This window comes from Tachyglossus aculeatus, chromosome 21 (genome assembly GCF_015852505.1).
Source record: "Tachyglossus aculeatus isolate mTacAcu1 chromosome 21, mTacAcu1.pri, whole genome shotgun sequence".
Taxonomy (NCBI): Eukaryota; Metazoa; Chordata; class Mammalia; order Monotremata; family Tachyglossidae; genus Tachyglossus; species Tachyglossus aculeatus.
This window is the reverse complement of record NC_052086.1, coordinates 13,958,079-14,019,026: the sequence shown is the minus strand read 5'-3', so window position 1 is coordinate 14,019,026 and position 60,948 is coordinate 13,958,079. Positions and strand designations below refer to the sequence as shown.

Below are 60,948 nucleotides of genomic sequence, written 5' to 3'. Positions count from 1 at the left end.
GTGGAAAAAGCACGGGCTTTGGAGTCAGAGGTCATGGGTTCAAGCTCCGGCTCTGCCAATTGTGAGCTGTGTGACTTTGGGCAAGTCACTTCACTTCTCTGTGCCTCAGTTACCTCATCTGTAAAATAGGGATTAAGACTGTGAGCCCCACGTGGGACAACCTGATCACCTTGTAACCTCCCCAGCGCTTAGAACAGTGCTTTGCACAGAGTAAGTGCTTAATAAATGCCATTATTATTATTATTATTATGTGCAGATGGAGGGGGTGGAGTTTGAGATCTCCTCTGGAGATACTGTGGGGGAAGATGGGAGAGTTGAAGAAGGGGCAGGACTGGGGAGGGGCAGGGGAGATTTTAGGGAGATAATAATAATAATAATAATGATGGTATTTGTTAAGCGCTTACTATGTGCAAAGCACTGTTCTAATCACACCTGATAGCATCAAATATTTTTAATAAAGTAGGTGGCCTGGTCATTGGGTTGTGGGATGGGAGGAGGCGGGGGGTTTGAGGAGGGGGTTAAATGTTTGGAATAACAGACTAAGGTGATGGGCAGGGTGTCAATAAGAGTGAAGAAAACATTTTGGTGTGCAGAGGAGAAGGTAGAGTTAAGACACCTTTGGCAATGTCTCCACCGGGAAATTGGAAATTAAACAAGGATGTTTCACCTCTTCTCACTGCTCTTTTTATTCTCTCTCGTTGCCATCGTGTGGACACACAGAATTGGACAACTCTTCTTTCTCCTTTCTACATCACAGCATATCCTTTTTTTTTAAAAAAAAAAAGGTATTTCACTCAATCGTATTTATTGAGCGCTTGCTGTGTGCAGAGCACTGTACTAAGCGCTTGAGAAGCCCAAGTCGGCAACATCTAGAGACGGTCCCTACCCAACAGTGGGCTCACAGTCTAGAAGGGGGAGACAGAGAACAAAACATATCCACAAAATAAAATAAGCTCGTTGTGCCCTGGGAATGTGTACGTTGTTAATGTTATCCTATACTCTCCCAAGCGCTTGCTACAGTGCTCTGCACACAGTAGGTGCTAATAGATAGGACTGATTGATTGATTGATTGATTAATAGAACAAGGATAGCTAAAGATCCAGAACATAAAAGAAACAGATCTGGGGTGGTCCCCTGGAGGTGTGGGGGATAGGGGACCGGGTGACCCCGTGGAGAGAGTCCCTCCGTCCCTCACGACTTACTATGAACCAGGCACTGTACTGAGGGCCGGGGTCATCATCAAATGCCGTCCAGTCGTTTCTGATCCATAGTGGCTTTAGGGACTTTTTTCCTTAAAGTTTTCTTTGCCAAAAATACGTTAGTGGTTTAACACTGCCTTCTTCGGCGCAGTAAAATCTTACATCTTGGTCGCTGTCTTTGATCAACATTTTGATCACTTGATCAACCGCCTTTGACTGTTTCCCAGGCCGCTGCTGCCCACCACTGGCAAATGATAATGATAATAATAATGGGCCTTTGATGATGATGATGATGGCATTTATTAAGCGCTTACTATGTGCAAAGCACTGTTTTAAGTGCTTTTGATCACTTGATCATCCGCCTTTGACTGTTTCCCAGGCCGCTGCTGCCCACCACCGGCAAATGATAATAATAATAATAATGGGCCTTTGATGATGACGATGATGGCATTTATTAAGCGCTTACCATGTGCAAAGCACTGTTCTAAGCGCTAGGGAGGTTACAAGGTGATCAGGTTGTCCCACGGCGGGGGGGCTCACAGTCTTCATCCCCATTTTACAGATGAGGGAACTGAGGCACAGAGAAGTTAAGTGACTTTGCCCAAAGTCACACAGCTGACAGCGGAGTCGGGATTTGAACTCATGACCTCTGACTCCAAAGACCGGGCTCTTTCCACCGAGCCACGCTGCTTCTCTAACTTTGACTATTTCCCAGGCCGCTGCTGCCCACCACCGGCAAATGATAATGATAGTAATAATGGTATGTATATGTTTGTACGTATTTATTACTCTATTTTATTTGTACGTATTTATTCTATTTATTTTATTTTGTTAATATGTTTTGTTTTGTTGTCTGTCTCCCCCTTCTAGACTGTGAGCCTGCCGTTGGGTAGGGACTGTTTCTATATGTTGCCAACTTGGACTTCCCAAGCATTTAGTACAGTGCTCTGCACACAGTAAGCACTCAATGAATGAATGAATGAATGGTATTTGTTAAGCACTTACTATAATAATAATAATGGCATTTATTAAGCGCTATGTGCAAAGCACTGTTCTAAGCGCTGGGGAAGTTACAAGGTGATCAGGTTGTCCCGCAGGGGGCTCACAGTCAATCCCCACTTTCCAGGTGAGGTAACTGAGGCACAGAGAAGTGACTTGCCCAAAGTCACCCAGCTGACAATTGGCAGAGCCGGGATTTGAACCCATGACCACTGACTCCAAAGCCCGGGCTCTTTCCACTGAGCCACGCTGCTTCTCTAGGTGCCCAGCATAGTTCTCGACTTCGATGCTTCGGCTTGGACCTTTCCATTCTGGGTAACCCTGACGAGAGAGTATCCCTCAATGGCTCTGCTCGAAACTTCATCAAAGAACGCAAACTCTCCGGCCACGATAAGGCATCGATTCGTAGGAGAAAAGCCTTGGGGTGGATACAAGCTAATTAGATTGGACACAGTCCGTGTCCCACGTGGTGCTCACGGTTCTTTTACAGATGAACCTATTTATTACTCCATTTATTTTATTTGTACATATTTATTCTATTTATTTTATTTTGTTAATGTGTTTGGTTTTGTTCTCCGTCTCCCCCTTCTAGACTGTGAGCCCAATAATAATAATAATAATAATAATAATAATAATGATGGCATTTATTAAGCGCTTACTATGTGCAAAGCACTGTTCTAAGCGCTGGGGGGGGATACAAGGTCACGAGGTTGTCCCACGTGGGGCTCACAGTCTTCATCCCCATTTTACAGATGAGGGAACTGAGGCCCAGAGAAGTGAAGTGACTTGCCCACAGTCACCCAGCTGACAAGGGGCGGAGCCGGGCTTTGAACCCATGACCTCTGACTCCAAAGCCCGGGCTCTTTTCCACTGAGCCACGCTGCTCAGCGCTGTTGGGTTGGGACCGTCTCTATATGTTGCCAACTTGGACTTCCCAAGCGCTTAGTCCAGTGCTCTGCACACAGTAAGCGCTCAATAAATACGACTGAATGAATGAATGAGTGGTATTTGTTAAGCGCTTACTATGTGCCAAGCACTGTCCTAAGCGCTGGAATCATCATCAGATCGAACGCAAGCCCCGCCCCACAAGGGGCTCACGGCCTAAGAGGGAAGGAGGGCGGGTATTTTAATCCCCATTTTGCGGATGAGGCAACTGAGGCACAGAGAGGTTAAGTGACCCGCCCAAGGTCACCCAGCAGGCAGATGGCGGAGTCACTCATTCATTCATTCATTCAATGGTATTTATTGAGCGCTTACTGTGTGCAGAGCACTGTACTAAGCGCTTGGGAAGTCCAAGTTGGCAACATCTAGAGACGGTCCCTATCCAACAGTGGGCTCACAGTCAGAATTCCTGCCTCCCAACCCAGGGCTCTCTCCATCAGGCCCCCCCTGCTTCCCGATGCTGCCTGATCCTTTCAGGTCCATTTATTTCATTAATTAATTAATTAATTAATTAATTTTATTTTCCTCACTCTTCTCAAAACGGCTAAAGGCCTGAGCGGCCTGGGACCAGGCGACGGTGGGAGAAAATAGGGCGGCTGGCCCTTTAAGGACTCCGAATAGCCTCCTCCCCCGCCCCTCCCGCCCCGCCTCTTGGCTCGGCGCTCAGGATCTCTGATTGGACGGGGCCGTCCCAACAACCTTTCTGATTGGACGGGGCCGTCCCAGAAACCTCTCCGATTGGACGGGGCCGTTCCAGCAACCTCTCCGATTGGACGGGGCCGTCCCCAGAAACCTCTCTGATTGGATGGGGCCGTCCCGGCAACCCGGCAGCCAGGCTCTTTGATTGGACAGGGCAGTCCAAGCAACCTCTCTGATTGGACGGGACCGTCCCCAGAAACCTCCTTGATTGGACTGGGTCGTCCCGGCAACCTCTCTGATTGGACGGGGCCGTCCCAGCAACCTCTCCTATTGGGCGGGTCCGTCCCGGCAACCCGTCACCTAGGCTCTCTGATTGGACGGGGCCGTCCCAGAAACCTCCTTGATTGGACGGGGCCTTCCCAGCAACCTCTCCGATTGGACAGGGCCGTCCCGGGAACCCGGCCATCAGACTCTATGATTGGACGGAACCGTCCCGGGTCCCCGGCAGCCAGGCTCTCTGATTGGACGGGGCCGTGCCAGCAACACGGTACTCAGGCTCTTTGATTGGACGGGGTCGTCCCAGAACCCTCTCTGATTGGACGGGGCCGTGCCGGCAACTCTTCCGATTGGACGGGGCCGTTCCGGCAACCCAGCGATCAAACTCTCTGATTGGACGGGACCGTCCCTGCAACCCAGTACCCAGGCTCTTTGATTGGGCGGGGCCGTCCCAGCAACCTCTCTGATTGGACGGTGCCGTCCCAGCAACCTCTCCAATTGGAGGGGGCCGTCCCGGCAACCCGGCTATCAGACTCTCTGATTAGACAGGACCGACCCGGGCACCCGGCGCGCAGGCTCTCTGATTTGTCGGGGCCGCCCCCAGCAACCTCTCTGATTGGACGGGGCTGTCCTAGCAGCCTCTTTGATTGGACGGGGCCGTCCAGGCAACCCGCCGATCAGACTCTCTGATTGGACGGGACCGCTCCGGCGCCCAGGCTCTCCTCCGATTGGACGGGGCCGTCCTAGCAGCCTCTCCGATTGGACGGGGCCGTCCCGGCAACCCGGCCATCAGACTCTCTGATTGGGCGGGACCGTCCCGGGCCCCCGGCGCCCAGGCTCTCCTCCGATTGGACGGGGCCGTGCCGGCAACCCGGCCATCGGACTCTCTGATTGGGCAGAACCGTCCCGGGCCCCTGGCGCCCAGGCTCTCCTCCGATTGGACGGGGCCGTGCCGGCAACCCGGCCATCGGGCTCTCTGATTGGGCAGAACCGTCCCGGGCCCCTGGCGCCCAGGCTCTCCTCCGATTGGACGGGGCCGTCCTAGCAGCCTCTCCCATTGGACGGGGCCAACGCGGCCATCAGACTCTCTGATTGGGCGGGACCGTCCCGGGCCCCCGGCGCCCAGGCTCTCCTCCGATTGGACGGAGCCGTCCTACCAGCCTCTCCGATTGGACGGGGCCATCCCTGCCATCAGACTCTCTGATTGGGCGGGACCGTCCCGGGCCCCCGGCTCCCAGGCTCTCCTCCGATTGGACGGAGCCGTCCCGGCAACCCAGCCGTCAGACTCTCTGATTGGGCGGGACCCCCGGCGCCCAGGCTCTCCTCCGATTGGACGGGGCCGTCCTAGCAGCCTCTCCGATTGGACGGGGCCGTCCCGGCAACCCGGCCATCAGACTCTCTGATTGGGCGGGACCGTCCCGGGCCCCCGGCGCCCAGGCTCTCCTCCGATTGGACGGGGCCGTGCCGGCAACCCGGCCATCGGACTCTCTGATTGGGCAGAACCGTCCCGGGCCCCTGGCGCCCAGGCTCTCCTCCGATTGGACGGGGCCGTGCCGGCAACCCGGCCATCGGGCTCTCTGATTGGGCAGAACCGTCCCGGGCCCCTGGCGCCCAGGCTCTCCTCCGATTGGACGGGGCCGTCCTAGCAGCCTCTCCCATTGGACGGGGCCGTCCCGGCAACCCGGCCATCAGACCCTCTGATTGGACGAGACCGTCCCGGGCTCCCGGCATTCCAAACTCTCTGATTGGACGGGGCCGTCCCGGGCACCCGGCGGCCAGGCTCTCTGATTGGACGGGGCCGTCGCGCCTCTTCCTCTCTCTCCCCTCCCACTCTCGCGCGACCCTCGGCGTGGCGGGATGGTGAGCGCGAGCCGGGCTGAGCGGTGGGGGGCGCGCGCCTGAGGGGGAGGCCAACAGCATCATCATCAATCCTATTTATTGAGCGCTTACTACGTGCAGAGCACTGTACTAAGCGCTTGGGAAGTCCAAATTGGCAACATATAGAGACAGTCCTTGCCCAACAGTGGGCTCACAGTCTAAAAGGGGGAGACAGAGAACAAAACCAAACATACTAACAAAATAAAATAAATAGAATAGATATGTACAAGTAAAATAAATAAATAGAGTAATAAATATGTACAAACATATATCCATATATACAGGTGCTGTGGGGAAGGGAAAGAGGTAAGATGGGGGGATGGAGAGGAGGCCCTGCTGAGAGCTCACCTCCTCCAGGAGGCCTTCCCAGACTGAGCCCCTTCCTTCCTCTCCCCCTCGTCCCCCTCTCCATCCCCCCCCATCTTACCTCCTTCCCTTCCCCACAGCACCTGTATATATGGATATATGGTTGTACATATTTATTACTCTATTTATTTATTTATTTTATTTGTACATTTCTATCCTACTTATTTTATTTTGTTGGTATGTTTGGTTCTGTTCTCTGTCTCCCCCTTTTAGACTGTGAGCCCACTGTTGGGTAGGGACTGTCTCTATGTGATGCCAATTTGTACTTCCCAAGCGCTTAGTACGGTGCTCTGCACATAGTAAGCGCTCAATAAATACGATTGATTGATTGATCGATTGACGAGGGGGAGAGGAAGGAAGGGGCTCAGTCTGGGAAGGCCTCCTGGAGGAGGTGAGCTCTCAGTAGGGCCTTGGCAGGGAAGAGGCAGGGGTGGCTGTTGGCCGGGCCCGCTCCTCTGGCAAAGGGAGCTGGGACGCTCTCGCCATTGAACAGTGCTTCGCACAGAGTATTAACGTTTAATAAATGCCATTATTGTTATTATTATCTAGCATTATTCCTTCTCAAATCTAACCAGAGATGGGCCCTTTTGCCATCCGCTTCGGGGGGGAAGAATGAGGAGAAGCAAAGCTTGGACGGCCTTTATATCTCCGGGTGGGAGAGGAGGAGGGAATCAGTCAATCAATCAATCAATCGTATTTATTGAGCGCTGACTGTGTGCAGAGCACTGGACTGAGCGCTTGGGAAGGCCAAGTTGGCAACATCTAGAGACGGTCCCTACCCAACAGTGGGCTCACCGTCTAAAAGGGGGAGACGAACAAAACCGAACATACTAACAAAATAAAATAAATAGAATAGATATGTACAAGTAAAATAAATAGAGTAACAAATATGGACAAACATATATACATATATCCAGGTGCTGTGGGGAAGGGAAGGAGGTAAGATGGGGGGGATGGAGAGGGGGACGAGGGGGAGAGCTTAGTCCAGTGCTCTGCACACAGTAAGCGCTCAATAAATACGATTGAATGAATGAATGAATGAGAGGAAGGAAGGGGCTGAGTGTGGGAAGGCCTCCTGGAGGAGGTGAGCTCTCAGTAGGGCCTTGAAGGGAGGAAGAGAGCTAGCACAGATTGGCGGGAAACGGTCCTGTTGTCTGTTTCCCCCTTATAATAACAATAATAATAATAATGGCATTTATTAAGTGCTTACAATGTGCGAAGCACTGTTAGCCCGCGAGCCCCTTGTTGGGTAGGCACCGTCTCTATAAGTTGCCCAACTGTACTTCCCAACCGCTTAGTACAGTCCCCTGCACACAGCGCTCAATAAATAATAGTCATTCATTCATTCTATTGAGAAGCAGCGTGGCTCAGTGGAAAGAGCCCGGGCTTTGGAGTCCGAGGTCACGGGTTCCAATCCCGACTCCGCCACGTGACTGCTGGGTGACCTTGGGCAAGTCGCTTCTCCGGGCCTCAGTTCCCTCATCTGGAAAATGGGGATGAAGATTGTGAGCCCCCACGTGGGGCAACTTGATCACCTTGCATTCCCTCCCCCAGCGCTTAGAACAGTGCTCTGCACATAGTAAGCGCTTAACAAATGCCATCATTATTGTTATTATTACTAAGCGCTTGGGAAGTACACTGTGGCATTTATTAAGCGCTGACTATGTACAAAGCACCGTTCTAAGCGCCGGGGGTGGGGGTGGGGGTGGGTTACAAGGTGATCAGGTTTTTTTGGTTTTTTTTTTAATGACATTTATTAAGCACTTACTATGTGCAAAGCACTGTTCTAAGCGCTGGGGAGGTTACAAGGTGATCAGGTTGTCCCACGGGGGGCTCACAGTCTTCATCCCCATTTTACAGATGAGGGAACTGAGGCGCAGAGAAGTGATGATGATGATGGCATTTCTTAAGCGCTTACTATGTGCAAAGCACTGTTCTAAGCTCTGGGGCGGATACAAGGGGATCAGGTTGTCCCACATGGGGCTCACAGTCTTAATCCCCATTTTACAGATGAGGGAACTGAGGCACAGAGAAGTGAAGTGACTTGCCCAAGGTCACACAGCTGACAATTGGCAGAGCCGGGATTTGAACCCAGGACCTCTGGGTCCCCATTGTCCCATGGGGTCTTAACCCCCATTTTACAGATAAGGGAACTTGAGTCACAGAGAATAATAATAATAATAATGATGGCATTTATTAAGTGCTTACTATGTGCAAAGCACTGTTCTAAGCGCCGGGGAGGTTGCAAGGTGATCAGGTTGTCCCACGTGGGGCTCACAGCCTCCATCCCCATTTTACAGATGAGGGAACTGAGTCACAGAGAATAATAATAATGACGGCATTTATTAAGCGCTTACTATGTGCAAAGCACTGTTCTAAGCGCCGGGGAGGTTACAAGGTGATCAGGTTGTCCCGCGGGGGGCTTACAGTCTTAACCCCCATTTTACAGATAAGGGAACTGAGTCACAGGCAATAATAATAATAATGACAGCATTTATTAAGCGCTTACTATGTGCAAAGCACTGCTCTAAGCGCCGGGGAGGTTACAAGGTGATCAGGTTGTCCCACGTGGGGCTCACAGCCTCCATTCCCATTTTACAGATGAGGGAACTGAGGCACAGGCAATAATAGTAATAATGACGGCATTTATTAAGCGCTTACTATGTGCAAAGCACTGCTCTAAGCACCGGGGAGGTTACAAGGTGATCACGTGGTCGCACGTGGGGCTCACAGCCTTCATTCCCATTTTGCAGATAAGGCCACTGAGGCCCAGTGAAGTGACTTGCCCAAAGTTACACAGCTGACAAGTGGCAGAGCCGGGATTTGAACCCATGACTTCTGACTCCAATGCCCGGGCTCTTTCCACTGAGCCCGCTGCTTCCATAAATAAATCCTATGGAATGAATGAGTGGAAAGGGAAGGGGGCCTGAGCACGTGGAGTTGGCCCGTGCGGATGAGCCCTTCTAATAATCAGAGTAATGATGGCATTTATTAAGCGCTTACTATGTGCAAAGCACTGTTCTAAGCGCTGGGAGGGATGCAGGGTAATCGGGTTGTCCCACGTGGGGCTCCCAGTCTTCACCCCCATTTTCCAGAGGTCGTGGGTTCAAATCCCGGCTCCACCACTCGTCAGCTGTGTGACTTTGGGCAAGTCACTCCTCTGGGCCTCAGTTACCTCATCTGTAAAATGGGGATTAACACTGTGAGCCCCACGGGGGACAACCTGATCACCTTGTAAATTCCCCAGCGCTTAGAACAGTGCTCTGCCCATCGTAAGCGCTTAATAAATGCCATTATTATCATTATTATTTCCAGATAAGGGAACTGAGGCTCAGAGCCGTGCCCAACGTCACCCAAGTGGCAGAGCCGGGATTAGAACCCACGACCTCTGACTCCCCCAGCCCGGGCTCTTTCCACTGAGCCACGCTGGTCCTTCTCCATCCGCCCAGGGTTTATGGCGGCCCTCCCTCCCTCTGTGTGACCGCAGACCCTTCTTAATAATAATAATAATAATAATAATGATAATGATGGTTTTTTTTAAGCAATGAGCAGCATGGCTCAGTGGAAAGAGCCCGGGCTTTGGAGCCAGAGGTCATGGGTTCGAACCCTGGCTCCACCACAAGTCTGCTGTGTGACCTTGGGCAAGTCACTTCACTTCTCTGAGCCTCAGTTCCCTCATCTGTAAAAATGGGGATTAAGAGTGTGAGCCCAACGTGGGACAACTTGATCACCTGGTAACCCCTCCAGCGCTTAGAACAGTGCTTTGCACATAGTAAGCGCTTAACAAATGGCATTATATTATTATTATTATTATTATGTGCTAAGCACTGCTCTCCCCATCCCCGCAGGAGCAGGCGGGCCCGGTTGGCGGGAGCCGGGAAGGCCGTGGCGTCCAGTTCCAGTTCAGCCCGGAGCCCACGCTGGAGGACATGTGAGAACCCGACTAATGGAGCCATGCCTCTCCCTCCCCTCCTCCCCACACCCGCCCTCTCATCTCCTCAGCCTCCCGAAGGGCTTACCCTGTGCCAACCGCTGTGCTGAGCGCCCAAAGCTGTGGTACCTGTTAAGCCCTTAGTAGTAGACGCAAGTTTGGTCCCTGTCCCTCGTGGGGCTCCCAGCCTCAGTCCCCATTTTACAGATGAGGTAAAGGAGCCACTGGAAAGCGAAGGGACTTGCCCAAGGTCACACAGCAGACACGTGGCAGAGCCAGGATTAGAACCCCGACCCGGCCTGCTCTTACCACTGGGCTATGTTGCTCCTCATGATGTCGGCCCTTCTTATTCCTCCTCCCGTCCTGGACTGTGAGCCCACTGTTGGGTACGGACCGTCTCTATATGTTGCCAACTTGGACTTCCCAAGCGCTTAGTACAGTGCTGTGCACACAGTAAGCACTCAGTAAATACGATTGATTGGTTAGCCGGGAAACCCATCCCCAGATTCAGCCGCCTTCTGCACCCCAAGCCGGCCCCACCCCTTGCAGAACCTCGGAACCCCCTCCCCATTTGGGACCCCTTACCATTCCAGGCCTCACTCCCATCACTGAATCTTGTTTCCCCCACCCTCATCCCCATCGCCAAGTCTTTTTTCCCCTCTCCTCTCCCCCATCACCAAATCTTATTATCCCCCACCCTCGCCCCATCGCCAAGTCTTTTTTTCCCTCTCCTCTCCCCCATCACCAAATCTTATTATCCCCCACCCTCACCCCATCACCAATTTTTTTCCCTCTCCTCTCCCCATCACCAAATCTTACTATCCCCCACCCTCGCCCCATCACCAAGTCCTTTTCCCCCCTCCTCTCCCCCATCACCAAATCTTATTATCGCCCACCCTCGCCCCTTCACCGTCTTTTTTCCCCTCTCCTCTCCCCCATCACCAAATCTTATTATCCCCCACCCTCGCCCCATCACCAAGTCTTTTTTCCCCTCTCCTCTCCCCCATCACCAAATCTTATTATCCCCCACCCTCGCCCCATCACCAAGTCTTTTTCCCCCCCTCTCCCCATCACCAAATCTTATTATCCCCCACCCTCGCCCAATCACCAAGTCTTTTTTCCCCTCTCCTCTCCCCCATCACCAAATCTTATTATCCCCCACCCTCTCCCAATCGCCAAGTCTTTTTTCCCCTCTCCTCTCCCCCATCACCAAATCTTACTATCCCCCACCCTCGCCCCATCGCCACGTCTTTTTTCCCCTCTCCTCTCCCCCATCACCAAATCTTATCCCCCACCCTCGCCCCATCACCAAGTCTTTTTTCCCCTCTCCACTCCCCCATCACCAAATCTTATTATCCCCGACCCTTGCCCCATCACCCTTTTTTCCCCTCTCCTCCCCCATCACCAAATCTTATCCCCTACCCTTGCCCCATCACCAAGTGTTTTTTCCCCTCTCCTCTCCCCATCACGAAATCTTATCCCCCACCCTGACCCCCATCACCAAGTCCTTTTTTCTTAACCTCATCATCTTTTTTCCCCACCCTTCCCCCCCATCACTGAATCCTTTTTCCCCACCCTCATCCATCACCAAGTCTTTTTTTTTTTAACGGTATTTGTTCAGGGCTTACTATGTGCCAGGCGCTGGGATATATATCAGCTAATCAGGTTGGACACAGCGCATTTCCTACCTGGGAAGCTCCCAGTCTTAATCCCAATTTTGCAGAGGCGGTAACTGAGGCACAGAGAAGTGAATAATAATAATAATAAGAAGAAGAAGAACTGTGGTATCTGTTAGGCGCTTACCACTGTACTTAGGCCTGGGTGGTTACAAGATCATCAGGTCTTGTCACCATGGGGCTCAGTCTTAATCCCCATTTTACAGATAAGGTAACTGAGGCGTAGGGCCGCGAAGTGACTTGCCCAAGATCACACGGCAGGCGAGGGGTGAAACCGGAATTAGAACCCGAGTCCTTCTGACTTTCAGGCTCGTGACTCCTATCCACTAGGCCACCCTGCCTATCTTTTTTGCCCCCACCCCTGCTCCCTTCACCGAGTCCTTTCTTCCCCCCACCCTCGCCGCCGTCACCGTCTTTTTTCCCCTTCCTCCCCGCCGCAGCCGTCGCCTCCATGCCGAGTTCGCCTCAGAACGAGACTGGGACCAGTTCCACCAACCTCGCAATCTGCTGCTGGCCATGGTCGGAGAGGTGGGAGAGGTGGCGGAACTCTTGTAAGTCACGAAGGGCGGAAGCGAGGGGAAGACGAGTAGGAAAAAGGAGGGATTTCGGGGGCAGATTTTCCTTTCCGCCTCGTCTGGTCGGGGGCACGCCAGACCGTAAGCTCCTCGTGGGCAGGGAACGTCTCTGCCGACTCTGTGGGGCCGTATTTGCCCAGGCGCCCGGAACGGAGAAGCAGTAGGGACCGTCTCTCTATGTTGCCAACTTGTCCTTCCCAAGCGCTTAGTACAGTGCTCTGCACACAGTAAGCGCTCAAAAAATACGATCGATTGATTGATTCAAATCCCGGCTCCACCAACTGTGTGACTTTGGGCGAGACTTCACTTCTCTGGGCCTCAGTTCCCTCATCTGTAAAATGGGGATGGAGACTGTGAGCCCCCCGTGGGCCAACCTGCTAATAATAATAATAATAACGGCATTTATTAAGCGCTTACTATGTGCGAAGCACTGTTCTAAGCGCCGGGGAGGTTACAAGGTGATCAGGTTGTCCCACGGGGGGCTCACAATCTTACTCCCCATTTGACAGATGAGGGAACTGAGGCCCAGAGTCGTGAAGTGACTCGCCCAAAGTGGCGGAGCCGGGATTCGAACCCATGACCTCCGACTCCCGAGCCCGGGCCCTTTCCACTGAGCCGCGCTGCCTCTCATCCCCTTGTAACCTCCCCAGTGCTTCGCACATAGCAAGCGCTTAGTAAACGCCACCACGAACAGCGCCGCGCGCGCGGTGAGCGCTCGCTGCATGCCGTCATCCTCGTCAATCGTATTTACTGAGCGCTTGCTGTGTGCAGAGCACTGTACTAAGCGCTTGGGAAGTACAAACTGGCAACATAGAGAGGCGGTCCCGACCCGGCGGTGGGCTCGCCGTCGGCGCCGCCGCCGCCCGACTTCCGCCGGAGACCAACGGCCCCGTGTCTCCGTGCCTCCCTCAGCCAGTGGAAGTCGGACTCCGGATCCGGCCCGCTGTCGTGGTCGGTGGCGGAGCGGAAGGCGCTCGGGGAGGAGCTGAGCGACGTCCTCATCTATTTGGTGGCCCTGGCAGCCCGCTGCCAGGTGGACCTGCCCCTGGCAGCGTTGGCCAAGATGGAGACCAACCGGCAGCGCTACCCCGTGGGCCTGGCCCGGGGGTCGGCCCGCAAGTACACCGAGCTGCCCCGCGGGACGACCCCCGGGGACCCGGCGGCGGGGGCCGAGGGAGACAGAACTGGACCTACGGGGGAGAAGGCCGGGTGAGGACCCGATCTGCCGTCGGGACGGAGACGGGACGGGCCGTCATCCTCAGCGCCTGGGCTCGGAGGGCCAAAGCTTCCTTCGGGGCGCCCTGGACGGAAACCAGGAGTCCCCGTTGTCCGTGCGGCGGGCGTCTCTTCTTTTACCCTCCCGCTGCGATCTGCTCGCTGCTCTGAATAAAAATGGTTTGGGAGACTGGCTTCGGTGCGGTCATCCTCCCCGGGCGAGGAGGGGAGAGAGGGAGGGGAGGGCAGCGCTCACTGCAGCTCAGCAACCGGAGAAGGGAAGCGCTGAGGACCGGAGGCGGGAATCGGGGGGAAGCTGGAATCTCGGGGTCGGTCGGCCGGGAGCCGCGACGCCGGCCTCAGCTGTACGAGTCGGACTTGTACCTTTTAGACTGTGAGCCCGCTGTTGGGTAGGGACTGTCTCTATATGTTGCCAACTTGGACTTCCCAAGTGGTTAGTACGGTGCTCTGCACACAGTAAGCGCTCAATAAATATGATTGATGATGATGATGAAACTCCCAAGCGCTTAGTACAGGGCTCTGCACACAGTGAGCGCTCGATAAATACGACGGAATGAGCGAATCCATCATACGTGGAAAGGATACTTTCGTTCATTCGTTCAATCGTATTTATCGAGCGCTTACTGTGTGCAGAGCGCTGTACTGAGCGCTTAGCACTGTACATATTTCGCGTGTATCCTCCCCTCACTCCTGCCGTTCCAACGTTAGGCCAGTTCTTGGGTAGCAAGGGAGACGGGCAGGGGCGGAGGAATGACTTTGCTGGTGTTTGGGGGCAGTGGTCTCTGCCCCCTGAGGAGCTACCAGATTGGTTGGCGAACCCAAGCGCTTAGTACAGTGCTCTGCACACAGTAAGCGCTCAATAAATACGATTGATGATGAAACTCCCAAGCACTTAGTACAGGGCTCTGCACACGCTACGCGCTCGATAAATACGACGGAATGAGTGAATCCATCATACGTGGAAGGGATACTTTCGTTCATTCGTTCAATCGTATTTATCGAGCGCTTACTGTGTGCAGAGCGCTGTACTGAGCGCTTAGCACTGTACATATTTCGCGTGTATCCTCCCCTCACACTTGCCGTTCAAACGTTAGGCCAGTTCCTGGGTAGCAAGGGAGACGGGCAGGGGCGGAGGAATGACTTTGCTGGTGTTTGGGGGCAGTGGTCTCTGCCCCCTGAGGAGCTACCAGATTGGTTGGCGAACCCAAGCGCTTAGTACAGTGCTCTGCCCACAGTAAGCGCTCAATAAATACGATTGATTGATTGAAAAACCGGCCAAGCTGTGCAAAGGGGGAGACTTGGAAGGCGCTTTTTCTAACCTTCCACCTTCTGCTGTTTACAGCAAGCCCGGGTTCTAATCCAGGCTCCGCCACGTGTCTGCTGTGTGGCCTTGGGCCAGTCCCTTAACTCGTCTGGGCCTCAGTTAACCTCATCTGTATAATAATGATAACGATGGCATTTATTAATCATCTGTGAAACAGGGGTCCGTTCACTCCATCGCATCGATCGAGCGCTTGCTGGGGGCAGAGCGCTCGGGAGAGGACGGCCTGACGTCGGCCAGTGCCGTCCCCCGATCACGCGAGGCAGGGGCCGCGTCTAACCCGGTCATCTCGGATCTACCCTGGCAACGCTCAGTACGGGGCCCGAATAAGCGCCTGGCACACACTGTGATGATCACCAATCCCTCCCTCCTTCCCGCACCGCGAGCGGACTTCCCGAGGCCCCCCCGTTTAAGGGAGAAGCAGGCCCTGGCGTCCCGGTCGGACGGAGGGAAGCGGCGTCGAGCCGGACGCCGCTCCCTCTCGGCCTCGCTCCCCGCTTTCCTCGGAGACGCATCATCCCCCCCATCTTACCTCCTTCCCTTCCCCACAGCACCTGTATATATGTATATATGTTTGTACCTATTTTTTACTCTATTTTATTTGTGCATATCTATTCTATTTATTTTATTTTGTTAGTATGTTTGGTTTTGTTCTCTGCCTCCCCCTTTTAGACTGTGAGCCCACCGCTGGGTAGGGCCTGTCTCTAGATGTTGCCGATTTGTCCTTCCCAAGCGCTTAGTCCAGTGCTCTGCACATAGTGAGCGCTCAATAAATACGATTGATGATGATGATCACACGAGGCGAGGCAGAGGAGGCCGTGGAGAATCGTTTATTGAACGGCGGAGGAGAAGGGGGCGATTTCTGCCGTGGGGGACGCGGACCGCGGGCCTTTTTCTAGGAGGGGGACGCGGACCGCGGGCCTTTCTCTACCCCCCCATCGAGGGCACGGGCCTCTGTGTACTTCTCCTTCGAGGGCGAAGCTGACGCCCCGGGTTGGGGGGACGGGCCCGGCTCGACGACTCCCTCGGGCGGTTTCATCTCCCGGCCCCCCGGGAGACGGGGGAGACGGGCCCGGGGAAGGGCGACGAGGCGGCGCCGGGGTCCGGGCCGCCCTCGCTCGCTCGCCCGCTCCCGGGGCGCAGTCCCGGCGGGGTCCGGCCTCAGCTCCCCTCGCAGTCCGGACAGCGGTCGGTCCTCTCGGGGGCCCCGGCGGCGGCGGCGGCCAGGCCGGGGGCGAGCCGGAAGCCCCGGCCGCAGCCCTCGCAGATGTAGAGGCGGCGGCGCAGGTGGGCCCGGCGGTGGCGGATGAAGTGGGAGCTGAGGCGGAAGCGGCGGCCGCACTCGGGGCAGGGGTAGGGCCGCTCCCCGGTGTGGGTGCGCACGTGCTCGGCCAGGTTGGAGCGGTGGCCGAAGCCGCGCCCGCAGACGGGGCAGCGGTGGGGCTTCTCGCCCGTGTGCACCCGCCGGTGCTTGGAGAGGGCCGAGCTCTGGGCGAAGCGCGTCCCGCAGTCGGGGCAGACGTAGGGCCGCTCGCCGGTGTGCGTGCGGCGGTGGCGGGCCAGGCAGGAGCTGCCCCCGAAGCCGCGCCCGCAGTCCGGGCAGGTGTACGGCTTCTCGCCCGTGTGGACCCGCAGGTGCTGGGCGTAGTTGGAGCTCTGGGCGAAGCGCCGCCCGCACTCGGGGCAGGCGTACGGCTTCTCCCCCGTGTGGCGCCGCCGGTGCTGCCGCAGGTTCGAGGCCGCCGAGAAGCGCTTCTCGCACTCGGGGCAGGCGTAGGGCCGCTCCCCGGTGTGGGTGCGCCCGTGCTTGGTCAGGGCCGACTTCTGGGAGAAGCGGCGCCCGCACTCGGGGCAGGAGAAGGGCCGCTCCCCGGTGTGGGTCCGGGCGTGCTTGGCCAGCGTGGAGCGGCGGGCGAAGGCGCGGCCGCACTCGGGGCAGGCGTGGGGCCGGGCCGGGTCGGCCGGGGCCTCGGGGGCCGCGCTTGGGACCTGCGGGGCACAGGGGCGGGGAGGAGAGGGCCCGGGGGGGGGGAACCGCGGGTCAGCGGCTCCCGCGGCCCCCGCGGAGGCCCGAGGACCCGGCTTCCCGTCTAACGACCGCGGGCGAGTCCCGGCTCCAACCTCCGACGGGCTCCGGCGCTCAGAAAGGCGTCTGGCTCCTCGGAAGCGCTTCGCGGATACCGCTGTTCCCAAAACGACGGAACCCCCTCCGGCCCCGCAGAGGCCCTACTTTCAGGATGGAGGGACGGGGATGGTCAAAGTGAGGAAAATTCCCCAAAAAAGGGCAGCGTCCCGCATTCTCAGAGAGCGAGAGAGAAAGAAGGGGAAGGCCTCTCCAACAATCAGATGCTCACCGTGGAAGCTTCTGAGAGAAATAACGATTTTCGGCCCGGATGATAAAGACGGGAAAGAGAACGGAGAATTCAGGTGACCCCCCCCGAGAGCCGTGCAAAGATCTGCCATCGCGTGAACCGGAGATCGGGCCGCTTTTCCACGGATGCCCGGAAGCCAACGGTACAAAGGTGGGAGGGTAGCAACCGATCGGAAGACAGCGCGGCACCGCTGTTCCCAAAACGACAGAACCCCCTCCGGCCCCGCAGAGGCCCTATTTTCAGGACGGAGGGACGGGGATGGTCAAAGTGAGGAAAATTCCCCAAAAAAGGGCAGCGTCCAGCATTCTGAGAGAGAAAGAAGGGGAAGGCCTCTCCAACAATCAGATGCTCACCGTGGAAGCTTCTGAGAGAAATAACGATTTTCGGCCCGGATGATAAAGACGGGAAAGAGAACGGAGAATTCAGGTGACCCCCCCCCGAGAGCCGTGCAAAGACCTGCCGTCGCGTGAACCGGAGATCGGGCCGCTTTTCTACGGATGCCCGGACGGCACAAAGGTGGAATGGTAGCAACCGATCGGAAGACAGCGCGGCACCGCTGTTCCCAAAACGACAGAACCCCCTCCAGCCCCGCAGAGGCCCTATTTTCAGGACGGAGGGACGGGGATGGTCAAAGTGAGGAAAATTCCCTAAAAAAGGGCAGCGTCCCGCATTCTCAGAGAGCGAGAGGGAAAGAAGGGGAAGGCCTCTCCAACAATCAGATGCTCACCGCGGAAGCTTCTGAGAGAAATAACGATTTTCGGCCCGGATGATAAAGACGGGAAAGAGAACGGAGAATTCAGGTGACCCCCCGCCCCCCCCCACCCCCGAGAGCCGTGCAAAGATCTGCCGTCGCGTGAACCGGAGATCGGGCCGCTTTTCCAGGGATGCCCGGAAGCCAACGGCACAAAGGTGGAAGGGTAGCAACCGATCGGAAGACAGCGCGGCCTGGCAGGCGGAGCCCGGCCCCTGACCTCAGGCCAAGTCCCTTCACTGGCTCTCGGTCCCCTCACCTGTAAAATGGGGAGGAAGACCGTGTGTCCGACCCGATTAGCTCGTATCCACCCGAGGGCCGCTCAGTACAGCGCCTGGCGCACAGTAAGCCCTGAAGCCAAAGCGACGAAAGAGATGCATCCTAAGTAGCCGCTAAAGGATGAGGGATACATTGCCTCCCCTCCCGATCCCGGCTAAAGGTAGTCAGCGGATACAGACAGACCACCAGAGCAGGTGACTTCTTCAAGAATACAAACGCAACCTCCGGCGGGGGAAGGACGGAGCGATTGACAGTGACTTTATAATAATACTAATGATGACGGCCTTTGTTGAGCGCTTACTGTGTGCCAAGCACCGTCCCAAGCACTGGGGAAGATACAAGGTAATGGGGTCGTCCCGCGTGGGGCTCGCGGTCGTCATCCCCATTTTCCAGAAGAGGGGACCGAGGCCCAGAGAAGTGAAGTGGCTTGCCCAAAGTCACACGGCAGACGAGTGGATGAGTTGGAATTAGAACCCGTGACCTCTGACTCCCTTGTTCCACTGAACCACGCTGCTTTTCTAGCAGCGAACGATCCCTGACCGACTGTTTCCTCCATCGCATCCCGTCCCATCCAACCGATCCCATCCCATCCAACTGTACTGAGCGCCTGGGAGAGTACGATACGACAGAATCCGGATGGACGAATACCGTCAGAAGAGTGTTCCCTAATGGCAACCTATCCGAAACCTGAAGGCAGAAATAACTGGAGGGTATGTAGGGCACAATTTAAAGGGAGAATAAGCACAAAATTAAAGGGGAATCTATGCGGAGTAATTAACTCAAGAAAGAAAACATCAGAACGAGATGGAGAATAATAATAATAGCGGTGGTGTTTGTTAAGCACTTACTATGTGCCGAGCACTGTTCTAAGCGCTGGGGTAGATACAAGGTAATCAGGGTGTCCCACGTGGGGCTCACGGTCTTAATCCCCATTTTGCAGATGAGGGAACTGAGGCCCAGAGAAGTGAAGCGACTTGCCCAAAGTCACACCGCTGATGAGTGGCGGAGCAGGATTAGAACCCATGACCTCTGGCTCCCAAGCCTGGGGGGCTCTTTCCACTGAGCCGCGCTGCTCGAGACGGGACGGGCCAATTCCGCGGGAAAAAACACTTGGGGATCGAAGTGAAATCCAGACTGACTGCCGCTTTTAGGAATATGATGCTATTTTAAAAAGCTATTAAGATACCGGTAGGAATGAAGAAAGAGGACTGTATTATATATAAAGACAATCTACAAGGCACAGTACTAGTCTGATCCTTCAAAGTTCTGGGCCTAAATAAGGCTGTGGGCAACAAAGAATAAAAATGATGAATATCCCTCCTTCAACACTGCCTGGCTACAAATGGTCAAAGATCGAGTTTGGGTGAATAATGAAGAAGCGTGGTCAACTATATCATCTGCACCGTCAGAAGTCTGAAATTCAAAATCCCAAAGAATACGTGTGTATCTATAAAACTATATATGTGTGTACACACACACACACACAAGCACCCCTTCACGAAGGGCTGGAGTTGAGATTATGGCCAGGCCAGGGTTCAATAATTGGTTTAGTCCTTTCCATTTAATATCTGCCGGTCGGAGAGGATGCTAATCGGATGTTTATCAATATTGTTGATGCGCCGATGTGCCCTATCACACCCACAGAGTTTATTTACAAAATCAGCAAAGGATTTAAAACTCGTGGTTCAGACCAAAGCAACATCGCCAAGATCCGCCCTCTCCTCTCCATCCAAACCGCTACCTTGCTGGTGCAATCTCTCCTCCTCTCCCGACTGGATGACTGCATCAGCCTCCTCTCTGATCTCCCATCCTCCTGTCTCTCCCCGCTTCAATCTATACTTCACGCTGCTGCCCGGATCATCTTTGTACAGAAACGCTCTGGGCACGTCACTCCCCTCCTCAAAAATCTGCCTGTCAACCTACGCATCAAGCAAATACTCCTCACTCTCGGCTTCAAGGCTGTCCATCCATCCATCCCCTCGCCCCCTCCTTCCTCACCTCCCTTCTCTCCTTCTCCAGCCCAGCCCGCACCCTCTGCTCCTCTGCCGCTAATCTCCTCACCGTTAGGCCTCGTTCTCGCCCGTCCCGCCGTCGACCCCCGGCCCACGTCCTCCCCATGCCCCGGAATGGCCTCCCTCCACACATCCGCCAAGCTAGCTCTCTTCCTCCCTTCAAAGCCCTACTGAGAGCTCACCTCCTCCAAGAGGCCTTCCCAGACTGAGCCCCCTTTTTCCTCTCCTCCTCCCCATCCCCCGTCCTACCTCCTTCCCCTCCCCACAGCACCTATATGTTTGTACAGATTTATTACTCTACTTATTTTACTTGTACATATCTACTATACTATTTTGTCAATGATGTGCATTTAGCTTTAATTCTGTTTCTTCTGACGACTTGACACCTGTCCACGTTTTGTTTTGTTGTCTGCCTCCCCCTTCTAGACTGTGAGCCCGTTGTTGCCAACTTGTACTTCCCAAACGCTTAGTACAGTGCTCTGCACACAGTAAGCTATCAATAAATACGACTGAATGAATGAATGAATGAATGAACGCCCTCCTCTGGAGTCCCATTTTCAGACAGACGGGAATAAAATGAAGCTGGGCCTGCAGATCGCAAGAACAGAGTGAAAAAGGTGAAAAAGAAAACAGAGAAGGAGAAGCATGAAGAAAAATTCAGATTACACTCAGTTCTTCTAGAATGTGGTGATGATGGAGAGGGGGCGGGGGTCGTAGCCTTGAAGAACCTCATGCCACGAGAAAATTGCTTAGGAGTAGTGATTCTACGGGAAATCTCTGGGTTTCAAAGATACAACCTTGACTGTTTTTTGGCTTCCAATTCCTCTACCACACCCACCCCTAAGGGAACAATTCACACACCCCCCTTTTTCCAAAATAGTATTTGTTATTATTACTACTACTAATAACGGTATTTGTTAAGCACTTACTTAATGGCCAGGCACTGCGGCGGATACAAGCCGATCAGGTCGGACACAGTCCCTGTCCCACGTGAGGTTCACGGTCTCAATCCCCATCTGACAGATGAGGGAACTGAGGCCCAGAGAAGTGATTTGCCCAAGGTCAGGGCTTTATCCACTTTGCCATAATGCTTTTCTAAGCGCTTACTATGTTCCAGGCACCATAGACAGCACTAGGTTAGATACACGCTAATCAGATCGGACACAATCCCTGCAGTTATTTAACGCTGGAAAGACGCAGAAGCACAAAGAGCCGTGAGGCAGAGGCTGGGAAGCCTAGCAACGTCACCCTCTCCTTCCCCCACTAACGCTGGCCGCAATCGTTTCTTCCCACGGCATATCTGTTTGCGCCAAACTCTGGATTGTCTTTTCCCAAAACAGGCTCCTGTTCCAAGAACGTTCTCTAATTCTTCCATCGTTCCAGCCAAATCGTATTATGAAAACACTCGTTAGGGCCGAACAGACCATCTTGGAGAGGAGCAAATTGGGAGAAGGGGGATTACCGCCTCCAGGTTTATTTATCGTATTTACTAAGCGCTGATCGTGCGTAAAGCACTAAACTAAGCGCGTGGGAGAGTATGATATAAATGTGACGTCTTATTAGTCGGAGGGTGACGGGTTATTCCCCAGTCGGGGAGCGGAGAAAATGTTCTTTCCCTGCAGAAGGAAGACTGGACATTATACGGGAAGAACTTCCTTGCCAACAGGGAAAGGGCACTGTGGGAGGCGGTTGGGGAGGAATAATCATCCCCCCATCTTACCTCCTTCCCTTCCCCACAGCACCTGTATATATGTATATATGGTTGTACGTATTTATTACTCTATTTATTTATTTATTTATTTTACTTGTACATTTCTATCCTATTTATTTTATTTTGTTGGTACGTTTGGTTCTGTTCTCTGTCTCCCCCTTTTAGACTGTGAGCCCACTGTTGGGTAGGGACTGTCTCTATGTGTTGCCAATTTGTACTTCCCAAGCGCTTAGTACAGTGCTCTGCACATAGTAAGCGCTCAATAAATACGATTGATTGATTAATCAACCTCCCTGGAGATTTCTCAGGCAAATTGGCAACAGTCAATTGGCAAGGGCTTCAATCCAATGAAGTCAGATACGGAAAAGTCAGGCTGCAGGACAGCTAGAAGGATGAATGTTTGGTTTTGTTCTCTGCCTCCCCCTTTTAGACTGTGAGCCCACTGTTGGGCAGGGCCTGTCTCTATATGTTGCCAACTTGTACTTCCCAAGCGCTTAGTACAGTGCTCTGCACACAGTAAGCGCTCAATAAATACGACTGATTGATTGATTGATGAAATGGGGAATTTCCCAGCCTTGTCCCAGGTTTTCCGGCGCGAAGATGCGGTGGGTCAAGAGGGGCTTTTCTGTGTGGGGGGGGGGGCGGGGGGGATTGGGATTCGACTGAAACCAAATCCCGGGCCCACCACCCTTCCTGGAAGCTGGGAGAAGAATGAGGTCACCCTCAGGGGGGCCCTGCCTGCCGGGTCTGGAATTCTGCAGGCTGGAAAGGGAGCAGGAGGCCTTTTGTGGGGGAGGAGAAAGGGGCCTGGGGGGAGAGGGAATGGGGTTTGGGGAGGGAGGGGGCCTACCTCCTTGCCATCCAGTGGGATCTTGAGTTTCACCACTTCATACTGCTCCTCTCCCTCCTCTTCCTCCCCCTTTACCAGCAGCACCATCTCTTCCTGCATGGCTTCCTCCTCTTCCTCCTCCTCCTCTTCCTGCTGCTGCTGCTCCCCCGGCATGGCTGGACCTGCGGGACAATCAATCAATCAATCAATCGTATTTATTGAGCGCTGACTGTGTGCAGAGCACTGGACTAAGCGCTTGGGAAGTGCAAGTCGGCAACACACAGAGACAGGCCCTACCCAACAGCGGGCTCACAGTCTAGAAGTGGGGGACAGAAAACAAAACAAAACATATTAACGAAATAAAATAAATAGAACAGATATGTACAAGATAAATAGAGTAATAAAAATGTACAAGACAGAGAGGAAGGGGACAGAGGGGGTCAGTTCTCCCCCATTTCCTGGCCTGGAGGGGCCTGGGGGGGGGCAAGATGGGCAAGAGGGGCAGGCCCTCCTTCCTCCCATCCCTTCCCCTTTGCGGACCTCCTTTTTCTCAATCGGTCGACGGATCGATGGACGGTCTCTGCTTCTCGATCAATCGACGGATCGATGGGTGGGATTGATCCCCAGACTATGGTCATGGGGGGGCCGGTCCTCTCTCCTCCCTGCGACCCCCGGGCAGGCCCCGGATGAGGCCTGCGCTCCCGAGGCGCCGCCGTCGGACGCACGGCGGCGCTGTCGGCGAGCTGGGGACGGGCAGAAGGGGACGGCAAGGGGGCGGGGCCTGCGGAGGACGGCGCCCATTGGATGGCGCCGGGAGAGGGCGGCGCCCATTGGTCGACACCGAGGCCACGCCCACAAGTGGGCATGTCTGCGTCACCCAGCCCCAGGCCGAAGCCACGCCCCCGGATCCGGAGCATGCGCAGTCGGCCCGCCCCCGAAACATGCGCACTCGGGCCGCTGGGGGAGGCCCTGACGCCATCTTGAAGTCCTCCTTCAAGGACTTGGGGTACCTCAGTTTCCCCCCCCGAGGAGAACTTCGGCCAATGTTGGGGGCTTGGTGTCAGGGAGGGTCTAAACCTTTCCTAAAATACCCAATGATAATAATAATAATGGCATTTGTTAAGCGCTTACTATGTGCCAAGCACTGTTCTAAACACTGGGGAAGGTCCAAGGTGATTAGGTTGTCCCAAGTGGGGCTCAGTCTTCATCTCCATTTTACAGATGAGGGAACTGAGGCCCAGAGAATAATAATAATAATAATGATGGCATTTGTTAAGCGCTTACTATGTGCCAAGCACTGTTCTAAACACTGGGGAAGGTACAAGGTGATTAGGTTGTCCCAAGTGGGGCTCAGTCTTCATCTCCATTTTACAGATGAGGGAACTGAGGCCCAGAGAATAATAATAATAATAATGATGGCATTTGTTAAGCGCTTACTATGTGCCAAGCACTGTTCTAAACACTGGGGGAAGGTCCAAGGTGATTAGGTTGTCCCAAGTGGGGCTCAGTCTTCATCTCCATTTTACAGATGAGGGAACTGAGGCCCAGAGAATAATAATAATAATAATGATGGCATTTGTTAAGCGCTTACTATGTGCCAAGCACTGTTCTAAACTCTGGGGAAGGTACAAGGTGATTAGGTTGTCCAAGTGGGGCTCAGTCTACATCTCCATTTTACAGATGAGGGAACTGAGGCCCAGAGAATAATAATAATAATAATGATGGCATTTGTTAAGCGCTTACTATGTGCCAAGCACTGTTCTAAACTCTGGGGAAGGTACAAGGTGATTAGGTTGTCCCAAGTGGGGCTCAGTCTTCATCCATCTCCATTTTACAGATGAGGGAACTGAGGCCCAGAGAATAATAATAATAATGGCATTTGTTAAGCGCTTACTATGTGCCAAGCATTGTTCTAAACTCTGGGGAAGGTACAGGGTGATTAGGTTGTCCCAAGTGGGGCTCAGTCTTCATCTCCATTTTACAGATGAGGGAACTGAGGCCCAGAGAATAATAATAATAATAATGGTATTTGTTAAGCGCTTACTATGTGCCAAGCACTGTTCTAAACTCTGGGGTAGGTACAAGGTGATTAGGTTGTCCCAAGTGGGGCTCAGTCTTCATCTCCATTTTACAGATGAGGGAACTGAGGCCCAGAGAATAATAATAATAATAATAATAACATTTGTTAAGCGCTTCATCTCCATTTTACAGATGAGGGAACTGAGGCCCAGAGAATAATAATAATAGTAATGGCATTTGTTAAGTGCTCACTACGTGCCAGGCACTATTTTTCCAAGCACTGTTAGTAATAATAATAATAATAATGATGGTATTTGTTAAGCGCTTACTGTGTGCAAAGCACTGTTCCAAGCGCTGGGGAAATTACAAGGTGATCAAGTTGTCCCGGGGAGGGGCTCACAGTTTTAATCCCCATTTTCCAGACGAGGTAACTGAGGCCCAGAGAAGCAAAGTGACTCGCCCAAAGTCACAGAGCTGACAGTTGGCGGAGCCGGGATTTGAACCCATGACCTCTGGCTCCAAAGCCCGGGCTCTTTCCACCGAGCCACGCTGCTTCTAGACTGGGAGCCCGCTGTCGGGCAGGGACCGGCTCTAGATGTTGCTGACTTGGACTTCCCAAGCGCTCAGTACAGTGCTCTGCACACAGTGAGCGCTCAATAAATACAATTGAATGAGTGAATGTTTTTGTTCGAAACAGTCGGCTCACCACAGACTATATCTCTACAGGATTTCCTCCAGGCCCGTGACAAGAGAGGGGAGGACTCCACTCTTCACAGCGATACGATCGGGTCTCAGAAGCCACACAGATGTCCACGACGTCCTCAGGTGTAGGTGACCCTTACCTTGGTTTTCTTTCTGTCTTTCAGCTCATTATTTTTTTTTTAATGGCATTTATTAAGCGCTTACTATGTGCAAAGCACTGTTCTAAGCGCTGAGGGATACAAGGAGATCAGGTTGTCCCACGTGGAGCTCCCAGTCTTCATCCCCATTTTGCAGATGAGGTCACTGAGGCCCAGAGAAGTTAAGTAACTTGCCCGAAGTCACACAGCTGACGATTGGCAGAGCGGGGATTCGAACCCATGACCTCTGACTCCAAAGGCCGGGCTCTTCCCACTGAGCCGCGCTGCTTCTCCTTATGGTCAGGGGACGTGTCTACCAACTCCGTTATGTTGTATTCTCCCAAGTGCTTAGTCTGGTGTCCTGCGCGCGGTAAGTGCTAAATAAATGTCGCTGATTAACTGACGGATTGATCAGAATCAAGGAGCGATAGGATCTCTAAGCCGTGATCTTGTCATTTTTATTACAAATGAGAAATTTATTACAAATTGAGAAGCAGCGTGGCTCTATGGAGAAGAGCCCGGGCTTTGGAGTCAGAGGTCAGGGGTTCAAATCCCGGCTCCACCAATTGGGCAAGTCACTTAACTTCTCTATGCCTCAGTTACCTCATCTGTATAATGGGGATGAAGACTGTGAGCCCCCCGTGGGACAACCTGATCACCTTGTAACCTCCCCAGCGCTTAGAACAGTGCTTTGCACATAGTAAGCGCTTAATAAATGCCATCATTATTATTATTAATAATAATAATAATGGTAGTAATGTGGTATTTGTTAAGCACTTAATATGTACCAGGTACTGTACTAAGCCCTGAGATGGACACAATAATAATAATAATAATAATAATAATAATGGCATTTATTAAGCGCTTACTATGTGCAAGGCACTGTTCTAAGCGCTGGGGAGGTTACGAGGTGATCAGGTTGTCCCACGGAGGGCTCACAGTCTTAATCCCCATTTTACAGGTGAGGTAACTGAGGCCCAGAGAAGTGAAGTGACTTGCCCAGCATATGGGGTGTTGGACACAGTCCCTGTCCTATATAGAATTTGCAGCCTTAATCCCCATTTTGCAGATGAGGTAACTGAGACCCAGAGAATAATAATAATAATGATAGCATTTATTAAGCGATTACTATGTGCAAAGCACTGTTCTAAGCGCTGGGGAGGTTACGAGGTGATCAGGTTGTCCCACGGGGGGCTCACAGTCTTAATCCCCATTTTACAGATGAGGTCACTGAGGCCCAGAGAAGTGAAGTGACTTGCCCAGCAAATGGAGGATTGGACACAGTCCCTGTCCTATATAGAATTCGCAGCCTTAATCCCCATTTTGCAGATGAGGTAACTGAGACCCAGAGAATAATAATAATAATGATGGTATTTGTTAAGCGCTTACTATGTGCAAAGCACTGTTCTAAGCGCTGGGGAGGTTACGAGGTGATCGGGTTGCCCCACGGGGGGCTCACAGTCTTAATCCCCATTTTACAGATGAGGTCACTGAGGCCCAGAGAAGTGAAGTGACTTGCCCAAAGTCACCCAGCTGACAGTTGGCGGAGCCGGGGTTTGAACCCATGACCTCTGCCTCCAAAGCCCGGGCTCTTTCCACTGAGCCACGCTGCTCAGCCACAAGTGAAGTGACTTGTCCAAGGTCACACAGCGGACAAGTGGCGGAGCCGGGATTAGAACCCAGGTCCTCCTGACTCCCAAGCCCGGCCTCTCTCCACTGGGCCATGGTCTTTCCCTCATTACGGGCAGCGATGGCATTCACCACCTCAGTTGGGTTGTAATAATAATAATAATAATGGCATTTATTAAGCGCTTACTATGTGCAAAGCACTGTTCTAAGCGCTGGGGAGGTTACAAGGTGATCGAGTTGTCCCACGGTGGGGGGCTCACAGTCTTAATCCCCATTTTACAGATGAGGTAACTGAGTTCCAGAGAAGTTAAGCGACTTGCCCAAAGTCACCCAGCTGGCAATTGGCGGAGCCGGGATTTGAACCCATGACCTCTGACTCCAAAGCCCGGGCTCTTTTCCACTGAGCCACGCTGCTTCTCTTGTACTTTTCCGAGCACTTAGTACAGTGTTTTGCACACAGTAAGCACTCAATAAATACCACTGGTTGATCGATACAGGGAATGGTAGGGGAGAGAGAGATAAAGGAGCACGACGGAAACACGCAGAGGGAAGCAGAGCGATAATAACTGTGGTATCTGTTAAACACTTACTACGTCTTAAGCAGTAGAATAGATAATTCATTCATTCATTCAATCGTATTTATTGAGCGCTTACTGTGTGCAGAGCACTGGACTAAGCGCTTGGGAAGTACATAAAGGTCAGACACAGTGAAGAGAATCAGAGAGACAAGGGATTTAGAGGAGAAACCGGCAGAGTGAGCCCGCTGTCGGGTAGGGACCGTCTCTATATGTTGCCAACTTGTACTTCCCAAGCGCTTAGTCCAGTGCTGTGCACACAGTAAGCGCTCAATAAATAATAATAATAATAATAATAATAATGGCATTTGTTAAGCGCTTACTATGTGCAAAGCACTGTTCTAAGCGCTGGGGGGGGATACAAGGTGACCAGGTTGTCCCACATGGGGCTCACAGCCTTAATCCCCATTTTACAGACGGGGTAACTGAGGCTCAGAGAAGCTAAGTGACTTGCCCAAGTTCACACAGCAGACATGTGGCAGAGCCAGGATTCGAACCCGTGACCTCTGACTCCAAAGCCCGGGCTCTCTCCACTGAGCCACGCTGCTTCTGAATGAATGAAAGGTAGAAAGAGACACAAAGGAGGTAAAGATAAAGCACAGGGAGAGACAGAAAGTGAGACTCAATCAATCAGTCAAATGTATGCTTACTGTGTCCTTACTATGTACTAAGCGCTTGGGAGAGTATAATATAACAGAATTAGCAGATATACATTCCCTGTCCTTAATGAGCTTACAGTCTAGAGGGCTACCATAAATATCCATTGACAAGTACCATCAGTATCATAATGAGGAAAAAGCTTAGCCTAGTGGATAAAGCACGGGCCTGGGAACGTCTCTGCCACTTGTCTGCTGTGTGACCTTGGGCAAGTCACTTCACTTCTCTGTGCCTCGGTTTCCTCACCTGCAAAATGGGGGATTAAATCCCTCCGATTGAGACCGTGAGCCCTATGTGGGACAGGGACTCTGTCCAACCCTACTATCTTTTATCTACCCCAGTGCTTAGAACAGTGCCTGACACATAGTAAGCACTTAACAAATACCATTATTATTATTATTGTCCAGTGCTCTGCACACAGTAAGCGCTCAATAAATATGATCGAATGAATGAATGAAAGGTAGAAAGAGACACAAAGGAGGTAAAGATAAAGCACAGGGAGAGACAGAAAGTGAGACTCAATCAATCAGTCAAACGTATGCTTACTGTGTCCTTACTACGTACTAAGCGCTTGGGAGAGTATAATATAACAGAATTAGCAGATACGTTCCCTGTCCTTAATGAGCTTACAGTCTAGAGGGATACCATAAATATCCATTGACAAGTACCGTCAGTATCATAATGAGGAAAAAGCTTAGCCTAGTGGATAAAGCACGGGCCTGGGAACGTCTCTGCCACTTGTCTGCTGTGTGACCTTGGGCAAGTCACTTCACTTCTCTGTGTCTCAGTTTCCTCACCTGCAAAATGGGGGATTAAATCCTTCCGATTGAGACCGTGAGCCCTATGTGGGACAGGGACTCTGTCCAACCCTACTATCTTTTATCTACCCCAGTGCTTAGAACAGTGCCTGACACATAGCAAGCACTTAACAAATACCATTATTATTACTATTATTGTATAGTGCTCTGCACACAGTAAGCGCTTAATAAATACGATCGGATGAATGAATGAAAGGTAGACACAAAGGAGGTAAAGATAAAGCACAGGGAGAGACAGAAAGTGAGACTCAATCAATCAGCCAAACGTATGCTTACTGTGTCCTTACTATGTACTAAGCGCTTGGGAGAGTATAATATAACAGAATTAGCAGATACGTTCCCTGTCCTTAATGAGCTTACAGTCTAGAGGGCTACCATAAATATCCATTGACAAGTACCGTCAGTATCATAATGAGGAAAAAGCCTAGCCTAGTGGATAAAGCACAGGCCTGGGAACGTCTCCGCCACTTGTCTGCTGTGTGACCTTGGGCAAGTCACTTCACTTCTCTGTGCCTCGGTTTCCTCACCTGCAAAATGGGGGATTAAATCCCTCCGATTGAGACCGTGAGCCCTATGTGGGACAGGGACTCTGTCCAACCCTACTATCTTTTATCTACCCCAGTGCTTAGAACAGTGCCTGACACATAGTAAACACATAACAAATACCATTATTATTATTATTGTACAGTGTTCGGCACACAGTAACCGCTCAATAAATACGACTGAATGGATGAAAGGTAGAAAGAGACACAAAGGAGGTAAAGATAAAGCACAGGGAGAGACAGAAAGTGAGACAATCAGTCAGTCAAATGCATGCTTACTGTGTCCTTATTATGTGCTAAGCGCTTGGGAGAGTATAATATAACAGAATTAGCAGATACGTTCCCTGTCCTTAATGAGCTTACAGTCTAGAGGGATACCATACATATCCATTGACAAGTACCGTCAGTATCATAATGAGGAAAAAGCTTAGCCTAGTGGATAAAGCACGGGCCTGGGGACGTCTCTGCCACTTGTCTGCTGTGTGACCTTGGGCAAGTCACTTCACTTCTCTGTGCCTCAGTTTCCTCACCTGCAAAATGGGGGATTAAATCCCTCCGATTGAGACCGTGAGCCCTATGTGGGACAGGGACTCTGTCCAACCCTACTATCTTTTATCTACCCCAGTGCTTAGAACAGTGCCTGACACATAGTAAGCACTTAACAAATACCATTATTATGACTATTATTGTATAGTGCTCTGCACACAGTAAGCGCTTAATAAATACGATTGAATGAATGAATGAAAGGTAGAGACACAAAGGAGGTAAAGATAAAGCACAGGGAGACAGAAAGTGAGATTCAATCAGTCAAACGTATGTTTACTGTGTCCTTACTATGTACTAAGCGCTTGGGAGAGTATAGTATAACAGAATTAGCAGGTACGTTCCCTGTCCTTAATGAGCTTACAGTCTAGAGGGATACCATAAATATCCATTGACAAGTACCGTCAGTATCATAATGAGGAAAAAGCTTAGCCTAGTGGATAAAACACGGGCCTGGGAACGTCTCTGCCACTTGTCTGCTGTGTGACCTTGGGCAAGTCACTTCACTTCTCTGTGCCTCAGTTTCCTCACCTGCAAAATGGGGGATTAAATCCTTCCGATTGAGACCGTGAGCCATAAGTGGGACAGGGACTTTGCCCAACTCTACTATCTTTTATCTACCCCATTGCTTAGAATAGTGCCTGTCACATAGTAAGCACTTAACAAATACCATTATTATTATTGTCCAGTGCTCTGCACACAGTAAGTGCTCAGTAAATACGATTGAATGAATGAATGAAAGGTAGATAGAGACACAAAGGAGGTAAAGATAAAGCACAGGGAGAGACAGAAAGTGAGACTCAATCAATCACTCAAATGTATGCTTACTGTGTCCTTACTATGTACTAAGCGCTTGGGAGAGTATAGTATAACAGAATTAGCAGATATGTTCCCTGTCCTTAATGAGCTTACAGTCTAGAGGGATACCATAAATATCCCTTGACAAGTACCGTCAGTATCATAATGAGGAAAAAGCTTAGCCTAGTGGATAAAGCACGGGCCTGGGAACGTCTCTGCCACTTGTCTGCTGTGTGACCTCGGGCAAGTCACTTCACTTCTCTGTGCCTCGGTTTCCTCACCTGCAAAATGGGGGATTAAATCCCTCTGATTGAGACCGTGAGCCCTATGTGGGACAGGGACTCTGTCCAACCCTACTATCTTTTATCTACCCCAGTGCTTAGAACAGTGCCTGACACATAGTAAGCACTTAACAAATACCACTATTATTATTATTATTGTACAGTGCTCTGCACACAGTAAGCGCTCAATAAATACGATTGAATGAATGAATGAAAGGTAGAAAGAGACACAAAGGAGGTAAAGATAAAGCACAGGGAGAGACAGAAAGTGAGACTCAATCAATCAGTCAAACGTATGCTTACTGTGTCCTTACTACGTACTAAGCGCTTGGGAGAGTATGATATAACAGAATTAGCAGATACGTTCCCTGTCCTTAATGAGCTTACAGTCTAGAGGGATACCATAAATATCCATTGACAAGTACCGTATCATAATGAGGAAAAAGCTTAGCCTAGTGGATAAAGCACGGGCCTGGGAACGTCTCCGCCACTTGTCTGCTGTGTGACCTTGGGCAAGTCACTTCACTTCTCTGTGCCTCAGTTTCCTCACCTGCAAAATGGGGGATTAAATCCCTCCGATTGAGACGGTGAGCCCTATATGGGACAGGGACTCTGTCCAACCCCACTATCTTGTATCTACCCCTGTGCGTATAACAGTGCCTGACACATAGTAAGCACTTAACAAATACCATTATTATTATTATTATTATTATTTATTATGTCAGAGGCCAGGAGGCCCACCTTCAGGGAGTAACCAGGGAGGGGCAAGGAGAGTTGGAAGGGTATAAAAGGGGTCCAGGGAATGACGGTCTTGGCTCTTCAGGCTGGAGTCCACTCCACCAGTGTGAAAATCAGTCAGGAAGCCGCCCCATCACAGATCTTTTCACGGATCGTCTCATTCCCCCTCTCCATCCCCCCATCTTACCTCCTTCCCTTCCCCACAGCACCTGTATATATGTATATATGTTTGTACATATTTATTACTCTATTTATTTATTTATCTTACTTGTACATATCTGTTCTATTTATTTCGTTAGTATGTTTGGTTTTGTTCTCCGTCTCCCCCTTCTAGACTGTGAGCCCGCTGTTGGGTAGGGACCGTCTCTATGTGTTGCCGACTTGTACTTCCCAAGCGCTCAGTACAGTGCTCTGCACACAGTAAGCGCTCAATAAATACGATTGATTGATTGATTCTTGGATTCGTAATTAAAGTGGGGTGAAGGGTGGGTTCCTTCCCCTTTTTCAGGGTGTTCCCCTCGCCTCCCAGGGGCAACATGCCTCAGTTTTATCTTCTGTAAAATGAGGATTCAGTCCCTACCCTCTGTCCCCCTTAGATTGTGAACCCCATAAGGGGCAGGAACGGGGTCTGACCTCATGATCTTGTATCTCCCTCCCTTTGCACATAGTAAGCGCTTAACAAACGCCATCATTATTTATTATTATTAAGCGCTGGGGTCGGATGGGGACCGGTCAGTCGCCGCCTCAGGGAGGGAGAATGGGTATCGAATCTCCGTTTTACAGATGAGGAAGAACAACTAACCTCCCCCTTCTAGACTGTGAGCCCACTGTTGGGTAGGGACCGTCTCTAGATGTTGCCAAACTGTACTTCCCAAGCGCTTAGTACAGTGCTCTGCACACAGTAAGCGCTCACTAAATACGATTGAATGAATGAACTAACGAATTGCCCGGCAGGCAAGTGGCAGAACTTGGAAGCAGCATGGCCTAGTAATAATAATGATGGCATTTATTAAGCGCTGACTATGTGCAAAGCACTGTACTAAGCGCTGTAGAGAGGGTTCGTTCATTCATTCAATCGTATTTATTGAGCTCCTACTGAGGACCTGGGTTCGAATTCCTGCTCCGCCACTTCATTCATTCCATCGTATTTATTGAGCGCTTACTGTGTGCAGAGCACTGGACTAAGCGCTTGGGAAGGACAAGTCGGCAACCTAGAGAGACGGTCCCTATCCCAAAACGGGCTCCCGGTCTAGAAGGGGGAGCCAGACGACAAAACAAAACATGTGGACGGGTGTCAAGTCGTCAGAACGAAGGGAAATAAAGCTAGATGCACATCATTAACAAAATAAATTTGTCTGCTGGGTGACTTTGGGCAAGTCACCTCACTTCTCTGGGCCTCAGTTACCTCACCGTAAATTGGGGATGGAGACTGTGAGCCCCACGTGGGTCATGGGCCGTATCCAACGTGATTTTGTATCTAATTCAGAGCCTAGTAGAGTGTCTGGTGCAAAGTAGGCACTTAAAAACCTTTCAAAATAACCCCCCAAAATGGGATTAGAATCCAGATCCTCTGACCCCCCAGGCCTAGGCTCTTCCCACTAGGACATGCGGCTCAGTGGAAAGAGCCCGGGCTTGGGAGTCAGAGGTCACGGGTTCTAATCCCGACTCCACCGCTGGTCAGCTGGGTGACTTTGGGTAAGTCACTTCACTTCTCTGCGCCTCGGTTACCTCAGCTGTAAAATGGGGATGAAGACTGTGAGCCCCACGTGGGACAACCTGATCACCTTGTATCCCCCCCCAGCGCTTAGAACAGTGCTTTGCACATAGTAAGCACTTAATACCATCATCATCATCATCACACCATTCTCTTAATGGTTACCACTCCTCTCGAACTCAAGTTCTTGCACATATTTGCTATTTACTTTATCTTGTTAATATGTTTTGTTGTCTGTCTCCCCCCTTCTAGACTGTGAGCCGTCTCTGCTGCCAACTTGGACTTCCCAAGCGCTTAGTCCAGTGCTCTGCACACGGTAAGCGCTCGATAAATACAATAATGAATGAATCGCTAAAATCTGCCCTTTCCTTTCCATTCAAACTACTACCAGGTTAATACAGTCACTCACCTTATCCCGCCTAGATTACTTCATCGGCCTCCTTGCTGACCTCCCAACCTCCTGTCTCTCCCCACTCCAGTCCATACTTCACTCCGTTGCCTGGGTCATCTTTCTGCAGAAACGCTCGCTCTCGCCTGTCCCGCCATCGACCCCCGGCCCACGTCATCCCCCGGGCCCGGAATGCCCAATCCCTCTGCCCCTCCGCCAAGCTAGCTCTCTTCCTCCCTTCAAGGCCCTGCTGAGAGCTCACCTCCTCCAGGAGGCCTTCCCACACTCAGCCCCTTCCTTCCTCTCCCCCTCCTCCCCCTCTCCATCCCCCCCCCCGCCTTACCTCCTTCCCTTCCCCACAGCACCTGTATATATGTATGTATGTTTGTACATATTTATTACTCTATTTATTTATTTATTTATTTTATTTGTACATATCTATTCTATTTATTTTATTTTGATAGTATGTTTGGTTTTGTTCTCTGTCTCCCCCTTTTAGACTGTGAGCCCACTGTTGGGTAGGGACTGTCTCTATATGTTGCCAATTTGTACTTCCCAAGCACTTAGTACAGTGCTCTGCACGTAGTAAGCGCTCAATAAATACGATTGATGATGATGATGACCCCCGGCCCACGTCATCCCCCGGGCCCGGAATAGCCTCCCTCTGCCCCTCCGCCAAGCTAGCTCTCTTCCTCCCTTCAAGGCCCTGCTGAGAGCTCACCTCCTCCAGGAGGCCTTCCCAGACTGAGCCCCTTCCTTCCTCTCCCCCTCGTCCCCCTCTCCATCCCCCCATCTTACCTCCTTCCCTTCCCCACAGCACCTGTATATATGTATATATGGTTGTACATATTTATTACTCTATTTATTTATTTATCTTACTTGTACATTTCTATCCTATTTATTTTATTTTGTCGGTATGTTTGGTTCTGTTCTCTGTCTCCCCCTTTTAGACTGTGAGCCCACTGTTGGGTAGGGACTGTCTCTATGTGTTGCCAATTTGTACTTCCCAAGCGCTTAGTACAGTGCTCTGCACATAGTAAGCGCTCAATAAATACGATTGATTGATTGATTTGCACATAGTAAGAGCTTAATAAATGCTATTATTATTATTATTCTTATCCGCCAGAAAATTCCCGCCACTTTCAAACCCTTACTGAAGGCCCATCTCCTCCGAGAGGCCTTCCCGGACTAAGCCCCGCTTTCCCTTAGCTCCCAACCCCTTCTGTGTCGCCCTGACTTGCCCCCTTTGCTCTCCTCCCCCCTCACAGCCCCACGGCACTCATGTACATATCTGTACTTTTATTTATTTGTTTTGATGTATGTGAATTTGTATTGGTGTCTCCCTCCACGCCCCCCGGCCTGTGAGCTCACTGTGGGCAGGGAATGTCACTGTTTATTCTTGTAGTGTACCCTCCCGAGTGCTTAGTACAGTGCTCTGCACACAGTAAGCGTTTAATAAATATGACTGAATGAATGAAAGATATAGAAATATGTGCTGTGGGGATGGGAGGGAGGGCGAATGAAGGGAACAAGTCAGGGGAGTGGGTGAAGAGGAGAACTTAGTCAGGGAAGGCTTCTTGGAGGAGTTGTGCCTTCAATAAGGCTTTGAAGTGGGGGAGAGCAATTATCTAGGGTGAGAAATTTTACAGATGAGGGAACTGAGGCCCAGAGGAGTGAAGTGACTTGCCCAAGGTCACACAGCTGACAAGTGGCGGAGCCGGGATTAGAACCCACGACCTCTGGCGCCCCAGACAACACGGGGCACGTAGTAGGTGCTTAAATGCCACAATTCCTGGTATTATCGTTGGGGTTGCAGGGCTTTCCTCCCCCCTGCACTGACAATTTTTCACTTTTGTGAGGGTGGGGGTCAGCGCCTCAGGGCCCGGTTTTCAGCACGGGCCTCTTAGCAGCCCCTGCAACCATTAGAGAATCAATCAATCAATCAATCAATCGTATTTATTGAGCGCTTACTGTGTGCAGAGCACTGGACTAAGCGCTTGGGAAGTCCAAGTTGGCAACATCTAGAGACGGTCCCTACTCAAGCAGCGTGGCTCAGGGGAAAGAGCCCGGGCTTTGGAGGCAGAAGTCACGGGTTCAAATGCCGGCTCCGCCAATTGTCAGCTGTGAGGCGACCTGCTTCACTTTTCTGGGCCTCAGTTCCCTCATCTGTCAAATGGGGATTAAGACTGTGAGCCCCCCGTGGGACAACCCGGTCACCTGGTCACCTCCCCAGCGCTTAGAACAGTGCTTTGCACATAGTACGTAGTACCTGTATATATGTTTGTACATATTTATTACTCTATTTTATTTGCACATATTTATTCTATTTATTTTATTTTGTTAATATGTTTTGTTTTGTTGCCTGTCTCCCCCTTCGAGACTGTGAGCCCGCTGATGGGTAGGGACCGTCTCTATATGTTGCCAATTTGGACTTTCCAAGCACTTAGTACAGTGCTCTGCACACAGTAAGCGCTCAATAAATACGATGGAATGAATGAATGAATAGTAAGCGCTTAATAAATGCCATTATTATTATTATTATTATCTGCCTTTCGCCTTGAATTGGCCCCTTCTGTGCCCCAGGAGTCATCTGGGGGACGGGGAAAGACTGGACGAGGGGAACAAGGGAGCAACTCCCCGGACACTTCTTGAGTCCTCTTGGTTCATTCATTCATTCAATCGTATCTATTGAGCGCTTACTGTGTGCAGAGCACTGTACTAAGCGCTTGGGAAGTACAAGTTGGCAACATATATACCATCATTAGTATTATTCATTAATAATATTATTATTATAATGATTTTGTTAGTATGTTTGGTTTTGTCTCCCCCTTTTAGACTGTGAGCCCACTGTTGGGTAGGGACTGTCTCTATATGTTGCCAATTTGTACTTCCCAAGCGCTTAGTACAGTGCTCTGCACACAGTAAGCGCTCAATAAATATGATTGATTGATTGATTGATGATGGGATTTGTTAAGCGCCATCAGTATTATTCATTAGTAATATTATTATTATAATGATTGAATTTTAGTGCATCATTCGTGTTATTCATTAATAATATTATAATAATAATGATGGGATTTGTTAAGTGCCATCATTAATGTTATTCATTAATAATCTGCCAACTTGGACTTCCCAAGCGCTTAGTCCAGTGCTCTGCACACAGTAAGCGCTCAATAAATACGACTGATTGATATAGAGACGGTCCCGGTTCCTCTCCCTTGCCTTCCATTTCTCGGCAGGCCTTGTGTTAGGCCGTAGCGGGAATTTGGGGTAACACCCCTTTCATTCATTCGTTCATCCAATGGTATTTATTGAGCGCTTACTGTGGGCAGAGCACTGGACTAAGCGCTTGGGAAGTCCAGGTCGGCAACATCTAGAGACGGTCCCTGCCCAACAACGGGCTCACGGTCTAGAAGGGGGAGACGGACAACAAAAGAAAACATGTGGACGGGGGTTATCGTAAGAACCCTCCCACCCCCCTGTGCCACACACACAGTTTATCCAGTGAACTTGACATTCGCTCATTCATTCAGTCGTATTTATTGAGCGCTTACCGTGGGCCGAGCACTGGACTAAGCGCTTGGGAAGTCCAAGTCGGCAACATATAGAGACGGTCCCTACCCAACAACGGGACCCGGGAGCCCAGGAGCGTTTCTGGACTTTACATTTACGTTTCTGGACTTTAGAGAAGCAGCGTGGCTCAGCGGAAAGAGCCCGGGCTTTGGAGTCCAAGGTCATGGGTTCAGATCCTGGCTCCTCCAATTGTCGGCTGTGTGACCTCGGGCAAGTCGCTTAACTTCTCTGGGCCTCAGTTACCTCAACTGTAAAATGGGGATGAAGACTGTGAGCCCCCCGTGGGACAACCTGATCACCTTGTAACCTTCCCAGCGCTTAGAACAGTGCTTTGCACATAGTAAGCGCTTAATAAATGTCATTGGACTGTCTCTATATGTTGCCAACTTGTACTTCCCAAGCGCTTAGTACAGTGCTCTGTACACAGTATGCGCTCAATAAATACGATTGATTGATTGACCATTATTATTATTACATTGTCAAAAGGTCTAGGACAAATGTGAAAACGAAAGCAACAAATGCAGCCTAATGGCTAGAGCCCAGGCCGGGGAATCAGAAGGACCTGGGTTCTAATCCTGCCTCTGCTTGTCTGCTGTGTGACCGTGGGCGGGTCGCTTCACTTCTCCGTGCCTCAGTTACCTCATCCACATAATGGGGACTAATAATAATAATGATAATGGCATTTTTAAGCGCTTACTATATGCAAAGCACTGTTCGAAGCGCTGGGGAGGTTACAAAGTAATCAGGTTGTCCCACGTGGGACTCGCAGTCTTCATCCCCATTTTACAGATGAGGTCACTGAGGCCCAGAGAAGTTGAGTGACTTGCCCTAAGTCACCCAGCTGACAAGGGGCGGATCCGGGATTTGAACCCATGACCTCTGACTCCAAAGCCCGGGCTCTTTCCACTGAGCCACGCTGCCCTCCAAGACTAAGACTGTGAGCCCTAGGAGGAACGGGGACCGTGCCCAACCCGATTAACCGGTATCTGTCCGAGCGCTCAGTACAGTGCCTGGCACACAGTAAGCGCTTTAGAAACATCGTTTAAAAAGCCGGGGCTGGGGAAAGGAGCAGAGAAGAGGGAAAAGCTGTCGTGCCGAACCGAGGCTGAATTCCAGGCTTGGAATTTCTGAAGAATTCCACACCCGAAGGAGCCGTTCTCCGAAGCTTGACCCGAGACGGGGTTGAAATAGCAGTCGGTGGGCTATGTTGCCGACTTGGACTTCCCAAGCGCTTAGTACAGTGCTCTGCACACAGTAAGCGCTCAATAAATACGATTGAATGAACTTCACACGAAACACGAAGGCAAAGAAATCTGCTTCCGTCCGCAGCTCCCGGGTCAGAAGGGCCTTTTCCAGTCCTGCCCCATCCCGCCAGATAAATAATAATGGCATTTGTTAAGTGCTTACTATGTGCTTAACTATGTGCTCAGAGAAGCAGCGTGGCTCAGTGGGAAGAGCCCGGGCTTTGGAGTCAGAGGTCATGGGTTCGAATCCCCACTCCGCCACATGTCTGCTGTGTGACCTTTGGTAAGTCACTTAACTTCTCTGAGCCTCAGTTACCTCATCTGTAAAATGGGGATTAAGACTGTGAGCCCCACGTGGGACAACTTGATCCCACTGTATCCCCCCCAGTGCTTAGAACATAGTAAGCGCTTAATAAATGCCATCAGTATTATTATTATTATGTGCAGAGCACTGTTCTAAGCGCTGGGGGGGGATACAAGGTGATCAAGTTGTCCCACGGGGGGCTCAGTCTTAGCCCCCATTTTACAGATGAGGGAACTGAGGCTCAAAGAAGTGAAGTGACTTGCCCAAGGTCGCACAGCAGACACGTGGCAGAGTCGGGATTCGACTAATAATAATAATAATAATGGCATTTATTAAGCACTTACTATATGCAAAGCACCGTTCTAAGCGCTGGGGAAGTTACAAAGTAATCAGGTTGTCCCAGTTGGGACTCACAGTCTTCATCCCCATTTTACAGATGAGGTCACTGAGGGCCAGAGAAGTTGAGTGACTTGCCCAAAGTCACCCAGCTGACAAGGGGCAGAGTTGGGATTTGAACCCATGACCTCTGACTCCAAAGCCCGGGCTCTTTCCACTGAGCCATGCTGCTTTTCTAATTCACTGAGGATGGGCCGGAGCTTTATCCGGTATCCCGTCAGCGACCGCCGCCACTGTGGACAGCACGCGAGCTGTCGGGCATCTGTTTGGACAAAAGAGCAGTCTCCCAAGAGCCCTCATGGAGGGAACCGGGAAAGGCGTCGGACCTGAGGGATGACCACCCTTAGAGCCCCTGGCCCAGCAGTTAGGAGAGGGCGCAGACCGTTGCCCACCGTCTAGACCTTAGAGAAGCAGCGTGGCTCCGTGGAAAGAGCCCCGGCTTTGGAGTCAGAGGTCACAGGTTCAAATCCCAGCTCTTCCAACTGTCAGCTGTGTGACTTTGGGCAAGCCGCTTCACTTCTCTGGGCCTCAGTTCCCTCATCCAGAAAATGGGGATGAAGACTGTGAGCCCCTCGTGGGACAACCTGATCACTTTGTAACCTCCCCAGCGCTTAGAACAGGGCTTTGCAGAGAAGCCGCGTGGCTCAGTGGAGAGAGCCCGGGCTTTGGAGTCAGAGGTCATGGGTTCAAATCCCAGCTCTGCCAATTGTCAGCTGGGTGACTTTGGGCAAGTCACTTCACTTCTCTGGGACTCAGTTACCTCATCCGTAAAACGGGGATTAAGACTGTGAGCCCCTCGTGGGACAACCTGATCACCTTGTAACCTCCCCAGCGCATAGAGTGGTGCTTTGCAGAGAAGCAGCGTGGCTCAGTGGAGAGAGCCTGGGCTTTGGAGTCAGAGATCACGGGTTCAAATCCCAGCTCCGCCACTTGTCAGCTGTGTGACTTTGGGCAAGTCACCCCACTTCTCTGGGCCTCATCTGTAAACTGGGGATGAAACTGTGAGCCCTCCGTGGGACAACCTACCTTGTAACCTCCCCAGTGCTTCGAACATAGTAAGCACTTAATACCAACATGACTATTAGTTGCACATAGTAATCGCTTAATAAATGCCATTATTATACACGCCACGGGCAGGGAACATGCCCGTTTATCATTGTACTGTACTCTACCAAGCGCTCAGTCCACGGTGAGCGCTCAAATACAGCTGAACGGGAGGCTACGGGACATCCGTCACCAAAACCTGCCGGTCTCAGCTCCGCAACATTGCCAAGATCCGCCCTTTCCTCTCCATCCAAACCGCTACCCTGCTAATTCAAGCTCTCATCCTATCCCGTCTGGACTACTGCACTAGCCTTCTCTCTGATCTCCCATCCTCATGTCTCTCTCCACTTCAATCCATACTTCATGCTGCTGCCCGGATTATCTTTGTCCAGAAACGCTCTGGACATATCACTCCCCTCCTCAAAAACCTCCAATGGCTACCGATCAATCTGCGCATCAGGCAGAAACTCCTCACCCTGGGCTTCAAGGCTCTCCATCACCTCGCCCCCTCCTACCTTACCTCCCTTCTCTCCTTCTACTGCCCAGCCCGCACCCTCCGCTCCTCCACCACTAATCTCCTCACTGTACCTCGCTCTCGCCTGTCCCGCCATCGATCCCCGGCCCACGTCATCCCCCGGGCCTGGAATGCCCTCCCTCTGCCCATCCGCCAAGCTAGCTCTCTTCCTCCCTTCAAGGCCCTGCTGAGAGCTCACCTCCTCCAGGAGGCCTTCCCAGATTGAGCCCCTTCTTTCCTCTCCCCCTCGTCCCCCTCTCCATCCCCCCGCCTTACCGCCTTCCCCTCCCCACAGCACCTGTATATATGTATATATGGTTGTACATATTTATTACTCTGTTTATTTATTTATTTATTTATTTTACTTGTACATTTCTATCCTACTTATTTTATTTTGTTGGTATGTTTGGTTCTGTTCTCTGTCTCCCCCTTTTAGACTGTGAGCCCACTATCGGGTAGGGACTGTCTCTATGTGATGCCAATTTGTACTTCCCAAGCGCTTAGTACAGTGCTCTGCACATAGTAAGCGCTCAATAAATACGATTGATTGATTGATTGATTGATCCAGGACAGCCATCTCTCCGATCCACCCGCCGGATCCTCCCACACAGAGTCACACAGAGCCTCGAGACCGGAGATGTTTATTGGGGTGGGGGAGAGGGCGATTACAGGGCCCCGGCGCGAGGCCCTCCACCCTCTCCCCGCCTCGGCGACCTCAGGTCCCTCCATCGGGGTGCGGGGAGGGGGTTCCGACGCCCCGCCTCAACTCTACTCTATCCCTAGGATCCCTCTTCCCGCGTCTCCCTCTCCCGCGCCGCCGGGAAAGGCCTCGGAGGCGGGGAGGCTAGTCGCCCGGAGAGTCGACGCCGGGACCGACGCCACGACAGCCGTCCCCGCGTTTCGTCCCGTCGCCCGTCTCCCCCTTCTAGACCGCGAGCCCGCTGTGGGGTAGGGACCGGCTCTACCCGTCGCCCGACCGGACCTTCCGAGCGCCCGGTCCGGCGCTCCGCACACGGTGAGCGCTCAACGAACACGACCGAATGAACCAACGGGAGGAGTCGGGGCACCTCCGGCGCGGGACGAGGCCCGCCCGAACCCGCCGCGGCCCTCCGGGGACGCCTCGCTCCGTCGGCGGGGTTTGCCGAGCGCCTCCGCGCGCGCCGGGGACCCGGGATCTCAGGGCGGGATGGGGGCAAGGAATTCAGGGAAGGCTAGTGTTGCTCCATCCTTCCTCCCGCCCTCACTGCAGGGCGGCCCCGGGCTCCTCCTCGGCGGGGGGCTGGGGCGGACGGGGGGCAACGGGCGGCGGGGCCCCGGCGTAGGCGCGCAGCGCCAGGTGTCCCCGCTGGTGCTTGATGCGGGCCGAGCTGTCGGCGAAGCCCTTGCCGCACTCGGCGCACTTGTAGGGCTTCTCCCCGGTGTGCGTGCGCCTGTGCTTGACCAGGTCCGAGCTGCGGGGGGAACTCCTTCCCGCAGAAGCCGCAGGGGTGGGGCCGGCCGGGGGCCGGGGGCCGGCGGCGGGGGCCGGGGGGCCGGGCCGGCGGGGCCGGGGGGGTTGCGGGGCCGCAGGAGGGCCGGGCCCTGGCGGGCGCGCTCGCCCCGGTGGGTCCGCAGGTGCTTGACGCGGGCCGAGCTGTCGGCGAAGCCCTTGCCGCACTCGGGGCAGAGGTAGGGGCTTCTCGCCCGTGTGCGTGCGGTGATGCTTCACCAGGTCCGAGCCGCGCCGGAAGCCCTTGCCGCAGTCGGGGCACTTGTGGGGCTTGTCCGGCGGCGGCGGGGGCGGCGGGGGCGGCTCCGCGGCCCGGACGCCCTCGGGCTCGGACCCTGGGCCGGCGGCCGGGGGGAAGCCGAAGGCCGGCGGGTCCAGGTGGGTGAGGCGGTGGCGGAGGAGGGCGGAGCCCAGGCCGAAGGTCCGGCCGCACTCGGGGCAGCGGTGGGGCCGCTCCCCGCCGTGGGTGCGCAGGTGCTTGACGCGGGCCGAGCTGTCGGCGAAGCCCTTGCCGCACTCGGGGCACAGGTAGGGCTTCTCGCCCGTGTGGGTCCGCAGGTGCTTGACCAGGTCCGAGCCGCGGGCGAACTCCTTCCCGCAGACGTCGCAGCCGAACGGCTTGGGCCCCAGGTGGCCGCGCTGGTGGCTGAGGAGGCTGCAGCTCAGCACGAAGCGCTTCCCGCACTCGGCGCAGGTGTGGGGCTTGTCCCGGGCCGCCCGCCGGGGGGGAGCCGCCGGGGGGGGCCGCCGCCGAGGAGGCCGCCGAGGCCGCCGCCGCCGCCGCCGCCGCCGCCGCCGCCGGGCGGGGGGGCGCGCTCGCCGCGGTGGGTGCGCTGGTGCTTGATGCGGGCCGAGCTGTCGGCGAAGCCCTTGCCGCAGACGCCGCACTTGTAGGGCTTCTCGCCCGTGTGCGTGCGCAGGTGCTTCACCAGGTCCGAGCTCTGGCGGAAGCTCTTGCCGCACTCGCCGCAGATGGTGGGCCGCTCGCCCGCCGGGACCCGGGGCCGCGGCGGCCGGGGGCGGGCCCGGGGCCCGCGGCCGGGGCCGGTAGGGCTTCTCGCCGCTGTGGGTGCGCTGGTGCTTGATGCGGGCCGAGCTGTCGGCGAAGCCCTTGCCGCAGACGCCGCACTTGTAGGGCTTCTCGCCCGTGTGCGTGCGCCGGTGCTTCACCAGGTCGGACATCTGGCGGAAGCTCTTGCCGCACTCGCCGCAGACGGGGGCCCGCTCCCCGGCCGGCGGGCGGCGCGGCCCCCCCGATGCCCCCCGCCGCCCCCCGCCGCCGCCGGCCGGCTCCCCCCCCCGCTCCCGGGCCCGCGGCCTCCCGGCCCCCCACGCGTCTCCCCAGACGCCGCCGGGCTCCGACTTGAGGGCCAGCTCGGCCCCGTCCCGCCCCGCGGCCGCCTCGCGGGTCTCCCGGTAGCCGGCTACGGGCGGCGGCCGCGCCTCCTCGAACCCGGGCCCGGCCTCGCCGGCCGCCTCGCTTCCCGGTCCTGCGAAAGAGAAGAGACGGGATGGCTGGACCCTTCTGCCGCGACCGCTCTGAGGAGTCGGAGGTCGTGGGTTCTAATCCCGCCTCCGCCACCCGTCGGGTGGGTGACTCTTTGGGCGTGGCACTGAACTACTCTGGGCCTCGGTGACCTCGTCTGGAAAGTGGGGGTGAAGGCCATGGGACAGCCTGATCACCCTTCCCCTTCCTCTTAGAACGGTGCTTGGCACAGAGTACACAGAGAAGCAGCGTGGTTCAGTGGAAAAAGCCCGGGTTTGGGAGTCGGAGGTCGTGGGTTCAAATCCCGCCTCCACTACTCGTCAGGTGGGTGACTTTGGGGGTATCACTGCACTACTCTGGGCCTCAGTGACCTCGTCTGGAAAATGGGGGTGAAGGCCATGGGACAACCTGATCACCTTGTATCTTTCCCTGGTTCTTAGAACGGTGCTTGGCACAGAGTACACAGAGAAGCAGTGTGGCTCAGTGGAAAGAGCCTGGGTTTGGGAGTCGGAGGTTATGGGTTCAAATCCCGCCTCCACTACTCGTTAGGTGGGTGACTTTGGGCGTGTCACTGCACTACTCTGGGCCTCAGTGATCTCGTTTGGAAAGTGGGGGTGAAGGCTCTTAGAACGGTGCTGGGCACAGAGAACACAGAGAAGCAGTGTGGCTCAGTGGAAAGAGCCCGGGCTCGGGAGTTGGAGGTCATGGGTTCAAATCCCGCCTCCACCACCCATCGGGTGGGTGACTTTGGGCGTGCCACTGCACTTCTCTGGGCCTCAGTGACCTCGTCTGGAAAGTGGGGGTGAAGGCTCTTAGAACGGTGCTTGGCACAGAGTACACAGAGAAGCTGCGTGGCTTAGTGGAAAGAGCCCGGGTTTGGGAGTCGGAGATTGTGGGTTCAAATCCCGCCTCCGCCACCCGTCGGGTGGGTGACTTTTTGGACGTGTCACTGAACTACTTTGGGCCTCAGTGACCTCGTCTGGAGAGTGGGGGTGAAGGCCGTGGGACAACCTGATCACCTCGTATCTTTCCCTGGTTCTTAGAACAGTGCTTGGCACAGAGTACACAGAGAAGCAGCGTGGCTCAGTGGAAAGAGCCCGGGCTTGGGAGTTGGAGGTCGTGGGTTCAAATCCCGCCTCCATCACTCATTGGGTGGGTGCCTTTGGGCGAGTCACTGGACTTCTCTGGGCCTCAGTGACCTCATCTGGAAAATGGGGGTGAAGGCTGTGGGACAACCTGAACACCTTGTATCTTCCCCTACCTCTGAGAATAGTGCTTGGCACAGAGTACACAGAGAAGCAGCGTGGCTCAGTGGAAACAGCCTGTGTTTGGGAGTCAGAGGTTGTGGGTTCAAATCCCACCTCCGCCACTCGTCGGGTGGGTGACTTTGGGCATGCCACTGCACTTCTCTGGGCCTCGGTGACCTTGTCTGGAAAGTGGGGGTGAAGGCTCTTAGAACGGTGCTTGGCACAGAGTACACAGAGAAGCAGCGTGGCTCAGTGGAAAGAGCCCGGGTTTGGGAGTCAGAGGTCGTGGGTTCAAATCCCAGCTCCGCCACCCATCGGGTGGGTGACTTTGGGCGTGTCACTGCACTACTCTGGGCCTCGGTGACCTCATCTGGAAAGTGGGGGTGAAGGCCGTGGGACAACCTGATCACCTTGTATCTTCCCCTGGTTCTTAGAACGGTGCTTGGCACAGAGTACACAGAGAAGCAGCGTGGCTCAGTGGAAAGAGCCCGGGCTCGGGAGTCAGAGGTTGTGGGTTCTAATCCCAGCTCCACCACCCATCGGGGGTGACTTTTTGGGCGTGTCACTGAACTTCTCTGGGCCTCAGTGACCTTGTCTGGAAAATGGGGTGAAGGCCATGGGACAGCCTGATCACCTTGTATTTCCCCCTTCCTCTTAGAACGGTGCTTGGCACAGAGTACACAGAGAAGCAGCGTGGCTCAGTGAAAAGAGCCCGGGTTTGGGAGTCGGAGGTCGTGGGTTCAAATCCCACCTCCGCCACTCGTCAGCTGGGTGACTTTGGGCCAGTCACTGGACTTCTCTGGGCCTCAGTGACCTCGTCTGGAAAGTGGGGGTGAAGGCTCTTAGAACGGTGCTTGGCACAGAGTACGCAGAGAAGCAGCGTGGCTCAGTGGAAAGAGTCTGGGTTTGGGAGTCGGAGGTCATGGGTTCAAATCCCACCTCCGCCACTCGTCAGGTGGGTGACTTTGGGTGTGTCACTGCACTACTCTGGGCCTCAGTGATCTCGTCTGGAAAATGGGGGTGGAGGCCGTGGGACAACCTGATCACCTTGTATCTTCGCCTTCCTCTGAGAACGGTGCTTGGCACAGAGTATACAGAGAAGCGGCGTGGCTCAGTGGAAAGAGCCCGGGTTTGGGAGTCGGAGGTCGTGGGTTCAAATCCCGGCTCCGCCACTCGTCAGCTGGGTGACTTTGGGCGAGTCACTGAATTTCTCTAAACCTCAGTTACCTCATCTGTAAAATGGGGATTAATAATAATAATAATAATGGCATGTATTAAGCGCTTACTATGTGCAAAGCACTGTTCTGAGCGCTGTGAGCCCGCCGTGGGACGATCTGATTACCTTGTATTCCCCCGCCCCCCCCAGCGCTTAGAACTGTGCTTTGCACATAGTAAGCGCTTAACAAATACCATCATTATTATTCTCTGGGCCTCAGTGATTTCATCTGGAAAACGGGGGTGAAGACTGTGAGCCCCCCGTGGGACAACCCGATCGCCTGGTATCTTCCCCTCGCTCTCAGAACAGTGCTCGGCACGTAGTGAGCGCTTTAACAAATACCGTCGTTATTATTATTTATTGGAGTACCGTCCTCTCCCAGGCGATTAGGACAGTGCTCTGCACACAGTAAGCGCTCAGTAAAGATGAGGAGAAGAGAAGCAGCGTGGCTCTGTGGAAAGAGCCCGGGCTTTGGAGTCAGAGGTCAGGGGTTCAAATCCTGCCTCTGCCAATTGTCAGCTGTGGGACTTTGGGCGAGTCGCTTCACTTCTCTGTGCCTCGGTTCCCTCATCTGGAAAATGGGGATGAAGACTGTGAGCCCCACGTGGGACAACTCGATCACCTTGTATCCTCCCCAGTGCTTAGAACAGTGCTTGGCACATAGTAAGCGCTTAACAAATGCCATTAACATTAGAGAGAAGCAGCCTGGTGGAAAGAGCCCGGGCTTGGGAGTCAGAGGTCATGGGTTCTAATCCCGGCTCCACCGCTTATCAGCTGTGGGACTTTGGGTGAGTCACTTCACTTCTCTGTGCCTCAGTGACCTCATCTGGAAAACGGGGATGAAGACTGTGAGCCCCACGTGGGACAACCCGATCACCTTGTATTCTCCCCAGCGCTAAGAACAGTGCTTGGCACATAGTAAGTGCTTAATAAATACCATTAACATTAGAGAGAGCAGCCTGGTGGAAAGAGCCCGGGCTTGGGAGTCAGAGGTCCTGGGTTCTAATCCTGCTCCGCCGCTTATCATCTGTGTGACTTTGGGCGAGTCACTTCACTTCTCTGTGCCTCAGTTCCCTCATCTGGAAAATGGGGATGAAGACTGTGAGCCCCACGTGGGACAACCCGATCACCTTGTATCCTCCCCGGCGCTTAGAACAGTGCTTGGCACATAGTAAGCGCTTAACAAATGCCATTAACATTAGAGAGAAGGAGCCTGGTGGAAAGAGCCCGGGCTTGGGAGTCAGAGGTCCTGGGTTCTAATCCCGGCTCCGCCGCTTATCATCTGTGTGACTTTGGGCGAGTCACTTCACTTCTCTGTGCCTCAGTGACCTCATCTGGAAAACGGGGATGAAGACTGTGAGCCCCCCATGGGACAACCCAATCGCCTGCTATCTTTCCCTAGCTCTTAGAACAGTGCTTGGCACGTAGTAAGCGCTTTAACAAATGCCGTCGTTATTATTATTTATTGGAGTACCCTCCTCTCCCAGGCGATTAGGACAGCGCTCCGCACACAGTAAGCGCTCAGTAAAGATGAGGAGAAGAGAAGCAGCGTGGCTCAGTGGAAAGAGCCCGGGCTTTGGAGTCAGAGGTCACGGGTTCAAATCCTGACTCTGCCAATTGTCAGCTGTGGGACTTTGGGTGAGTCGCTTCACTTCTCTGTGCCTCGGTTCCCTCATCTGGAAAATGGGGATGAAGACTGAGAGCCCCACGTGGGACAACTCGATCCCCTTGTATCCTCCCCGGCGCTTAGAACAGTGCTTGGCACATAGTAAGCGCTTAACAAATGCCATTAACATTAGAGAGAAGCAGCCTGGTGGAAAGAGCCCGGGCTTGGGAGTCAGAGGTCATGGGTTCTAATCCTGGCTCCACCGCTTATCAGCTGTGGGACTTTGGGTGAGTCACTTCACTTCTCTGTGCCTCAGTGACCTCATCTGGAAAACGGGGATGAAGACTGAGAGCCCCACGTGGGACAACTTGATCCCCTTGTATCCTCCCCGGCGCTTAGAACAGTGCTTGGTACATAGTAAGTGCTTAATAAATACCATTAACATTAAAGAGAAGCACCCTGGTGGAAAGAGCCCGGGCTTGGGAGTCAGAGGTCCTGGGTTCTAATCCCGGCCCCGCTGCTTATCATCTGTGTGACTTTGGGCGAGTCACTTCACTTCTCTGTGCCTCAGTTCCCTCATCTGGAAAATGGGGATGAAGACTGAGAGCCCCACGTGGGACAACTCGGTCACCTTGTATCCTCCCCAGCGCTTAGAACAGTGCTTGGCACATAGTAAGTTCTTAATAAATTTATTTATTATTATCTATTTATTTTATTTTGTTAGTATGTTTGGTTTTGTTCTCTGTCTCCCCCTTTTAGACTGTGAGCCCACTGTTGGGTAGGGACCGTCTCTATATGTTACCAACTTGTACTTCCCAAGCGCTTAGTACAGTGCTCTGCACCCAGTAAGCGCTCAATAAATACGATTGATTATGATAATGATGATGATAAACACCATTAACATTAGAGAGAAGCAGCCTGGTGGAAAGAGCCCAGGCTTGGGAGTCAGAGGTTGTGGGTTCTAATCCCGGCTCCGCCACTCGCCGGCTGGGTGACTTTGGGCGATTCCCTTCGCTTCTCTGTGCCTCAGTTCCCTCATCTGGAAAACGGGGATGAAGACTGGGAGCCCCCCGTGGGACCACCTGATCACCATCTAAGTAAGCGCTTATTAAATGCCACTCGTCTGCTGGGTGACTTTGGGCGAGTCACTTTGCTTCTCTGTGCCTCAGTTCCCTCATCTGGAAAATGGGGATGAAGACTGGGAGCCCCCCGTGGGACAACCCGATCGCCTGGTATCTTCCCCTCGCTCTTAGAACAGTGCTTGGCACGTACTAAGCGCTTTAACAAATACCACCGTTATTATTATTTATTGGAGTACCCTCCTCTCTCAGGTGATTAGGACAGCGCTCTGCACACAGTAAGCGCTCAGTAAAGATGAAGGAACGAGGGAATAATAATAATAATAATAATAATAATAATAATGGCATTTATTAAGCGCTTACTATGTGCCAAGCACTGTTCTAAGCGCTGGAAGGAATAAAGCCGGGGGATATCCAGGCCTCACCTGTCTGGGCTCCCGGCAGGCCGTCCCTCTCCTCGGGGCTCTGGAGCTCCGAATCCCACGCCTCCGCCCCTCGCTCCATCCTGGGAAATAATAATAGGAATGATTACGGTACTTGCTAAGCGCTTAATCCTGGGAAATAATAATAGGAATGATTACGGTACTTGCTAAGCGCTTACTATATGCCGAGCACTGTTCTGAGCGCGGCGGGGGAGATACAATGTAAGCGGGTTGTCCCACGGCGGTGGGGGCTGACAGTCCCCATCCCCATTTTCCAGAGGAGGGAACTGAGGCCCAGAGAAGGCAAGTGACTTGCCCAAAGTCACCGGGCCGACAACAGTGGAAACAGCCCGGGCTCGGGAGTCGGAGGTCGTGGATTCAAATCCCGGCTCCGCCAACTGTTAGCTGGGCGACTTTGGGAGAGTCCTGCCACTTCTCTGGGCCTCAGTTTCCTCATCTGCCAAATGGGGGTGAAGACTGTGAGCCCCACGTGGGACAACCTGATCATCTTGTATGCCCCCCCAGCGCTTAGAACAGTGCTTGGTGCACAGTAAGTGCTTACATTATTATAACAGTGCTTGGCACATAGTAAGCGCTTACATTTTTATAACAATGCTTGGCACACAGTAAGCGCTTACATTTTTATAACAGTACTTGGCATATAGTAAGCGCTTACATTTTAATAACAATGCTTGGCACATAGTAAGCGCTTACATTATTAGAACAGTGCTTGGCACATAGTAAGCGCTTACATTTTTATAACAGTGCTTGGCACATAGTAAGCGCTTACATTATTAGAACAGGGCTTGGCACATAGTAAGCGCTTACATTATTAGAACAGTGCTTGGCACATAGTAAGCGCTTACATTATTAGAACAGTGCTTGGCACATAGTAAGCGCTTAAATTATTAGAACAGGGCTTGGCATATAGTAGCGCTTAACAAACGCCATCATTATGTGCTTGGCACATAGTAAGCGCTTACATTATTATAACATTGTAAGCACTTACATTATTATAACAGTGCTTGGCACATAGTAAGCGCTTACATTATTAGAACAGTGCTTGGCACATAGTAAGCGCTTACATTATTATAACATAGTAAGCACTTACATTATTATAACAGTGCTTGGCACATAGTAAGCGTTTACATTATTAGAACAGTGCTTGGCACATAGTAAGCGCTTACATTTTTATAACAATGCTTGGCACATTGTAAGCGCTCACATTATTATAACAGTGCTTGGCACATGGTAAGCGCTTACATTCTTATAACAGTGCTTGGCACACAGTAAGCGCTTACATTATTAGAACAGTGCTTGGCACATAGTAAGCACTTACATTATTAGAACAGGGCTTGGCACATAGTAAGCACTTACATTATTAGAACAGGGCTTGGCATATAGTAGCGCTTAGCAAATGCCATCATTATGTGCTTGGCACATAGTAAGCTCTTACATTATTATAACAACAGTGCTCGGCACATAGTAAGCGCTTACATTATTATAACAACAGTGCTTGGCACATAGTAAGTGCTTACATTATTATAACAACAGTGCTTGGCACATAGTAAGCGCTTACATTATTATAATAGTGCTTGGCACATAATAAGCGCTTAACAAATGCCATCATTATAACAGTGCTTCGCACATAGTAAGCGCTTAGCAAATGCCATCATTATGTGCTTGACACATAGTGAGCGCTTACATTATTAGAACAGTGCTTGGCATATAGTAGCGCTTAACAAATGCCATCATTATTTGCTCGGCACATAGTAAGTGCTTACATTATTATAACAGTGCTCGGCACATAGTAAGTGCTTACATTATTATAACAACAGTGCTTGGCACATAGTAAGCGCTTACATTATTATAACAACAGTGCTCGGCACATAGTAAGCGCTTATATTATTATAACAACAGTGCTTGGCACATAGTAAGCACTTAACAAATGCCATCATTATGTGCTTGACACATAGTAAGCGCTTACATTGTTATATCAGTGCTTGGCACATAGTAAGCGCTTACATTATTAGAACAGTGCTTGGTATATAGTAGCGCTTAACAAATGCCATCATTATGTGCTTGGCACATAGTAAGCGCTTACATTATTATAACAACAGTGCTCGGCACATAGTAAGCGCTTACATTATTATAACAACAGTGCTCGGCACATAGTAAGTGCTTAACAAATACCATCATTATGTGCTTGACACATAGGAAGCGCTTACATTGTTATAACAGTGCTTGGCACATAGTAAGCGCTTACATTATTATAACAGTGCTTGGCACATAGTAAGCGCTTAACAAATGCCATCATTATGTGCTTGACACACAGTAAGCGCTTAACAAATGCCATCATTCAAACAGTGTTTGGCACATAGTAAGCGCTTAACAAATGCCATCATTATGTGCTTGACACATAGTAAGCGCTTACATTATTATAACATAGTAAGCGCTCAACAAATGCCATCATTATGTGCTTGACACATAGTAAGCGCTTACATTATTATAACAGTGCTTGGCACATAGTAAGCGCTTACATTATTAGAACAGCGCTTGGCACATAGTAAGCGCTTAACAAATGCCATCATTATGTGCTTGGCACATAGTAAGCACTTACATTATTACAACAACAGTGCTCGGCACATAGTAAGCGCTTACATTATTATAGCAACAGTGCTTGGCACATAGTAAGCGCTTAAATGCCATCATTATAACAGTGCTCGGCACATAGTGAGCGCTTAACAAATGCCATCATTATGTGCTTGACACATAGTAAGCACTTACATTATTATAACATAGTAAGCGCTTAACAAATGTCATCATTCTAACAGTGCTTGGCACATAGTAAGCGCTTAACAAATTCCATCATTATGTGCTTGACACATAGTAAGCACTTACATTATTATAACATAGTAAGCGCTTAACAAATGCCATCATTATGTGCTTGGCACATAGTAAGCACTTACATTATTATAACATAGTAAGCGCTTAACAAATGCCATCATTCTAACAGTGCTTGGCACATAGTAAGCGCTTAACAAATTCCATCATTATGTGCTTGACACATAGTAAGCGCTTACATTATTATAACATAGTAAGCGCTCAACAAATGCCATCATTATGTGCTTGACACACAGTAAGCGCTTACATTATTATAACAGTGCTTGGCACATAGTAAGCGCTTACATTATTAGAACAGCGCTTGGCACATAGTAAGCGCTTAACAAATGCCATCATTATGTGCTTGGCACATAGTAAGCACTTACATTATTACAACAACAGTGCTCGGCACATAGTAAGCGCTTACATTATTATAGCAACAGTGCTTGGCACATAGTAAGCGCTTAACAAATGCCATCATTATAACAGTGCTTGGCACATAGTAAGCGCTTAACAAATGCCATCATTATGTGCTTTACACATAGTAAGCGCTTACATTATTATAACATAGTAAGCGCTTAACAAATGCCATCATTCTAACAGTGCTTGGCACATAGTAAGCGCTTAACAAATGCCATCATTATGTGCTTGGCACATAGTAAGCACTTACATTATTATAACATAGTAAGCGCTTAACAAATGCCATCATTATGTGCTTGGCACATAGTAAGCACTTACATTATTATAACATAGTAAGCGCTTAACAAATGCCATCATTCTAACAGTGCTTGGCACATAGTAAGCGCTTAACAAATTCCATCATTATGTGCTTGACACATAGTAAGCGCTTACATTATTATAACATAGTAAGCGCTCAACAAATGCCATCATTATGTGCTTGACACACAGTAAGCGCTTACATTATTATAACAGTGCTTGGCACATAGTAAGCGCTTACATTATTAGAACAGCGCTTGGCACATAGTAAGCGCTTAACAAATGCCATCATTATGTGCTTGGCACATAGTAAGCACTTACATTATTACAACAACAGTGCTCGGCACATAGTAAGCGCTTACATTATTATAGCAACAGTGCTTGGCACATAGTAAGCGCTTAAATGCCATCATTATAACAGTGCTCGGCACATAGTGAGCGCTTAACAAATGCCATCATTATGTGCTTGACACATAGTAAGCACTTACATTATTATAACATAGTAAGCGCTTAACAAATGTCATCATTCTAACAGTGCTTGGCACATAGTAAGCGCTTAACAAATTCCATCATTATGTGCTTGACACATAGTAAGCACTTACATTATTATAACATAGTAAGCGCTTAACAAATGCCATCATTATGTGCTTGACACATAGTAAGCGCTTACATTATTAGAACAGTGCTTGGCACATAGTAAGCGCTTAACAAAGGCCATCATTATGTGCTTGGCACATAGTAAGCGCTTACATTATTATAACAACAGTGCTCGGCACATAGTAAGCGCTTACATTATTATAACAGTGCTTGGCACATAGTAAGCGCTTAACAAATGCCATCATTATGTGCTTGGCACACAGTAAGCGCTTACATTATTATAACAGTGCTCGGCACATAGTAAGCGCTTAACAAATGCCATCATGATTATAACAGTGCACTTAACGAATCCCATCATCATTATTATTACTAATAATAATGATGATGGTATTATATATGTGCTTGGCACAGAGTAAGTGCTTAACAGATCCCATCATCATTATACTAATAATAATATTAATGAATAATACTAATGATGGGGTTAACAAATCCCATCATTATAATAATAATAATAATATTAGTGAAAAATACTAATGGTGGTGCTTAACAAATCCCATCATTATTATTATGATATTATTAATGAATAACACTAATGATGGTGCTTAACAAATCCCATCATTATTATTATGATATTATTAATGAATAACACTAATGATGGTGCTTAACAAATCCCATCATTATTATTATAATATTATTAATGAATAATACTAATGATGGCACTTAACGAACCCCATCATTATTATAATAATAATATTATTAATGAATACTAATGATGGTGCTTAACAAACCCCATCATTATAATAACAATCAATCAATCAATCAATAGTATTTATTGAGCACTTACTGTGTGCAGAGCAGTGTACTAAGCGCTTGGGAAGTACAAGTTGGCAATATTATTAATGAATGACATTAATGATGGCACTTAACAAATCCCATCATTATTATTATAATATTATTAATAAATAACACGAATGATGCGCTTAACAAATTCCATCATTATAATAATAATATTACTAATGAATAATACTGATGGTGCTTAACAAATCCCATCATTATAATAATATTATTATTAATGAATAATACTAATGATGGCGCTTAACAAATCCCATAATAATAATGTTAATGAATAATACTAACGATGGCGCTTAACAAATCCCATAGTAATATCAATGAATAATACTAATGATGGCGCTTAACAAATCCCATCATTATAATAATAATAATGATATTAACAAATCTCATCATTATGATGATTATATTACGAATGAATAACACTATTGATGGTGCTTAACAAATCCCATCATTATAATAAAAATGATATTAACAAATCCCATCATTACGATGATTATATTATGAATGAATAATACTAATGATGGACTTAACAAATCCCATCATTATAATGATTATATTATGAATGAATAATACCAATGATGGAGCTTAACAAACCCCATCATTATAATAATGATATTAATAAATCCCATCATTACGATGATTATATTATGAATGAATAACACCAATGATGGACCTTAACAAATCCCGTCATTATAATAATAATGATATCAACAAATCCCATCATTATGATGATTATATGATGAATGAATAATCCCAATGATGGACTTAACAAACCCCATCATTATCACAATAATGATATTAACAAATCCCATCATTATGATGATTATATGATGAATGAATAATACCAAAGATGGACCGAACAAATCCAGTCCAATTCTGATCATGAATAATATTAATGATAGCGCTTAACAAATCCCATAGTAATATTAATAATACTAATGATGGCGCTTAACAAGTTCCATTATAATAATAATGACATTAACAAATCCCATCATTATGATGCCTATATTATGAATGAATAACACCAATGATGGCGGTTAACAAATCCCATTATAATAATAATGATATTAACAAATCCCATCCTTATGCTGATTATATTATGAATGAATAATACCAATGATGGAGCTTAACAAATCCCATCATTATAATGATAATGATATTAACAAATCCCACCATTATGATGATTACATGATGAATGAATAATACCAATGATGGACTTAACAAATCCCATCATTATAATGATAATGATATTAACAAATCCCATCATTATGATGACTATATTATGAATGAATAATACCAAAGATGGACTGAACAAATCCCATTATTATGATGATTATATGAATTAATAACACTAATAATGGGGCTTAACAAATCCCATCATTTGTTAACATTACATAATGCATTATTGTATATATATATTGTAATAGTATTCATTGGACTGAACAAATCCCATCATTATGGTAATTATATGATGAATAAATAACACTAATGATGGAGCTTAACAAATCCCATCATTTGTTAACATTATATAATGTACTGTTGCATATATATATACAGTAATAGTATTATTAATGAATAGTAGTAAAGATGGGGTTTGATTGTAATATTATTAATGAACAGTAGTAATGATGGGGTTTGATTATAATATTATTAATGAATAGTAGTAATGATGGGGTTTGATTATAACGTTATTAATGAATAGTAGTAATGATGGGGTTTGATTATAATATTATTAATGAATAGTAGTAATGATGGGGTTTGATTATAATATTACTAATGAATAGTAGTAATGATGGGGTTTGATTATATTATTAATGAATAGTAGTAAAGATAGGGTTTGATTGTAATGTTATTAATGAATAGTAGTAATGATGGGGTTTGATTATAATGTTATTAATGAATAGTAGTAATGATGGGGTTTGATTATAATGTTATTAATGAATAGTAGTAATGATGGGGTTTGATTATAATGTTATTAATGAATAGTAGTAATGATGGGGTTCGATTATAATGTTATTAATGAACAGTAGTAATGATGGGGTTCGATTATAATATTATTAATGAACAGCAGTAATGATAGGGTTTGATTATATTATTAATGAATAGTAGTAATGATGGGGTTTGATTATAATGTTATTAATGAATAGTAGTAATGATGGGGTTCGATTATAATATTATTAATGAATAGTAGTAATGATGGGGTTTGATTATAATGTTATTAAAGAATAGTAGTAATGATGGGTTTTGAGTATAATTTTATTAATGAATAGTAGTAATGATGGGGTTCAATTATAATATTATTAATGAACAGCAGTAATGATGGGGTTTGATTATAACGTTATTAATGAATAGTAGTAATGATGGGGTTTGATTATAATGTTACTAATGAACAGTAGTAATGATGGGGTTCGATTATAATACTATTAATGAATAGTAGTAACGACGGGGTTTGGTTATAATGTTATTAATGAATAGTAGTAATGATGGGGTTCGATTATAATGTTATTAATGAATAGTAGTAAAGATGGGGTTCGATTATAATGTTATTAATGAATAGTAGTAAAGATGGGGTTTGACTGTAATGTTATTAATGAATAGTAGTAATGATGGGGTTCGATTATAATATTATTAATGAACAGCAGTAATGATGGGGTTTGATTATAATGTTATTAATGAATAGTAGTAATGATGGGGTTTGATTATAATGTTATTAATGAACAGTAGTAATGAGGGGGTTCGATTATAATACCATTAATGAATAGTAGTAATGATGGGGTTCGATTATAATATTATTAATGAACAGTAGTAATGATGGGGCTTGATTATAATATTATTAATGAATAGTAGTAATGATGGGGTTTGATTATAATGTTATTAATGAATAGTAGTAATGATGGGGTTCGATTACAATATTATTAATGAATAGTAGTAATGATGGGGTTCGATTACAATACCATTAATGAATAGTAGTAATGATGGGGGTTTGATTATAATACCATTAATGAATAGTAGTAATGATGGGGGTTTGATTATAATACCATTAATGAATAGTAGTAATGATGGGGTTCGATTATAATACCATTACTGAATAGTAGTAATGATGGGGTTCGATTATAATACCATTAATGAATAGTAGTAATGATGAGGTTCGATTATAATACCATTAATGAATAGTAGTAATGATGGGATTTGATTATAATGTTATTAATGAATAGTAGTAATGATGGGGTTCGATTATAATGTTATTAATGAATAGTAGTAATGATGGGGTTTGGTTATAATGTTATTAATGAATAGTAGTAATGATGGGGTTTGGTTATAATGTTATTAATGAAGAGTAGTAATGATGGGGTTTGATTACAATGTTATTAAAGAATAGTAGTAATGATGGGGTTCGTTAAGCGGTTCCCCTGCGCCAAGCCCTGTTGTAAGTAAGCGGCGGTGTGTCGGTGGGCGCTCAGCACAGCGTCCGGCAGAGAGTGAGCGCCCAGTGGGGCCTAACCTGGATGGGGCCCCTCGGCTTCTTCTCCTCCTCCTCGGCGGGCGCAGCGACGGAGCCAGGCCGCGCGGCCCCCGGGCGCAGGGGGGAGAGCGGGCGCCGGAACCGGAAGCGGCTTCCGGCCGGGGGCGGCGCTCTGGCCCGCCCTCTCGCTGGCGCTCGCCCGCCCGGCGGGCTCGGGCCCCACCCGGAAGTGGCCGTCCCCGGGGCCGCGGGGCCGCTCTAGGACGGGGGCGGTGCTGGGGGCTCTATGGTATTAACCCCGGAACGCTCGGCGCGGAGCCGGGGGGGAGGAGGAGGTTGGGCCGAGAGGCCCCCAGAGCCAGACAAAGGGCAGACACACACAAAGGGACAACGGGGACTGAGACCCAGCCACCACACCACACTCACAGGAGGCTCGCACACCTCATTCAATCCTATTCATTCAGTCAGTCCTTCAATCCTATTGATTATTGAGCGCTTACTGTGTGCAGAGCACTGTGCTAAGCGCTTGGGAAGTCCAACTTGGCAACACAGAGAGACGGTCCCTACCCAACAGTGGGCTCCCAGCGCCTAGAACGGTGCTTTGCACATAGTAAGCGCTTAATAAATGCCATTATTATTATTATTATTGTTAATGATGACGTTTATTAAGCAATTGCTATGTGCAAAGCACTGTTCATTCATTCAATCGTATTTATTGAGTGCTTACTACGTGCAGAGCAGTGGGCTAAACGCTTGGGAAGTCCAAGTTGGCAACATAGAGAGACGGTTCCTACCCAACAGTGGGCTCACAGTACCTAGAACAGTGCTTTGCACATAGTAAGCGCTTAATAAATGGCGTTATTATTATTATTGTTATTGTTAATGATGACATTTATTAAACAATTACTATGTGCAAAGCCCTGTTCACTCATTCATTCATTCAATCCTATTTATTGAGCACTTACTGTGTGCAGAGCACTGTACTAAGCGCTTGGGAAGTCCAAGTTGGCAACATAGAGAGACGGTTCCTACCCAACAGTGGGCTCACAGTACCTAGAACAGTGCTTTGCACATAGTAAGCGCTTAATAAATGGCGTTATTATTATTATTGTTATTGTTAATGATGACATTTATTAAACAATTACTATGTGCAAAGCCCTGTTCACTCATTCATTCATTCAATCCTATTTATTGAGCACTTACTGTGTGCAGAGCACTGTACTAAGCGCTTGGGAAGTCCAAGTTGGCAACATAGAGAGACGGTTCCTACCCAACAGTGGGCTCACAGTACCTAGAACAGTGCTTTGCACATAGTAAGCGCTTAATAAACGGCGTTATTATTATTATTGTTATTGTTAATGATGACATTTATTAAACAATTACTATGTGCAAAGCCCTGTTCACTCATTCATTCATTCAATCATATTTATTGAGCACTTACTGTGTGCAGAGCACTGGGCTAAGCGCTTGGGAAGTCCAAGTTGGCAACACAGAGAGGCGGTCCCTACCCAACAGTGGGCTCACAGCGCCTAGAACGGTGCTTTGCACATAGTAAGCGCTTAATAAATGCCATCATCATCATCGCTTAGTCCAGTGCTCTGCACACAGTAAGCGCTCAATAAATACGATTGATGATGATGATGATTTTTATTATTATTGTTGTTAATGGTGGCGTTTATTAAGCGCTTACCATGTGCAAAGCACCGTTCATTCATTCATTCATTCATTCAATCCTATCTATTGAGCGCTTACTATGTGCAGAGCACTGGGCTAAGCGCTTGGGAAGTCCAAGTTGGCAACACAGAGAGGCGGTCCCTACCCAACAGTGGGCTCACAGCGCCTAGAACGGTGCTTTGCACGTAGTAAGCGCTTAATAAATGCCATCATCATCATCGCTTAGTCCAGTGCTCTGCACACAGTAAGCGCTCAGTAAATACGATTGATGATGATGATGATTTTTATTATTATTGTTGTTAATGATGGCGTTTATTAAGCGCTTACCATGTGCAAAGCACCGTTCATTCATTCATTCATTCAATCCTATCTATTGAGCGCTTACTATGTGCAGAGCACTGGGCTAAGCGCTTGGGAAGTCCAAGTTGGCAACATAGAGAGATGGTCCCTACCCAACAGCGGGCGAAGGGCAGAGGACGGGTCTACCACCTCTATAATGACAGTGCCCAGCGCCTAGAACAGTGCTTTGCACATAGTATGTGCTTAATAAATGCCATCATCATTATTATTATTATTATTATTGTTAATGATGGCATTTATTAAGCAATT

General features: G+C 50.1%; 3 protein-coding genes across 3 annotated transcripts; 1 reads left to right on the top strand and 2 right to left on the bottom strand.

Moving 5' to 3' along the window:
- The first annotated feature begins 5,898 nt into the window (after positions 1-5,898).
- On the top strand, positions 5,899-13,890 carry DCTPP1 (dCTP pyrophosphatase 1). The gene is made up of 4 exons (XM_038763420.1): positions 5,899-5,915; positions 10,148-10,230; positions 12,347-12,457; positions 13,394-13,890. Exons 1-4 carry the CDS (start codon positions 5,913-5,915, stop codon positions 13,692-13,694), a joined length of 498 nt encoding a protein of 165 aa, XP_038619348.1. The 5' UTR covers positions 5,899-5,912; the 3' UTR covers positions 13,695-13,890.
- Positions 13,891-15,852: 1,962 nt separating this feature from the next.
- Positions 15,853-23,701, bottom strand: LOC119942563 (zinc finger protein 771). Its single transcript, XM_038763401.1, has 3 exons — positions 23,533-23,701; positions 23,014-23,174; positions 15,853-17,027 (listed from the first exon to the last, which is right to left on the bottom strand). The coding sequence occupies exons 2-3, from the start codon at positions 23,164-23,166 to the stop codon at positions 16,200-16,202; spliced, it is 981 nt and encodes a 326-aa protein (XP_038619329.1). The 5' UTR covers positions 23,167-23,174; positions 23,533-23,701; the 3' UTR covers positions 15,853-16,199.
- An 18,542-nt stretch (positions 23,702-42,243) lies between these two features.
- ZNF48 (zinc finger protein 48) lies at positions 42,244-44,318 on the bottom strand. The gene is given in 6 exon segments (XM_038763409.1): positions 42,244-43,067; positions 43,069-43,129; positions 43,131-43,282; positions 43,284-43,855; positions 43,894-44,116; positions 44,118-44,318. Coding segments are annotated over 6 exon segments (1,389 nt in total). The 5' UTR covers positions 44,280-44,318; the 3' UTR covers positions 42,244-42,848.
- Between the last annotated feature and the right edge of the window lie 16,630 nt (positions 44,319-60,948).

What these genes read in the sequence shown, in the direction of transcription:
- DCTPP1 (XM_038763420.1), top strand. An exon ending in GAGCCCACGCTGGAGGACAT is followed by an intron (nt 10,231 to 12,346) that starts GTGAGAACCCGA and finishes TCCCCGCCGCAG; the next exon opens with CCGTCGCCTCCATGCCGAGT. An exon ending in GGAGAGGTGGCGGAACTCTT is followed by an intron (nt 12,458 to 13,393) that starts GTAAGTCACGAA and finishes TGCCTCCCTCAG; the next exon opens with CCAGTGGAAGTCGGACTCCG.
- LOC119942563 (XM_038763401.1), bottom strand. Translation starts at nt 23,166, where the DNA reads ATGCCGGGGGAGCAGCAGCAGCAGGAAGAGGAGGAGGAGGAAGAGGAG. An exon ending in TCCCACTGGATGGCAAGGAG is followed by an intron (nt 17,028 to 23,013) that starts GTAGGCCCCCTC and finishes TGTGCCCCGCAG; the next exon opens with GTCCCAAGCGCGGCCCCCGA.